Here is a 71,496-nt window from a genome sequence, read left to right as displayed (position 1 = left end):
CCTTCCCCTCAGGTGATCCTGGTCCTTCGGTTAGCCGGAATGCTGCAAACAAAGTCGGTTGGCTGCCAAGTCCCTGGACAAATGCGCAGCTGTGCAAGTTCTTCGCTGCCCAAGGAGCAGCCCGGCAACAGCAGCAAACAACGGCGTCCCTCAGGGCCTTGGAGGGGGCAGGACGAGGAGGTTTACCCACAGGTAGACTTTATGGCGTGCCCCTCTCACCGGCACGACCCCCCGCGCCTTCCCCTCAGGTGATCCTGGTCCTTCGGTTAGCCGGAATGCTGCGAACAAAGTCCGTTGGCTGCCAAGTCCCTGGACAAAGGCGCAGCTGTGCAAGTTCTTTGCTGCCCAAGGAGCAGCCCGGCAACAGCAGCAAACAACGGCATCCCTCAGGGCCTTGGAGGGGGCAGGACGAGCAGGTTTACCCACAGGTAGACTTTATGGCATGCCCCTCTCACCGGCACAACCCTCCGCGCCTTCCCCTTAGGTGTTCCTGGTCCTTCGGTTAGCCGGAATGCTGTGAACAAAGTCCGTTGGCTGCCAAGTCCCTGGACAAATGCGCAGCTGTGCAAGTTCTTCGCTGCCCAAGGAGCAGCCCGGCAACAGCAGCAAACAACGGCGTCCCTCAGGGCCTTGGAGGGGCCAGGACGAGGAGGTTTACCCACAGGTAGACTTTATGGCGTGCCCCTCTCATCGGCACGACCCTCCGCGCCTTCCCCTTAGGTGTTCCTGGTCCTTCGGTTAGCCGGAATGCTGCGAACAAAGTCCGTTGGCTGCCAAGTCCCTGGACAAATGTGCAGCTGTGCAAGTTCTTCGCTGCCCAAGGAGCAGCCCGGCAACATCAGCAAACAACGGCGTCCCTCAGGGCCTTGGAGGGGGCAGGACGAGGAGGTTTACCCACAGGTAGACTTTATGGCGTGCCCCTCTCACCGGCACAACCCTCCGCGACTTCCCATTAGGTGTTCCTGGTCCTTCGTTTAGCCGGAATGCTGCGAACAAAGTCCGTTGGCTGCCAAGTCCCTGGACAAATGCGCAGCTGTGCAAGTTCTTCGCTGCCCAAGGAGCAGCCCGGCAACAGCAGCAAACAACGGCGTCCCTCAGGGCCTTGGAGGGGGCAGGACGAGGAGGTTTACCCACAGGTAGACTTTATGGCGTGCCCCTCTCACCGTCACGACCCTCCGCGCCTTCCCCTTAGGTGTTCCTGGTCCTTCGGTTAGCCGGAATGCTGCGAACAAAGTCCGTTGGCTGCCAAGTCCCTGGACAAATGCGCAGCTGTGCACGTTCTTCGCTGCCCAGGGAGCAGCCCGGCAACAGCAGCAAACAACGGCGTCCCTCAGGGCCTTGGAGGGAGCAGGACGAGGAGGTTTACCCACAGGTAGACTTTATGGCGTGCCCCTCTCACCGGCACGACCCTCCGCGCCTTCCCCTCACGTGTTCCTGGTCCTTCGGTTAGCCGGAATGCTGCGAACAAAGTCAGTTGGCTGCCAAGTCCCTGGACAAATGCGCAGCTGTGCAAGTTCTTCGCTGCCCAAGGAGCAGCCCGGCAACAGCAGCAAACAACGGCGTCCCTCAGGGCCTTGGAGGGGGCAGGACGAGGAGGTTTACCCACAGGTAGACTTTATGGCGTGCCCCTCTCACTTGCACAACCCTCCGCGCCTTCCACTCAGGTGATCCTGGTCCTTCGGTTAGCCGGAATGCTGCGAACAAAGTCCGTTGGCTGCCAAGTCCCTGGACAAATGCGCAGCTGTGCAAGTTGTTCGCTGCCCAAGGAGCAGCCCGGCAACAGCAGCAAACAACGCCGTCCCTCAGGGCCTTGGAGGGGGCAGGACGAGGAGGTTTACCCACAGGTAGACTTTATGGCGTGCCCCTCTCAGTGGCACGACCCTCCGCGCCTTCCACTCAGGTGATCCTGGTCCTTCGGTTAGCCGGAATGCTGCGAACAAAGTCCGTTGGCTGCCAAGTCCCTGGACAAATGCGCAGCTGTGCAAGTTCTTCGCTGCCCAAGGAGCAGCCCGGCAACAGCAGCAAACAACGGCGTCCCTCAGGGCCTTGGAGGGGGCAGGACGAGGAGGTTTACCCACAGGTAGACTTTATGGCGTGCCCCTCTCATCGGCACGACCCTCCGCGCCTTCCCCTTAGGTGTTCCTGGTCCTTCGGTTAGCCGGAATGCTGCGAACAAAGTCCGTTGGCTGCCAAGTCCCTGGACAAATGCGCAGCTTTGCAAGTTCTTCGCTGCCCAAGGAGCAGCCCGGCAACATCAGCAAACAACGGCGTCCCTCAGGGCCTTGGAGGGGGCAGGACGAGGAGGTTTACCCACAGGTAGACTTTATGGCGTGCCCCTCTCATCGGCACGACCCTCCGCGACTTCCCTTTAGGTGTTCCTGGTCCTTCGGTTAGCCGGAATGCTGCGAACATAGTCCGTTGGCTGCCAAGTCCCTGGACAAATGCGCAGCTGTGCAAGTTCTTCGCTGCCCAAGGAGCAGCCCGGCAACAGCAGCAAACAACGGCGTCCCTCAGGGCCTTGGAGGGGGCAGGACGAGGAGGTTTACCCACAGGTAGACTTTATGGCGTGCCCCTCTCACCGGCACGACCCTCCGCGCCTTCCCCTCAGGTGATCCTGGTCCTTCAGTTAGCCGGAATGCTGCGAACAAAGTCCGTTGGCTGCCAAGTCCCTGGACAAATGCGCAGCTGTGCACGTTCTTCGCTGCCCAAGGAGCAGCCCGGCAACAGCAGCAAACAACAGCGTCACTCAGGGCTTTGGAGGGGGCAGGACGAGGAGGTTTACCCACAGGTAGACTTTATGGCGTGCCCCTCTCACCGGCACGACCCTCCGCGCCTTCCCCTTAGGTGTTCCTGGTCCTTCGGTTAGCCGGAATGCTGCGAACAAAGTCCGTTGGCTGCCAAGTCCCTGGACAAATGCGCAGCTGTGCAAGTTCTTCGCTGCCCAGGGAGCAGCCCGGCAACAGCAGCAAACAACGGAGTCCCTCAGGGCCTTGGAGGGAGCAGGACGAGGAGGTTTACCCACAGGTAGACTTTATGGCGTGCCCCTCTCACCGGCACGACCCTCCGCGCCTTCCCCTCACGTGTTCCTGGTCCTTCGGTTAGCCGGAATGCTGCGAACAAAGTCAGTTGGCTGCCAAGTCCCTGGACAAATGCGCAGCTGTGCAAGTTCTTCGCTGCCCAAGGAGCAGCCCGGCAACAGCAGCAAACAACGGCGTCCCTCAGGGCCTTGGAGGGGGCAGGACGAGGAGGTTTACCCACAGGTAGACTTTATGGCGTGCCCCTCTCACTTGCACAACCCTCCGCGCCTTCCACTCAGGTGATCCTGGTCCTTCGGTTAGCCGGAATGCTGCGAACAAAGTCTGTTGGCTGCCAAGTCCCTGGACAAATGCGCAGCTGTGCAAGTTCTTCGCTGCCCAAGGAGCAGCCCGGCAACAGCAGCAAACAACGGCATCCCTCAGGGCCTTGGAGGGGGCAGGAGGAGGAGTTTTACCCACAGGTAGACTTTATGGCGTGCCCCTCTCACCGGCACGACCCTCCCCGCGTTCCCCTTAGGTGTTCCTGGTCCTTCGGTTAGCCGGAATGCTGCGAACAAAGTTCGTTGGCTGCCAAGTCCCTCGACAAATGCGCAGCTGTGCAAGTTCTTCGTTGCCCAAGGAGCAGCCCGGCAACAGCAGCAAATAACGGCGTCCCTCAGGGCCTTGGAGGGGGCAGGACGAGGAGGTTTACCCACAGGTAGACTTTATGGCGTGTCCCTCTCACCGGCACGACCCTCCGCGCCTTCCCCTCACGTGTTCCTGGTCCTTCAGTTAGCCGGAATGCTGCGAACAAAGTCAGTTGGCTGCCATGTCCCTGGACAAATGCGCAGCTGTGCAAGTTCTTCGCTGCCTAGGGAGCAGCCCGGCAACATCAGCAAACAACGGCGTCCCTCAGGGCCTTGGAGGGGGCAGGACGAGGAGGTTTACCCACAGGTAGACTTTATGGCGTGCCCCTCTCACCAGCATGACCCTCCGCGCCTTCCCCTTAGGTGTTCCTGGTCCTTCGGTTAGCCGGAATGCAGCAAAAGGAAGAAGAAGGAAACGGTAGGACCACTGCGTGGAGAAGATGGCAAAATGCTAACAGGAGATAGAGAAAAGGCAGAATTACTCAACACCTTCTTTGCCTCAGTCTTCTCAGAAAAGGCAAAGGGTGCTCAACCTGAGGATAATGGAGCAGAGGACAGAATAGGGGAATTTCAGCACAGAATAAGTAAAGAGATAGTAGATGAACACCTTGTTAATTTAAATGAATTTAAGTCTCCAGGACCAGATGAACTCCATCCAAGGGTATTAAAAGAACTTGCAAAAGTAATATCGTTGCCATTGGCAATCATATTTGAAAACTCCTGGAGAACAGGAGAGATCCCAGCAGACTGGCGAAGGGCAAACGTTGTCCCCATCTTCAAAAAGGGGAAAAAAGAGGATCCCAACAATTATCGTCCAGTTAGTCTGACATCAGTTCTAGGAAAGATTCTGGAGCAGATCATTAAACAGAGAGTCTGTGAACATCTAGAAGGCAATGCCATAATCACAAAAAGTCAACATGGGTTTCAGAGAAACAAGTCATGCCAGACAAATCTAATCTCTTTCTTTGACAAAATTACCAGCTTGGTAGATGAAGGGAATGCTGTGGATATAGTATATCTTGATTTCAGTAAGGCCTTTGACAAGGTTTCCCATGACATTCTTGCAAACAAGCTTGTAAAATGTGGGCTAGATAAAGGAACTGTTAAATGGATCTGTAATTGGTTGACCGGCCGAACCCAAAGGATGGTCAGCCATGGCTCCTTTTCATCCTGGAGAGAAGTGACCAGTGGTGTCCCACAGGGCTCTGTCCTGGGCCCAGTGCTATTCAACATCTTTATCAATGACCTGGATGACAGAATTGGGAGCATACTTATCAAATTTGCAGATGACACCAAATTAGGAGGAATAGCTAATACTCCAGAGGACAGGATCAAGATTAAAAATGACCTGAATAGACTAGAAAGCTGGGCCAAAGCTAACAAAATGAAATTCAACACAGAGAAATGTAAGGTATTGCACTTAGGGCGGAAAAATAAAATGCACAGATATAGGATGGGTGACACCTGGCTGAATGAAACTACGTGTGAAAGGGATCTAGGAGTCCAAGTTGACCACAAGTTGAACATGAGTGAACAGTGTGATGCGGCAGCTAAAAAGGCCAATGCTATTTTAGGCTGCATCAATAGAAGTATAGTGTCTAGATCAAGAGAAGTAATAGTGCCACTGTATTCTGCTTTGGTCAGGCCCCACCTAGAATATTGTGTCCAGTTCTGGGCGCCACAATTCAGAAAGGACATTGAGAAACTGGAGCGTGTCCAAAGGAGGGCGACAAAAATGGTGAAGGGTCTGGAAACCATGCCCTATGAGGAACGACTTAGGGAGCTGGGGATGTTTAGCCTGGAGAAAGGAAGGTTAAGAGGTGATATGATGGCCCTGTTTAAATATTTGAAAGGATGTCATATTGAAGAGGGAGCAAGCTTGTTCTCTGCTGCTCCAGAGAACAGGACCCGGAACAATGGATGCAAGCTACAGGAAAAGAGATTCCACCTGAACATTAGGAGGAACTTCCTGACAGTAAGGGCTGTTCGACAGTGGAATGCACTTCCTCGGAAGGTGATAGAGTCTCCTTCCTTGGAGGTCTTTAAACAGAGGCTGGATGGCCATCTGTCAGGCATGCTTTGATTTGGATTTCCTGCATGGCAGGGGGTTGGACTGGATGGCCCTAGTGGTCTCTTCCAACTCTATGATTCTATGATTCTATGATTTCAAATCTCATGGTACCAACTTCTGTCTCAGTTTGTCTCAAAGATGCTGCAAAATCATCTTCCTCATTCTCTGAAGATGCCAGCCACAGATGCTGGTGAAACATCAAGAAGAAACTCTTCTAGAACATGGCCACATTTGGCCCGAAAATCCCACAAAAAACTATGCTACAAAATCCTTTGCAACATCATCATCATCATCATCATCATCATCATCATCATCATCATCATCATCATCATCATCATCATCGTTATTATTATTATTATTGCTCATGCTACCACCTTCTTTCTTTCATTTTATCTCAAAGGTGATATAAGATTCCTTTGCATACTGATTTTTCCAGACATGCATGTCTATATTTGTGAATTGTATCACCATCTCCTACTTTCTTCCTCCTCCTTCCTCCTTTTAGTCCCACTTCCTCTACTATTTATCTCCAACCTCATTCATGTTACTCATTTTCTTTTTAATCCCCTCCACTTTCCCAGATTTCAGCCAAAGTTATGTTCAAAACAGGGAATCAGACATTCACACAGAGACAGACAAGCTTCTCTTTCAGAAATACGCCCGTGGTTTCGACAAAATTCCTTAACATGGTCGGCAGGAAACAACCGCTGTCTTTTGTATTTATTTTTTTATTTAGCCAGGGTACAAAAGGAAACGGGTCATCAGAAAAACCCAGAACAGGAAACAAAGGCAGGAAAGTGTTGAAATGATATGGAAAGCTGATGTGCAAACAATATGAAATGTTCTCAGCGAAGTCAAGAGTGGTTTCACAGCCATCCCTGGTTTGTTTGGGGATCTGCACTGTATCTTGGTTGCTTGCAGACATTTCGTGTCTCGGAGATACCAGAAAATACGCGTCGTCCCCCTTGGTCCTCTCTTGGTTAAGGGGGAAAGCACATTAATTTTGCCCCAAGTGCACAAAATCCGCCTGGCAATGAAATTCAATCGCTCTTCACAGAAATTCAACCTAGCCATGTAATACAATAGTGTGAGTGTCTGTGCGCGTGCCCAATGCTCTTGGTCCCAAACTCAATGTATTAACAGCTGGCAAACTGGTTATAGGACAAGGGAACGAAAATGGAGAAAAGTGAATCACATACACACCCCACACACTTTCCATGCTCATCCCCCCCCCCTTTCCCAAAGTGAGTCAGAGAGCAAAAATCCTCATTGGCTTCCTCTTCCTTTTTAGTGTTTTTGTGGGTTATTCAGCAGAGAAAGAAAGATATGGCCTTAGGTTGTGAAGATAATAGGTAGAAAAAGAAAAAGAGCAGGAGGGAAAGTCATTTTGGCAGGAGACAGTTTATCGGCTCTGATCTATACAAAGGTAGCCAAGGCAGAGAGCTGTGGAAATCCTATGAACTGGAACAAGGCTAAGGGCAACCTCACTAGGTCCAGGGACCCATTCCTCCTTTGAGATGCTTGGGAAGTCACAGACACTGTCAAAATGTCAATGAAACAGAAAATAAGAGCATTGAAAAATGTGGGTTTTTCAACGGTCCTGGTTCGCACGGCCCCAGTTAATCTTCTGTCGGCCTACTTTTCTAGCTTCTTTTTAAAATGCCCTGGTTTCTTCTTCTCCTCTTCCTTTCTCCTTTTGTGCTCAGCTTATTTCAGAGTCTGCAAAGTGAGCTCACACTATGAAAAGAAGGAGGATGCATGGATTTCTCCCCAAGATCACCTGAACTGAGAACAGCTACATCTTCACAAAACGCAGGCTTGCGACTACCATCGTCATATTTGTCCTTCCTCCTTGACACTTTTAAACACCTTTTCTGATGAAGAAGCCGGTGGAGCTTCGAAAGCTTGCAACATGTATTTTGTGCATTTCAGTGGACCCCATAAAAGTATTGCTGTTTTGTGGATTTGGGTGGTTTTCTACATGGTCAAAGGTTCTTAATCAAAACTGGAAACGCTGCAGCAGTTTGCTTTCGCCTCAGCCTCTTGGGAAGGGCAAGATTCTGCCCTTCTTTCCGCTCTTTCTCCCTAAGTTAATGGAGGGCAAACTCTTTTCGCACCAAATGTATCCAGGTGTAGCAGAGCTCTGGTGCCACAACAATATGCCATTCCCAGAATTCCATAGCATTGAGCCACCGCAGTTAAAGTGTTGCCAAACCGGATTATTTCTGCAGTGCGATTGCAGCCAGGGTGAGGCCAAGACAACTGTGTGGGAAAACTTACAGCCAAAGAAAAGGTCCCCAAAACTGAAACATCCAGGAGAGGCTAGGTTTCCAAATTTCCTGCTGAAACAATGGCAGAGACTGGTTTGGGAGAAGCCACCTTCCCATTAAATGGAATAAGAACTTGCTTTTCCTCAAGGCTTTTGTTTTAAGTGGGCCTGAGGGTGACACATGCCCAGGAATGCAAAGTGGCATTAAAATCTTTTTTACTGTTAGCCTTGTGCAAACAATGGCCTTGGAAAGCATAAGTCACATTCCTGTACCAAAGGCCATCAAGGTCCCTCTTCTTTCTCTGTTTGACCTCTAATCTCCTGGCTTTCCAAAGGGATAAAATGGATGATGATTCACTCTTTCTCTTCATTTCTCTCCCTTCTAACAACTTAAACCCTAAGGCAATGATGCTAAAAAACACACACACACACACACACACACACACACTTTTGTCAAGGAGTAAGTGCCCTGGCAGTGTGAAAACTGGAAGGAACAGCAATAATTTAAGACATGCAGATGAGGAGACCCAGAGGAGGTTTGCCGCTGCCTTCCCCTGAGGCTGAGAGAGTGTGACTTGCCCGATGCTACACAGTGGGTTTCATGGCTGAGCTGGGAATCGAACCATACGACAGAACTAGTAGGAAACAGCAAAGACTTGGACAGATTATTGAAGAAAGTCAAGGATGAAAGTTCAAAGGCATGTTTACAGACGAACATCAAGAAAGCAAAATGGGTGACTACAGATGATTTGCAAAACCTCAAAGCAGAAAATGAAGGCATCGAAGTAACCAAGGATTTGTGAAGTCGAAGGCTTTCATGGGAGGCATCCATAGTTTTTTGTGGGTTTTTTGGGCTCTGTGGCCATGTTCTAGAAAAGTTTATTCCCGACGTTTCGCCAGCATCTGTGGCTGGCATCTTCAGAGATGTCACAGATGCTGGTGAAACGTCAGGAAGAAACTCTTCTAGAACATGGCCACAGAGCCCCCCAAACCCACAAAAAGCTATAGTTAAGGCTTCCCTGCTCTTTGGCTCAGCCATTGATTAGAATGGAAGCTACAAAAGAATACTTGGACTTGGAAGGGCAGCTATGAAAGAACGAGAGAAGACTGAGAAGTGTGAAGATATATAATTGACTATTAAAGTGAGGATGGTCCGTGCCACTGTATTTCCGGTTTCTATGTACAGTTATAAGGACTGCACTGGACAGGAAAGGAAGTTGATAGGAAGAGAAGCACCTTCTTTGAGATGTGGGGCTGGGGGAGAGTTCTGCGCATACCATGGACAGCTAAAAAGTCAAATAAATGGGTCTGTAAGCAAATCAAGCCTGAACTTTCCCAAGGCACCAAGACAACTCAACTGAGAATGTTGTACTTTAGATTCACCATGAGTTGATGGAAAGCCAGCGTTAAGATTCTCGCAGCTAAATGAGAAATCATGCAATTTGACACCACTTTAAGGGCTGTAGCTCCATTCTATTAAATCCTGGGATGTGTGGTTTTGCAAGGTCTTGAGCCTTCTCTGCCAAGGAGTGCTGGTGCCTCACAAAAACACCAACCCAGCTGTGGGAGTTATAGTGATGTAAAACTGCATTATGTCTGCAGTGTAGATGCACCCCTGGTCCAGCACTTAAAGCATTATACCACACTGGCTCTCAGGTACACTTTCCAGTTGATTTAGGCAAACGCCAACTGCTGCAGCATCTCATAGAGTGTGTTCTTCCTTGTTCATAAAGTTTGCCCTCTTGAACACACGATGGCATTGCCCAGCCACGCTTTTTTGTGGTTTTCATCTGTGAAATGCTGGAGGATCAGATGGAAGAAACCTCACCTATGAACACATTTGCAGGAGAGTAAAAGTCAAGGAGGAAAGTGCAAAGGCATGTTTACAGTTGAAAACTGAAAGAAGAAAGATTTTAAGATATGCTGGTGAACCATATCGTAGCATGACCCCAACAATGTCTTAATGCTTTATAACTTCTTGTACATGACTGATTTGTTAGAATAAGGAAGCTATAATCTCTCAATTATTCCTAATCCTAATCTTCTTGGATTGTTGTTGTTGCGTACCTCCACATTGTTTCCGACTTATGATGACTCTATCATGGGGTTTTCTTGGCATGGTTTAATTTGTTCCGAGTGGTTTGGCCCTATTGCCTTCCCTTGAGGCTGAGAGAGTGTGACTTGCCCAAGGTCACCCACGGGATTTCCACGACCGAACAGGGATTCAAATCCAGGTCTCACAGTCTTAGTTTAGGGCCTCCTTCCCACATACAAATAAACAGCTTTGCGATCCAAATCGATGGATCGGTTCAGCAGCAGCGGAGCATGGCCCACACTACATTTGCCCCGATCGCATTTTCTTGCTCCAAAATAAGATAAATTAACTCACTTTTGGTTCACATTGACGAATGAATAGATTCAAAATGGACCCGCTCCAGCCGGCTGAAGAGCAAATTTAAATCAATTCCAATCCGTATCTGGTTTACACTTGTGCGGAATCAATTTATCCAAAAAGACGCTGGAAAAATCAGTGTCAAAAAGACAGGGGTTAAATGGGTCTAGCGCATGGCCCCCTCTCTGAATCTGTTCAAGTGGGAACCAGGGTCATTTGAACCAGTTCAAACTGATTTGCAATTTGGTTTAAAGGAAATAAAATAAAATGCACAAATATAGGATTGGGGACATCTGGCTGAATGAAACTACATATGAAAGGGATCTAGGAGTCCAAGTAGAGCACAAGTTGAACATGAGTCAACAGTGTGATGCGGCAGCTAAAAAAGCCAATGCGATTTTAGGCTGCATCAATAGAAGTATAGTGTCTAGATCAAGGGAAGTAATAGTGCTACTCTATTCTGCTCTGGTCAGGCCTCACCTGGAATATTGTGTCTGGTTCTGGGCAAAACAATTCAAAAAGGATGTGGAGAAACTGGAGCCATGTGTCCAAAGGAGGGAGACTAAAATGGTCTCTGGAAACCATGAAGGCCTATGAGGAAGGACTTAGAGAGCTGGGGATGTTTAGCCTGGAGAAGAGAAGGTTAAGAGGTGATATGATGGCCCTGTTTAAATATTTGAAGGGATGCCATATTGAGGAGGGAGAAAGCTTCCAGCTCAACATTAGGAGAACTTCCTGAGAGTAAGGGCTGTTCAACAGAGGAAGACACTCTTCTTTGCAGATTTTGGTGGAGTCTCCTTCTTTAAACAGAGGCTGGATGGCCATCTGTCAATGGGGATGCTTTCAGTGAAAGTTCCTGCATGGCAGAATGGGGTTGGTCTGGATGGCCCTTGGGGTCTCTTCCAACTCTATGATTCTATGATTCTATTATTCTAATGGGAATGAGGCCTAACGCTCAAATCACTATGCCACCCCGGCACCCCATAATATTAAATGTTGTTTTAGTTGTTGTTGTTGTTGCTATTGTTGTGTGGCTTTAAGTAGTTTCCGACTCATGGCGACCCTAAAATGAACCTATGATGGTGTTTTCTTGGCATGTTTTTTCAGAGGAGGTTTGCCATTGCCTTCCTCTGAGGCTGAGAGAGTGTGACTCGCCCAGTGTCACTCAATGGGTTTCTATGGCTGAGCCAGAATTCAAACCCAGATCTGCAGAATTCTGGTCCAACGCTCCAACCACTATGCCACATTGGCTCTCAAAATGCATCTTTAGTTGGAAGTAACTCCAGTATGCTGCTATAATAATAATAATAATAATTTTATTTTTATTAATTTATTTTTATTTGGAGTATTTATACCCTGCTCTTCAGCCACAAAGGCTCTGAGAAGGCTAGAAAATGGTTAATTAGATGGTTCCCATCGACAATATATATATATATATATATATATATACATACACAATTTAGATTTTCTATATTCTCTCTCTCTCTCTCTTTATATATATATATGTAATTATATGTAATCACATCATATATATAATCATATATATAAATATATTATATATTATAATATTGTATATAATTATATATATTATATGTATATTGTATATGTATATATATAATTAGAAATATGTATAAATATAAAATTTATATATACTGTACATATGCAATATATATATATATGTAATTATATATATCATAAATATATATAATTATATTATATATATAGTATGATATTGTATATAATTATATAATATATAATTATATATATAATACTATAATATTGTATAATTTGTATGTATTAATAATATAATTAGAAATATATATAAATATTATATATATATATACACACAGAATTTATATATATGTATGTATAATTATATGTAATATATATATATATAATATTGTATATAATTATATATTAGTGTATGTATGTATGTATGTGTATATATATATATATATATATATATATATAATTACATGTAATATATATATATGTATATATATTTTAATTTATATCCTGCTTTTTGTGAAACCAACCAAAGTGTCTTACAACATTTAAAAACATTATATATACCATATTCTTCGTCCCTTAAAAAAAGGAATTAAACAGCTTAGAGTTACAATTACATAAAATAAGCCATTAATATCTAATAAATAGTAGAAATTAATTAGAAATTCATCTAATAAATAGTAGAAGAATACAAAACATGTGGGAGAAGAAGTCACTATCTATATGGCTGAGTACTTTATTCTGGGAAAGCATTGCGGAATATTATTGCTATTATTATTATTGTTGTTGTTGTTGTTGTTATATCCATATTTCAAGCTTGCTTTCCTTCCAAAACGGGACACAATGTGTCTGAGAAATTATGAAAGCAAGGACAACTGCGCAATTAAGACGGAATGAGACCAGAGGGATCTGACACATGCAAGTCCTTTGAGGTCAGCAGTGCCTGGTTTTGCTAATCACTGTCTTTAGGATTTCAGGGTGTGGCCAAAATTAATTAAAATGCATATATGCGCAATAAACGGTCCTCCTGATTATCGGGAGCCTGCAAGACAAAACTCGGGACTGTCTTTGCCAGCTCTGCTGGACGTTTCGCACTAGCTGCCGCCAGCGCTGAGCCATCTGCCCTTCCTCAAAATGTCCGCTCAGGCTTCGGCGCCAGCACCCAACATGGCCGCCCCTCACAGCGAAGGAGGGGATTTGCCCGTACCCAAAAGGGCCGCGTCGGCCATGTTGCCCGAGACAAAAGGGCAACGAGGGACCGACTGGAGAAGAATTACCTCGTCCAAAATGGCTTCACCTCTCGCTCTCGACCAATCGCCTCGAGCGCCGTGTCTTGATCCCGCCTTTGCCGCCTAGCAACGTCCAATCAGAGTCCGGAGCCGGGAAGAAGGGGCGGGGACTCCGCGTCGACTCCCCGTTGCCCCGCCTCGTCAAGTTGACAGCCGAGGCCGCCAATGGGGTGCCGGCTCTCGCCCGCGGTTGAGGGCGGGACCCAGCCGGGCCGCCATTTTGTGAGTCTATATAACACGTAGCCGTTGGGTCCGCTCCTGCTACTCCGGCGCCTGCACTCCCCTTTTCCCTTCGGGTCGCCTTCGTGTGCCATGGACGGGTGAGCGGAGCGCGGCGAGGAGAGGGAAAGGGGCGGGTCTGGAGGGGAAAAGTGGGCCGAGGAGGAGGAGGAGGACGGGGCCTCCCTCGTGGAGGCAGTCGAGGAGGAGGAGGGAGAGGCCCCTTTACCTCAACGGAGGAGAAACACGGGGACAAATGAGGCTCATGTTTACTTCAGGCCGGAAAAGTTGAGGGGAGAGAGGGACAAAAACGAGGGGGGCTTGTTTGAGGGGTGCCTCGTCAATTAAGATGAGCCGCCCCTCCCCTTCTTTCAAGTAAAAAAAAGTTAGGAGGAAGTGTGCTTCGTTCGCCTCAGTTGCTTTGCGCGTGCGCGCTCGCGCGTGGCTTCACTCCCCCGCTGCTAAAAAGTTAGGGGCGCGCGCGCGGCCTTGGAACGTTCGGAAGACGGAGGGGAGTGTGCGCATGTGCGGGTAGAACGAGGAGGAAGGTAGAAGGGAAAGGGGCGCTCGGGCGCGCGACTTAGAACGTTCGGAAGATGTAGGCGGTAGTGCGCATGCGCGGGTAGAAAGTTGATCAAGGTAGAAGGGGAAGGAGAGTGCGCGCGCGGCCTTAGAATGTTCGGAAGACTGAGGGGGTTTGCGCATGCGCGGGTAGAACGTTGAGGAGGAGGGTAGGAGGGGAAGGAACGCGGCCTTAGAATGTTCGGAAGACTGAGGGGGTTTGCGCATGCGCGGGTAGAACGTTAAGGAGGAGGGTAGGAGGGGAAGGAACACGGCCTTAGAACGTTCGGAAGACGCGCCCTTCCGTCCTTACTATCAAAGTCCTACCCGCGCATGCGCACCCCCTTTCGTTTTCACGTTCTAAGGCCGCGCGGGCGCGCTCCTTCCCCTTCTACCCTCTTCATCGTCAACGTATGCATGCGCACTCCCCTCTTCATTTGTTGCCCACGCTTCTTCCTCCTTTTCAGCCTCTTGTCTTCCCCCGTTTGAAAGCTCTTCCTCGCTTGGGGGCTCCTTCTCTCTCTCCCCCTCCCTTCCCTCTCTCCCCCTCCCTCCCTTTCTCTCTCTCCCCCTCTTTCTCTCTCTCTTCCTCCCATGGCCTAGGAAAGATCAAGGAAGAAAGTGCAAAGGCAGGCCTATGGTTGAACATAAAGAAAACAAAAATCATGACAGTGGGAAACCTGGACAAACATGGATTAGGCATCAAAGAAATAGAAATACGCTTGCCCCCTCCATATCGGCTAGGGTTGGGGCACAAGACTCCCGTGAATCTGGAAAACCCACAAATAACAAAAACACCATGTTTTTACCTGAGAAGACAACTCTCTAGGGATCTCTAGGTCCTCCAGCGCAACTCTGGCCAGCGTCTGACAGACACTGGCCATCGGACTGCACTTATACACAAACGCCTGGGAGAGTATTCTCCAGAAATCTCTAGGTCTCTCTGCAACTTTTATTTAAAACTTGACCATAGAGGACCTAGATATTCCTAGAGAGAATGTATTAATCAAATCTGTGAATAATCAAAGCCGTGAATATGGAATATGAACAGAATGTCTATACCTGGGATCAAACACTGATAGAAATGGAGACTGCAGCCAGGAAATCAGAAGAAGATGAAGAATAGGGAGAAGGACAGTTAGAAAAGATCGAGAGAGGATTCTAAAATACAAGGCTATACAACTGAGTGCAAAAGTGAGAACTGTACAAGCCATCGTATTCCCTATTGCCATGTATGGATCCGAGAGGTCAGTTAAGGAGGATAGAAGGAAAATCAACTCATTTGAAATGCGGTGCTGGAGAAGAGTGCTTAGGATTCCACAGACTGCCAAAAAGACCAACAAATGGCTCCTGGGACAGATCAAGCTAGAAATCTACCTAGAAGCCAAGATGACAAAACTCAGGTTGTCGTACTTTGGACACATCATGGGAAGGCATGAATCATTGGAAAAAAACAGTAATGCTAGGAAAGGTAGAGGGAAGTAGACAAAGAGGTAGGCCACATGCAAGATGGGTGGACTCTATTAAAGAGATCAGAAGTATGAGTTTGCAGGAGTTGAGCAGAGCCATGGAGGCCAGAGGGTCTTGGAGATGTCTCATTCATAGGGTTGCCATGGGTCCAGATAGACTTGAGGGCAGTTAACAAGTGGTTTGAGCATTGGACTCTGGGAGACCAGGGTTCCAATTTCAGCTTGGCCATGGAGACTCATTGGGTGAGTCACACCCTCTCAGCCCCAGACAACCCCATGATAGGGTTAGCTTATTCCCTAGAATCATAGTTGAAAGGGATCCTGAAAGACCATCCAGTCCAACCCCTTTCTGCCACACAGGAAGACACCATCCAAGCCCTCCTTGTGACCGATGGCCATCCAGCCTCTCTCTCAAAACCTCCAAAGGAGGAGATTCCATCACAGTCTACACGGCAGCACCTTTCACTGTTGAACTGCTCTTACAGTCAGGAAGTCCTTCCACATGTTGAGGAGACCTCTGACTGAACTGGTTCCCCACGAAGCCCACAGGGGGGTATCTCACTCTCTCAGCCTCAGAGGAAGGCAATGGCAAGCCGCCTCTTAACAAATCTTGCCAAGGAAACCCTTGTGATATGTTTGCTTTAGGGTCGCCGTAAATCTGAAATGCCTCAAGGCACAAAGGAGCAAGGAGGAAGGGGAAACCGCAGGCGGCATCTGCATTGTAGAAGCTTTCTGCGGCCGAGAGAGTGTGTCTTGCCTGAAGTCATGCAGTGGGTTTGTATAGCTGAGCTGGTCTCCAGAGTCGTAGTCCAACACCCAAACCACTTCTCCAAGCTGGCTTCCCACTTTTTAAAAAATATACCTTTTAAACCAAGAGTAGGGAGAAACAAAAGACCTCGAAAACATGCCCCGACTGTTTGGTTGTGGCAGCCTGTAGTGACTGGCAATTTGTGATGTTGGCTTTGGGCGGATAAAGTTTTTCAAGTATGTTCCCAGTGGCCCGTGAGGAGGGACTGCCTGCCCCTCCACTTGCCACATGTTAGAAGTCTCCCAAAGAGACTTTTTAGACTGTGTAACTGGTGCCCACCTCTTCCTCACTTTCCTTTTCTGTCATTTTAAAAAATCTTTGGCTTTTGGGGGGAGGAAGAAGGGCCTTGTGTGCTCTTTTGCGCCATGTCCCCTTCCTCCTCCTCCTCCTTCTTTTGCCCACTTCTTCCCCCTCACTGTTCCCATCACCCGGATGTTGGTCACGCCAGGACCTTCCTTCCTCTTTTGCCCCCGCTTTTGCCTTGGTGTCCTTCTGCGTGTGTAAAAGAGAAGGAAGAAAGGAACTGCTGGTTGGGAGCAGAGCTTAGGGAAGTTATTTCTTCCAAAGGCTACTCTTACTCCACCCCAATGGCTGCAGATTCTGGTCATGTTCCAGAGCCAGGGAAGCGGGAAGCGGGCCTTTAACACACAGTCCTAGAGTGAAGTAGTTTGGTGCTTACTGGAGTAAAAGAATGCAGTTAACACACACAGCATAAATAAATAAAACAGTGCAGCAGGTTTTGTTTCTGATGTCTTGCTTTCCTGTCGGTATGGAACCCAAGACAGTTTGGAGTTTGAAAATTATAATGTCAGTGTCATTTTCTAAAATGCAACTAGAGCACACTCCCACTAAAAGACCTTGATCAGGCAGTTAACAGGCCAAGGTGGAAGATCTTCATCTGGGGCTGGAAAGAGAGCAGAGAAGAGGTCAGCATGCCTTCCCATGGGAAGGAATGCCAGGCTCTGGGAGCAGGAACTGAGAAGGAAATCCATAGGGAAGGGAGAGGTGGGGATGGAAGCTTGAATCTTAAATCTATAGGGAAGGAAGAGGTGTGGAGGGAAGCAGACAAAGGGACACAATTGCAGTGGAGGATGTTAAAATCATGTAAAATCTTGGGAGGAAGGGTACAGGCAAATGTCATGAGAGGCACAAGGGTTGTCTTACCCCTTTCGCCCATTCAGTGTGAAATTTTCCATTGCAGTATGTCTCTTTTCAATTGCATTGCTTAAGGACTCCCTTTCTTGGTTGTGCCTTTTGCTCTACAAGCAACTTCCATACTGCCTACGACATGTAGTTTCCCTTGATCTGTTCTTGTTTAGAAATGGAGGAGTCTTTTGTGTGTTATATGTGTGCTAATTCTCAAAGAAGGATTTTCCATGTGTCATTTGGGGTTCTTTAGTCAGTCCCTGGTTACCAGAAATATGTGTGCTTGTAGTCCCCCCGGCGGGTGTGCATCCTTGATATATCTTGACCTCACCTTTTGGAGGTGAATACCTTTGATTCACATCCTCATATTTTAGACTTGCATTTCCATGGCGGTTGGCACTGCTACACATCTACAGCGCTATATAAATAAAGTATAATACACTTCCAAAGACTTGGATGGTGGCCAGTATGTACTATTTCCAGGCAACCTAGCAGCAGTGCTTGTGACAGCCTGGTCTTTATGGCCTTAGGTTGATTTAGGCTTGTGGGCCTGCTTCCAAACTTAGGTTGGAATAGAAGAATTTCCCTGTTCACCCTTTGGCACAATTTGCAGTCTTCACACCAGGAGCAGGGATTTTCCCTCACTTGCTTGCGTTCCTTTTCATAGAAGGCCTTTCTTGCCACCAGAGCACTTTATCCCCTCGCTGCAGGTATCCCTGTGAGCAGTTTTCTTCCCATAACATGCCTGCCTTGAGCGAGGGGAAGAAAGCACTGCCAGCCTTTCAGCTGCATCTTGAGCCTCCCTTATTAGCCGAAATGCTTGGGACTGGAAGCAGTTTGGGTTTTGAATGTTTGAATATTGACATATACATAAAGAGGTATCTTGGAGATAGGACCCACACCTAAACATAACATTTGTTTCTCAAACACTTGGCCTGTTTCTTATACACTTATTTATGCATAATATGTTAAATAATTTTGTGTGTGAAACAAACTGAGTACACTGAACTATCAGAAAGCAAAGGTGTCACTCCCATATGGATGATTCGGGAATATTTTGGAATCCCAGTTAAGGGACACTCAACTTGGATTACATTTCTTTCCTCCTAGCAAAAGGCTGTCTTTCTAATCCTCGCCTTATTTGTTGCTTTCTACATGTCTGCCGTGTTTTTAGATACCCACTTTCTTTTTGACACACTGCATTTGAGCCCATCTCTGTTGTCATAGGCCTCTTTTTGTACCAGAAAAATGCCCTGCCTGCCTTTCTGAAGCATGGCAGACCTGCTTGTGTGGGAGGATCCCAGTTCTGCCGCCTGGGCTTGGGAAGCTCTTAACACTCTGCATGAGAAACTAGACTTTTCCCTGCAGGCGGAGAGAGATGCGTGGAGGCTTGTTAGCTGGGCATGGAGAGCTGTGTATATCTGAGATGGTGGTTTTCCTTTTTTAAATACCAGGGTACTGAGAGGTGATCTTGAAGATGAAAATTGCAGACTGCAGCAGGGGAGTGGGAAATGATAGGAGATTGTGGTTACATCCAACGCCAGCTGCTTTGGCATCATGCAGCTAGTGTACCTTATATAATTTTATATAAGGGCTTGCATTCCTATAATGCTTATAGACTATAATCAGTCTTAAAGGCTCTATGGGTCTCTTTGCTTCTTCTCCATGATGTTAACAATCCTTCCGACAACTTTGTGCAATCATTCTTCCTGCATCTGGTGAAAGGTCAGTGTCTTCTCATCTAGAAGAACTTCTAGACAATCAATCAGATAGTTTCTACTGTGCTTACAGTGTATTCCTGCAGCAAGATTAGGCCTTTAAAGCTAAGTGCTGTTTTGTCATCCTGTGCAAGTTTAGCCAGATTTAGTAGAAACAGCATCAGATTTCTTAAATTTCCTTCCATAGAGAGGAAAAGGTCCTTTTGTGATGCTGCCTCCCCTTTTAACAACAGGGTGTCTAGCTCTGTGAGGTTATTTCAGTTGTGATGCCCCATTATGACTTTGCAGTCAATGATATCTTTTGTAGCTAATTCTAATCTCTTTTGTTGTTGTGTGCCTTCGAGTTGTATCCGGCCTTTGGCAATCCTAAGGCAACCGTTGGCAAGATTTGTTCAGAGCGAGTTTGCCTTTGCCTTCCTCTGAAGTTGAAAGACTGGGATTTGCTGAAGGGGAGTCACAGCCCAGTGCTCAAACCACTATCTTGCTCTTGCTCTAACCTCTAGGATTCCCTATTGATAAGGTGGCATTTTTGTCATTCTAACATCTACGAATGTTTGGATTTTGAAATCCTTTTTGACTTGGCAGTTTCTTATGTTTGGGATCATGTGGTGTAAGGTTGCCGTGGTAGGGAGTGATGTCTGTTAAAGGAATCAAACATTTCCAGATGAACATCTGTAGGAACAAGATTGTAAGGTCAGCAGCAGTAAAAGGTGGGGAGCAGTTGTGCTTCTGGCTGAAGAAGTGCTACCTTTTTTCAGCCTCTGATGAAAATACCTGAAGCCAGCAGCGTGGGAGGCCAGAGAGAGGGCCATCTCTTTTGTCACTGTTTTAATGCCTTCTCCTCTTTCTTTGCCATCCTTTTCTCTGTTTCCCTCTTCCCTCCTGACTTGTGAGTTGCTAGGAAAGGGATATATTAGCCGTGATGCCGGAACCGTGTGCCGAGAATTTCCTAAACTTTAGGAAGAACTTCTTGACTGTAGGAGCAATCTGAGACTGCAGTAAAGCGCTTTGGAGGATGGACTCTCCATCCAATTTTGGATGCCCAGACTTTTCTTTTTTCGTCTAGGGATGGGGAACCTTTCACTGTCCATATGATTAGGACCATTGTTCCCAGGCTCCTCGCCAATAGGACTGGGAGAGTTGTGCTCCAGAACATCAGGAGGACCAGATATTCCACTCCATTTACCTCTTACATATTAAAACCCCGTGTTTCGTCGCCTACCGACATTGCATTCATAAGAGCTTAGTGGTAACCCACTTTTGCCTGAGAGATTTTTAGTGACAAAAACCTGACATGGAGATGTTAATTTGGAAATTAACCTACTGGAAGAAAAGAAAACCCTAGTAAGTGAAATGTGAAAGATTTGGGAGAGGACAAATATTCTCAGTTAGTCCTGTGTGCCCATATTGAAACAAACTGAGTCATATTGAAAGAGTTGGGACTTGGGAACCGTTGCTCTTCTTGATAAGAATTGATCATCCTGTACTTTAAAGTAGTTACTTGTGCGGCTTGAGGGCCCTAGCCATTTGTAGATGGAGGATTTCTTTCCAACAGTTGTCTAGGTAACATTTTCATGTAATAAGTAGTTATATGCTTTGAGTCAGATTTTTCTTGTATGACTCCCCCTGTTCTCCCCCCAGCCCATCCCCAATAAGAGAAAGAGCTTACAGTTAACTTTGGAGAATGCTGACTTGGCTATCCTTGGGAATTTCCTCCCGATTGACAGGGCCAAAATGGCTTTCAGCTTCCCAAATTGAAGGCACATTTTAGCCATTATATAATTTGGACAAAGAAGGGTGTGTGTGTGTCAAACATCCTGTTGGTTAGGCTTCGCTGCTGATGCACAGATGGGTTTGTTTAGTCCATTCACATTAGCGTTCAAGATGTCCACAAAGCACATCTGTCTTAGCTGGCAATTCCAAACCCTTGAATCGTTTTTTTTAAAGACGTGGTTGCTCTGCTGGGCTTTTTTGGTGATGACTTGCAGGAGCGAATGCTGCTGACGCGTAGCTCTGCCGGCAGCCTTTCTTGAATCAGATGTAACATCAGCTGTGAATTTTGGAGGTTATGAAAGGGCAGAAGTTGGCTTAGGAAGGAAACATGGCAGGCAGTGGGTTGCAAGAGAAAGCAAACTACTTTCTGGCACAAAAGTAAAAGCTGGGTGCTGGCTCCTTGGGCATTACCACTTGACAAGCTGTCCCATGATCTGAAAACTGCCCTGTGTTTTACCTATGGCTGGCTGTCCCAGGCCCTTGGTAAGATATAGGTAAGTGGAGGGGAATCTGCGGTGTTCCAGATGCAGGATTCCAACTCCTATCAGCCTTAGCCAAAGATGGGTACTGAGGTCTTACCAACGTTTGGAGAGTAACCAGTTCCCCCTTCTTGATGTAGGTGTTCAGCCATTGACTGTAGAATATGTATTATCCCATGCCTTATATAGTCAGGCAGTCAGGCAGTTGGTCCAAGTGGACCGATGCAAAGAAATAAGGAAGGTTAGTGGGTTTTGGCTACTTGATGCTGAACCGAGCCTCTTTCAGCAGGTGTGGTGGCAACTCTGTGCTTTCCCAAATGGAATTGAAGTATACTTTTAATGATGGTGGTGACTTTGGCAGCCACACTTCTCTTGTGTTCATGGATCTCTGTAGGCTCTCAGAGGTTGCCATGCAGCTCTATTCCTTTCCTGTCTCTTTGCTCTTGAGACTAATGCCCCCGCCCCGAGAAATAAAAATATGTGAGGGGTTTCTTTATGTTTTGGAAGCATAAAAAGAAAATGTGGGTCCATGTGCCATAAAACAGCCACATTCTGGTAGAGCATTTGTATGCATGTGCAGCTTGTGGGCTCTCAAAAGTCTTAAGGGATTATGAGGTGCACTATGAAATACAAGAGCCTTCTCTGAACTAGGTGGAGATAGGTGGAAGTTGGTGCTTGCCTTGAGTTTATTTTGGGTATGTGGGACTAAAATGTTGCAGAATAAGACATCTGCTCTTTAACATGGGAGAAGTGTGATGAAATCTGCTTGTTTCACATTCTTAGGAAGCGCCCCATTATTACGACTGGGATGTGTTTTACTGGTGTAAGAAATGCAGTCACTTCCGTGTCCAGTGCCATTTCAAGCCCATGGGTTCTTTTCCTTGCTAAGAATTGCATTGTTTGCATTTATTTTCCTTTTCATTAACTGTTCTACATGTACCTTCAAATGATCTAACTTTTACTTCTCTCCTTCTCTTACAGCATTGTCCCAGATATAACAGTTGGTACAAAGGTAGGTGTTTCTCTTTCTTTCTATTGTTTCTTCAGCAAATATATATTATATCCCTTTTCATTCTTCCTGGACCAAGCTGTTCTATAGTCTTACTCAGTCACATGGGGCGAGGCAGTTGCCATGTTAGTGTTGTGTTGAAGCTCTGGTCTACTGCTTTTCAAACTGTGTCCTAAGGAAACTTTAAACAATAGGCTGGAAGGAGGAGAGAAAAAGGAAATTGGCAGCACAAACTAATAAAACTAGTTAGTCTTAAAGGTGCTGCCACATTCATCCCCCCCTTTTTTCCCCTCCCCTTCCTTCCTCTTTATGCTGCAAGAGACTAACACTGCTACGTCTTTGAAAACTAGGGAAAGTGAGATACCTCGGAAGAATAGTTAAATGTCAGACAATTTAAAAGCTAGTGCATCTCCTACCCATTTCCCCACACAAACCTGGGCACTCCGGGATTAGCTGTCATACAGCAGCTATCCACTGTGCAAACTAAAGCTGAAGGCCCACAGGAAAGTTCTGTGCCCCAAGTACTTCTGGGGGATGTTCTGTAGTGGGCAGAGAGCTTTGTGGAAAGAAGGCACTTTGAAGCTTGACGTTTGGAAAGCATAGATGAAGCCAATGCTATACCTAAGATGTTTGTGGAGGGGAGATGGATTCTACTTTTCTGATCAAATATTAATGTGCCTCCCTTGGGCAGTTGATTTGCAATTCAAAACCTTCAGGCATCTTGGGAATGTACTAAAGTGCAGTTGTTAATCCTGCTGGTTTGATCATAGCCCTGAAATGGAGACCTCCTGCAGACACTTTTGTCTCTAGAGAGCATCAGTGATGGGCTCTGCTTGAACAGTGAAAGAACAGTGTTGGTGAATATCAGCAAAATAATGAATTAATTATGGGTGTATAAGCCAGACTCTGAAAGTGTGCTTTGTTATCCAGCATTAGATAAACAGGGACTTTCTTACCCTCTCCCACCATACATGACCAGGAAAACATCTCCAAAGACTTTCTAGTCTTCCAAAGGAGATACTTAGTTTGTAAAGATTTAGCAGAAGTACTCTTTTGGATCCTGGCCGTCGTTAAAAGGCAAAACATAACTTGACAGAAGTGTAAAGATGAGTAGGATGCATCAAAATTAACATCTAGTTAAGAGGGTACAGCTTACTTCCTATGTTATTGCTGTATTTTTTAAGTCTCTCCTTTTTAATTCTGAGTCATAAGAGTTTCTTAAATGAAAGAACTGAAAGTTCTTTTAGTTTTAAGTTGCACCTGAAGGCAAAAGGAACTGTTTTTAAACCAGAAGAGAAAGAAGGGAGGCAAGCAAGATCTGTATGGAAAGAAAATATGATTGGGAGTGATGTTGGGGTGCAGAGGATGCAGCCGATTTTGAGGACAGGCTTACTGAAGCCTCGAAGAAACCAAAACTTTCCAACTGCTTAGATCAGGGGTAGGCAACCTTTTTGAGCCGGGGGCCGGGTTGCTGTCCCTCAGACAACTGGGGGGCCGAAGCAAAAAATAATTAATTAAATAATTTTTAAAAAATTTAAATAAATAAACTGGGACAAATGTAGGACAAAATTTTCAAATGGTGGACACTTTTTTTAAAAAAGTGGAGGACATGTGAAAAAAATTGCTGATTTTTTAAAAAATGTTAATATAAATGCATGTTTCTGAGGCTTCTATAGACAATTGCCCCTGTGCGCGAGAGGCCAAAGGCCCCGGCGGCAATTGGCGGCAGGACTGGGCTGGGGCCGGTCCCAAGGCCTCGCCGGGCCGCATTCAGCCCGCGGGCTGCAGGTTGCCTACCCCTGGTCTAGACCAGGGGTAGGCAACCTTTTTGAGCCGGGGGCCAGGTTGCTGTCCCTCAGACAACTGGGGGGCCGAAGACGGGGGGTGGAGCTTCACCCTCCGGGGGTGGAGCCGCATGCCAGGGGTGGGGCTTCCACCCTCCAGGGGCGGAGCTGCATGCTGGGGGTGGAGCTTCTACCCTCCAGGGGCGGAGCCACATGCCAGGGGTGGAGCTTCCACCCTATGGGGCAGAGCTTCCACCGAAGCATCATCATCATCACCACCTCCACTACTATCATTGTTACAGCAGACCTTTCAGCAATAAATGCACCAAAAATACACAGAAATGCACTTTGGAAAGTCACACTCCTCCTCCTCTTTCTCCTCCTGCTCTTTCTCATTGAGAGGGGATTTTGCACAAAGAACACCCAGGGCAAGTGGTAATAATAATAAATAATACTAAGAATAAAGTTACAAGCAAGGAAATTACTACAATGCAACTGAAAATAAACTGCAGCAAGCATGCACACAGTTTCAACCCAGAAAATCCACAGGGTGCTGAGAGGGAAGTTTGCAGAAAGAACACCCAGCTAACCCCCTCCCCCAATGAACCGACCTCTGGCCTTGCTGTGGCTGCAGCTGCCGCTCTGGCTCCCTTTCTCTGCACTCCTTCTGCTTCCTCCTCCTCCTTTCCCTGCTCTTAGGGAGGAGGAGGAGGAGGGCAGAGAGCAAGGTGGAGCCTGCTGCAGGCCTACTGCAGCTCCTGGAGCCCTGTTGGAGTGCTCCAGGGGCTGCACCAGGCCTCCTACATGGGCGCCGCCATTTTGTTTTTCAAAATGGCGACCGGAATCTTGTGTGACCTTTGACATCCTGAGGTCATGTGAGATTTCGGCCGCCATTTTGAAAAACAAAATGGCGCCTGGAGCGGCGAAAAACGGGGAATCGGCGGCAATCGGCGGCAGGACTGCTCGGGGGCCGCTTGGAAGGCCTTGGCGGGCCGGATCCGGCCCACGGGCCGCAGGTTGCCTACCCCTGGCTTAGATATTTGAGACTCATGTCTCAATTTTCTCCATTATTCTGTCACTGAGAAATAAAGTTAAGGCAGTAGAAATATTTTTCTCTTTAAATACAATGCCTGGGCTGAAAATTGTGTCCAGTGTTCTGTAGTAGTCAGTCAACCTTTATTAGGCATACAACAACAACATACAGTGCTACCTCGGGTTACGAAATTAATTCGTTCCGCGGCGCCGTTCGTAACCCGATAAATTTCGCAACCCGAAAAGGCGCTGGAAAGCCGCTAGCCGCCCGCTAGCCGCGCTTTCAGATTTGAATTTCGCGCCGAAAAAAATTTCGTAACCCGAAAAAATCTTCGTAACCCGGAACAGTTTTTTCCTATCTAACTTTTTCGTACCCCGGAAATTTCGTAACGCGAGCAATTCGTATCCCGGGGTACCACTGTACATGTAGAATAAAAGTTCAGGATCGTTCTGTAATAGATAAAGAGATTGGAATTTCTGTGTATTACTACAGGGCTTTGTAATGTGTTTCATTGTAGTCTGCCTGGGAGCCTTGTTAGCGAAGAGCCATTCGCTCTTCCTGGCTGGATAGACCTGGTTTTGTCTGCTGGCCAAGATCTTTGCCATGGGAACTGCAATTATGGCTTCAGGCCCCGGGCCAAGAATGCAAGTGAAGAAATTCCAGCCCTTGACTTGCATCTTCAGTTGAAAGGCTGTAACAAGCTGCTCTGAGTGGGCTTGCCTGAGCAGGCTGGGTCTGCATATGTGTGCCACATGTGCAGACACAAAGGAAGATTGACTAACTTTCTCTCCCTGTCTGGCAAGAAGGGAGGCATGCAGAGAATGCAGCTAGCATTGCCCTAGATACCAGGGAACCCTAGGTCTGTTCTCTGTAAAACATCCCTTTCTTGATTTTTCAATGGCAGCTTAACACTGAAATCCTTGATAAGAGCAGATTGCTCTGTTTGGCCAAGACAGCTGAACAAAAACATCTATGCTAATATTTGAGCCTGAATCTACACTTGAAGCGTGGGATGGTGGCCAAAAGTGATTCTCTAATTTGAAAGGGGGGTGTTTTTCAATACAGTGGACCCTTGTTATACGCTGGGGTTTGGCTCCAAAATCCCCCATGGATCACAAAATCCGTGGATACTCAAGTCCTATTAAATATAATGACATAGCAAAATGGTGTCCCTTATAAAAAATAGGAAATCAAGGTTTGATATTTGAAATTTATACTTTTTTGAATGTTTTCAAACCGCAGATGCTTGAATCCGTGTATAACAAATCCATGTATAAGAAGGGCTGACTGTATTAACTAAAGTCCCTTTATGTAAAATAAAGCCTTTTTCCCCTCTGTAGAGAGAGGAAGAGGCTTGAACTCTTCCTGATTTGCTGGCTCTCTGCTTTGTATGTTTCTCATGTAAGGACACATTCAGATGTATATAAGGGAGATTTTGAAGGAAATCGTAGCCTACAGCCTGAAGATAGTTCAGCCTGATACTCCATCATCTGAATTTCTAGATCTACCCCCAATTTACTGTTCTTTTCAAACAATCTTAAATCTTTCTAATGCTTACTTCAGTCTGCCTTGTGCACTGTAGTCTTATTTATCCTGTGGGAGAGATTTTTTGGCCTTGCATAGTAAATAAAAACAGCTTCAGGCCCATTTTGTGTACAAAAGGCTGGAAAACATACATCAGAATCAGACAGCTTGATTACTTGAGATGAGAAATGTTGCTTTTTCTGTGGAATGTTGTTTGCCTCTCCATCCTTCCTGTTTGGTTCTGTATCAACATAGAGGAAACTGTTCCAACTGGATATGCTGGTAATGTGTCAAAGTACATAAGGGCCTTCTACTGGCAGAGCAGTAAATAAAATCCTGCATTTGTTTGGAAGCACAATGCGCCCGCCTGTTAGTGGGCGCACCATACACAGCTTCCGGTTTACATGGAAGCCATGCTGTAATCGTTTGAATGGTGTGCATGCCTGCACCACACCGCCATGTGCACAAGCTCCATTCAGTATAACGGGGCTTGAGCATAGGCAGAATTCGCCTTTCGTGTGGGGGAAGTCTGGAACAGCCCCCCCCTCGCGCATAAGGCGAGGGTCCACTGTATAACAATCAAGAGGAAGTTATCTCTAAAACAGATATAATGTATCAAATGGCCCAGTCTAATAACACGCTGATGAGTTAGATAGATCGGTCATAAGTGCAAAGCAGTCTTACTTTACCTAAGTAATGTTGAGATAGGAGAGGTCCAAACACAGATACACTTTCTAGGTTCCCAGATTTGTGGAATCAAGTCCTCCTTCAGTACACTCGCCCAGCTGACAGCCAGCTGAGCATGCGCAGCTACTGTCAGGTTGTTGTATCACCAACATTATGTCAGAGTGAAATGCCAGTGGCAAGCATGCGCTGTGAGAAGGCGCACAGATCTGCCTGCCTCAATTTTATACCTTCCAGATGTATGGGACACTGAGATCATGCTAAGTGCAACCTAGCACATCTGGAGGCCATTAAGCTGGGGAAGAATGACCTAGATTTGTCATCAAAATGACTGCCATCTAAACAGATTTAAAGGAAGAAATTTGATCAGGAATGTCTTTCAGTATCTGTGTGAGGTGGAAAGGCCCCCAACCATGGCCTCCTTTTTAAGCACTCCCTTCACTCACAAGTACATCTCGCAGGAGGCTCTACAGTTATCAAGTACAGAACACACTTTTTTCTGTACACTTGAGTGTCCTGTCTAAACTTGCCCTCGAGGTTTGAACTTTTCTGGATGGCTGTTTTCTTTGGAAAGAAGGGGCACTTGACAAAATCTTGTATTTACAGCATGGACTAGCATGTTGTACAGTGCATCTTAGCTGCTGTGTGTTGAACTCTTTGTATACGCATCCCTCTTTTCCCCCATCCCTCAAAGCATGGCTTCAGATATTCCTGCTTCATAAAAAAGAAACCTTGATCTCTAAATTTAACGAAGGCCCAAGAAACAGAAAGAGAATTTCCACCACCCAGTTTGGACCACGCAGGGAAGCTGCAGTAGCCAAAAAAGCCAGTAAAGTTCTAGTCTGCATTAAGTGGAGTGTGGTATTCAGATCAAGGGAAGTCATAGTGCCACTCCATTCAATTTTGGTCAGACGTTGCCTGGAATATTGTGTCTAGTTTTAGACACCACAATTCAAGAAGGATATTGACAAGCTGGAATGTGTCCACAGAAGGGCAACCAAGATGATCAAAGGTCTGGAAACAAAGTCTCTTGAAGAACAAGTTTAGGGAGATGGGCATGTTACACTTTCAGAAGAGACGATTGAGATATGACATGGGGCGAGGGTGTGTGTGCCTTCAGTTCTCATGGTGAACCATGCATTTCCTAAGGTTTTCTCAGGCAAGGAATCCTCCGGGTTGGTTTTGCCAGTTCCTTTCTCTACAATATCGCCTAGAAAACCTAGGATTTGTTGTTGGTCTCGCATCCAAGTACTAACCAGAGCTGACCCTGCTTAGCTTCCAAGATTAAACAGGATCTGATGCCAGCTCTAGTCCATCCATCTAACCACTGCTTCATGCTGGCTCTCAGTGTAAAGTATAACATGTACAAGTTGGATAAAATTTGGTCCCCAAAGAATTTAAAAAAGCATTTTGACACCACTTTATTCCAATGTGCAAATTCCTTTGTGCTCAATAACTCTTGAGCTATTCTGAATCATACTACTATGTTGCTTGTGATTTCCCATCATGAGTGCCCCCAATGCTTGCTCTTCACTTACCATTTTTGTAACTGGTGGTGGAATTTGATATTCCAGGCAATGCCAAAAGGTCATTGAATTGGGGAGAGACCTTGTTTTGTTACTTAACTAGCATAAGTTAATAGGGAAATGTTGAACTAGAACTGAGCTTGAAACCTTCCCTACAGTACATGAATTTTCCTGTTTCTAAGAAATGTTTTAAAGCTTGCCAGCTAGGGATTGTGTGGTGCTTTATTAGTGCTGGCAGCAGTTAGTTTGGGCGTGGAATTGCCCCATCAGACTAGAATGACTGCATACCTTTGCTTTATGCTGAACTCTGAGCTGTTTGCAATAGCCACAGCCCTGCGAGCCATTCAAAGGGCAGGCACATTTTATGGGTTGTCCGGGGTGGCTATATAAGCAAGGGAGGGGAGGTCGCAACAGGGATATTTATGTTACTGCCCTTTTCTCAAGTCAAGGACAACATTTTCAGAATCAATCAGAAGTAGCTCATTTGCTCTATAACCCAACATAAAGAACATTTAGGTCTGGAGTTAATATTGCACTCCTGTGTTGATGTCCCCAGTTTTCTTCACTATCAGTTGTTCAGCTTCATTGGGCATTCTGCCTCTTGAAATATTGTGATACGATTTAGCATCTAAATTAAGCCTAGTGCCAGACCATGGTTTGGGGTAAAGTCTGATCCACTGTCTTTCAGTTTTCTGTGAGACATGCCAGAAGTACAGTTGTCCCTCCATATTGGCTAGGGTTAGGGGAACAAGACCCCTGTGAATATGGAAAAACCACAAATAACAAAAACACTGTTTTTACCTGACAGGACACCTGTCTAGGAATCTCTAGGTCCTCCAGGGCAACTCTGTGGTCAATGTCCAATATACACTGGCCATAGAATGGCACTGGAGTAGCTACAAATGGTCTTTCAGTGCAACTTTTAGTTAAAGTTGACCGCAGAGTTGCACTGGAGGACCTAGACAGTCCTAGAGAGAACATATTAATGAAATCCGTCAATAATCAAAGCCACAAATATCAAAGCTGCAAATATGGAGGGATGACTGTACTTAGATCAGACCTGTGATGCAGAGCTAACTTGATCAGCTGTGTGGCTCCCATTAGGTGGAATAATTTTAGAAAATTGAAATGTTCCAGCATTTTTCTAATTTTAGGTGTACGCTGAAAAACTGTCTGCTTTTGCAACCCTTTCCTGCCTGGGCTAGCCTGCCAACCGGCCAACATAAATACTGTATTCCTGTTTCAGTGGATTGCACGTACTGTGTTGCACTTTGCAATGTTAAGCTCAAAGCAGTTTGTAAGTATTTGTGAATAAATGATCTCCATTGGGTCCCTACAGCATTAGGGACACTTGGCCAGCATGACAGTCTGGGCTTCCCCCACCCCAAAGAATTTTTTCCCCTTCCTCTCAGAATTGAAGCAGGATTGTTGGTAGGCTCTTTGGTGTTAACTTTGGGGGGGAAAACAACCCAAACCAACATACTTAGGGATCCACTTAACCTGGAACTTGCTTGGCTTGCTAAATCTGCATGTTGCAGATAATAAATTACTCCCAAAAGTAATTACCTTTTGGGAGATGAGGGTACTTAATGAATTCTTTCATAACAGGAAATCTTTGGAATTGCAGGTGCATCATAGTCCTCAGAGGTAGCACTCTGGTCTAAGTTGTTAACCATTGGCCTGTTACAGACTGCCAAGATAAAGCTGCTTCGGGTCTCTTTGGAGGTATGCTGTTTAAATGATGCATGCACCCTAAGAATCCGGAAGCTGCACCAAAGCTGCCCTCCAGTGCTTAGGAATGGAGTGTGGCTTTGGCGCGACCTCCAGACTCTTAGGACCCACGCATCATTTAAATAGCATACCTCCAAAGAGACCCGAAGCAGCTTTATTTTGGCAGTCTGTAACAGGCCATTGTTTTTACTGCATTCCATAGGAAAGAGTCTTGAGAGGAGGAGCAGTTTTAACAGAGCCCTGTTGTGTGGCCTCTTGGGAAATCTGGGACAAAATAATTGTATTGCTGAACACTAGCAGTATCAGGGCAATGCTTTCTGATTTAAAACCCCTGTCATATCAAGGGCTGGGAAAACATCAGGTTCCATTTACTCATAAGCAGGGATTCCTGGAGAAAGTGAGATTTCAGGTTTGTGCTTGTCATGACATTAAGTGCCCATGAAACCTATTGGTCTTGGATTTCTTAGATCCATCTGTACTATTACAAACACTGTGCAGGCATCTTTTGGGAGCATTGAAAATACAGTCGGCCCTCTGTATCCATGGCTTGGAAATATTCACAAAAAATATCCCAAAAGCAGAACTTGAGTTTGCCACTTTATACAAGGGACAGCATTTTACAACTGCATTATATAATGGGATTTGAGCATTCACAGATTCTAGTATCCACAGGGGCCCCTGAAACCAAACCCCAGTGGGTACTGAGGGCCCACTGTAGTAAATAAAACTAGCTTCTAGGATTCCTGTGAAAATGGATTGAGCAGGACCTTCACCAATATCAGCCTTGCACAATGGTGGTTTTGGTGTCCTTGTTGATACTGCAGCCTCCTCTGAAGTTAAAGACTTCAGCAGTTGCTTGGTTTTACTTTAAGCTTGAATGCATCACTTTGCTTAATGTGCATACTTGTCCTGGGCGTATTTATTAAGTGGAGCAAATTATTTTTAATTACCTTAATGCCAGGGACCAAATCTAGAAGCACATTATTACCAACAAACATTTTAGCGTTACAAGCCAACAACAAAAGGAGTTGTGGGCATGGCTGAATTATCCTTGGTCTGGGCTGGAATGCTGCCTTTTGGGTGGCCTTTGATGTCGCAGAGTTCATCTCCAGTCAAGAGGGGGCATGGAACTGGTTCAGTTAACAGCCTCTAACTAAATGTCATGTCTATTAAGTCATAAGCTTTGTAGCTACAGAGCATCTTTACCATACGCGGAAGTAAAATTATGCCAATGTAGTTCTGGGCTGCATCGCCAGAAGTGTAGTGTCCAGACCAAGGGAAGCCATACTCCCAGTCTGTTATGCTTTGGTCAGACCTCATGTATAATACTGTGTCCAGTTTTGGGCACCACTGTTGAAGAAGGATATTAAGAAGCTGAAACGTATCCAGAGAGAGAAGACTGAAGGGCTGGAAACCAAGCCTCATGAGGAATGACCGAGAGAGTTGTGAAGACTGAAAGGTGATAACAATAAAGCCATCTTTAAACATATGAAGAGATATCATACAGAAGAAGGAGCAAGCTTTTTTGCTGCTCCAGAGACTAGAACATGAAGTTGTGGATTCAAATTACAAGAAAAGAGATTTCACCTAAATATTATAAATGTTTTTCTAATTCTTCGTCTTTTACTGTAATAGTAGCTGTTTGACAGTAGAAGGGACTACCTTGGAGGATGTTGGAGGTCTTTAAACAGGATGGATGGGCATATCCTTCAAGAGTGCTGGCAGAAAGCAGTTGGACTTCACTGCATTCTATGAATGTACTGTAGTTACATTCACTGAATGCAGGTGTTATAAATGCCAAGATGCTTGCTTTTTCCCATTGGCAGTTAAACCTTAATAGTTCTTATCACTCCACTTGGTGCATGAAATAAACTCAGATGCCTAGTGGTCATGTTAAATTTTCAGACATTTTGAAGCCATGGTAAAGAACCATATTTACAGGGTTTTTCGCCTAGGAAAGGCCCAGAAATTTTTAGAATAAATAAATAAATACCCTTTATAAACTGGACATCACTTTTAAGAACATGTTACGTTACGTGAATGGTTTGTATTTAAAATATGTTTGTTAAATAAAGTACCATTAATCCAGAAAAAATATTGGAATTGAATAGTACAGTGCTACCTCGGGTTACGAAATTAATTCGTTCCGCGGCGCCGTTCGTAACCCGATAAATTTCGCAACCCGAAAAGGCTCTGGAAAGCCGCTAGCCGCCCGCTAGCCGCGCTTTCAGATTTGAATTTCGCGCCGAAAAAAATTTCGTAACCCGAAAAAATCTTCGTAACCCGGAACAGTTTTTTCCTATCTAACTTTTTCGTACCCCGGAAATTTCGTAACGCGAGCAATTCGTATCCCGGGGTACCACTGTATTAAGCAGACATAAAGTGCTCATTCCTGAAAGAAGTACTGAGGAGAAGAAACCAGGAATGGTCTGGTGCTGTGTATAAGGGGAAACTGTCATTTTATTTTCTAATATGCCAGACATCAGTAGTATATTTCAGTAGTATATTTGTGCGCATTGGCTACAACTGTTACTTAGTTCCTGGAAACTCATTGTAGACTAGCACCTGTACACTTGTGCATCAGCACTGGGCTATGGACCACCACTTTGAGTACACTGCTGTACATAGTCTTACATAATAATAATAATAATAATGATGATGATGATGATTTATTTATATACTGCTTTTCCAAATTAGATCAAAGCAGTGTACAACAGGAAGTACAATACAAAGTCAAAATAAAGCATAACAGGCCTCTCTCCCCCTCAAGATGGTGTTCGGAAGGAGGGCTCTTAGTCTTTCAGGCCAGGCTTCTCTCCCCCTCAAGATGGTGGTCGGAAGAATCGACTTGTCACATAGCTTTTAGAAATAATTTGTGGAGCATTCAAGGTGGAAATCTTGTTTCTCTCCTGTTGATCTAGGGGTAAAGTATTCACATACAGTATGTTTGGGATGATCCCATAGGATCAAATGTCTGCAACTAGTCCAAGGTCCTTGGAATGGTGCCATTTGTGTTTTGTGATGTCCTGTGGATCTAGGTGCTGAAGCTTTCCTGTCCTTGCTGTGTAGTGAGACATGGCTTGGTCAGCTGGTGACAAAACTGAAGAGCTGAGGAGGGAAAATACACTTAGCAAAATATGCAGCATATTGAGCGATTGTTTCCTTGAGTAACCAATACAATGCTTGAAAATAGCAGAATGGAGATACTGTACTAAATCCATTTCTTAGTCTACGCTTATTCATTAGGTCTACTGTAGATGGAAGTTATGAGTGGATTGGGACCTCAGTTTTGTTCAGTATACTGCATTTTGCTGCTGGGGGGCAAGCATATCTTGGAAAATGACTGCTTCTGGTCTTGCTTCTGTTTTGTGTGGCCACTGTTCTCGGTTTCTGGATGAGCACAGCAAGTGGCCATAAACTGGTAACTGGACTGCAGCTTGAAGTGCTGGTTTTTTCAAGCTGCTTCCAACAAGAACCTTGATTTTTCCCAATGACAATCACTAGTAGCTTTGCAACAGGTCCTCTGTGTGAAAACTCTGCACCGAAGAAAGAGATACACAGAAAAGAAACCCAGTTTCATCGCTGCGATGTCTATTTGTTGTCTTTTCCTAATGACACCAGTGTCCTGAAATGTTTTGCCATTCTGAAGTTCACTACCTTCAGGGTGGATTGAACTGCTGCTACTGCTGATTTTAATTTGATCCACATACCACAAAGTCAGGCCTTATTTACCTTGCACAGAGGAAGGAGTTAGAGCACCACCAGTGAACTAGTGCTTTTATTCTGTGCCTGAACCACTGCTTTCTGAAAACTAAAACCTTCTTGAATGATAAACACGTCTATGGCAAACCTGTAGTTGCAGTGCCCTCTGTATTCATTTCACATTCAGGAGTGAGTTCAGAACAGCTTCCTTGTGTGAGTTTGCAGGGCTTTGCAGTCAGTCCAGTCTCCCTGTTGTTCTTACAATGCATGTCTGCGACATTCTTGCTTCCTGGTCTCAGGTGGGCACTCAGCCATGATACACTGAAAAATTGGATCTCTGTAAAGATCAACAGCTGTAGGTTCCAGCAGGGCAGTGCCAGCTACCTGGAGGGCAAACTCTCTTGCTTGGTAGCTCAGAGTTTAATGGAAAACATATCACAATGGCATTCAAAACTTGCTGATAGGCTTTCATTGCTAACTAAGAAGATGCCTAGTATAGCAAGCTTCCTCTTGGGAAAATAAGCTTCACTGTTAGTTATATGGGCATTGCTGAAGTAGTACTGCTCTCTTGTTTGTGTAGTTCTTAATGTGTCATTTCTGCTGATTCTATTTCATGTGGCAAATCAAGTGGTGGGTTTGAGAAATCATACCTTCCTCCTTCCTTTGTCCCACCCTTCTGCTCAGTTTTCTGCTACTTCAGTTCTGGAGATTTCTTCTGTTTCCACCGTACATGAGTAGAATTTAGCAAATTGCTGTCAACTTACCTTTTTTCCCTCTTTCTGTTTCTCTTCCAGCGGGGATCTGACGAACTTTTCTCTACTTGTGTCACTAACGGACCTTTTATCATGAGCAGCAACTCTGCTTCTGCAGGTAACATTGCCAGCCAAAATAATTTAGTTCTTCCTAAGCCCCCAGTTCCTTAGACTCCTGAGTGGTTGCTCCATTCAGCTTTGCCACTGCTACCTTTCTGAATGGTTCCAGAAGAATGCAACTCTTCTCCAATCTGTCTGCCCAGAGCGTCCTACACCTGTCACCATATATCCTCTCCAATTTAGGAAAGGACATAAATTCCCTGTACCTTAATTCTTCGAATCTTACATATAAAGGGTGGGTTTTCCTGGATTTCTTGTCACACTGCTGCTAGCCTCAGAGTGTTTCTTGATTCCTGGAAACTGAAGAATGCCTCTTGGGGATGGGCTTGCTTTTTTAGCCTGCTCACCACCTCCCATGGTTGTCTCAGTGTCTCCCCAGAACGTCTGTGCAGTGACTCTGATATCCAGTGTGCACAGAGAACATTTAGTGGCCCAGTGCTATCAAGAGTGTGTTTACTTTACATTTTCCTGAGACTTTTGCAAAACCAGTTAAGACTTGTTGGGTTGGCATTGGCCAGCTAGAGGGCAAGTTACAAATAAATTGAGGGGGGTTTTGAAAAATGTTTGCTTTTCTTTATTATCTTGCATCTTACATCTTAATGGCTTTAGTCTTCAGAACTAGGTGGCCAGGAAATTTGAAAGCTTGGTGGTGTGAGTTTGTCACTAGGAGTGTTGCACAAAGTCCTGAGTAGTATGCTGGGGTGATTACTCATGGTTTTCTTGGGCTCATTTTTTATCTATCCCTGCCTGAGGAGTGAGATCTGCTGGGGAGACCTTGCTCCATCTCCTTAGAATAGGTACTGGTTGGCATCAGCATTGGTCTCATTTAAGTGGCCAGTTAAAACTTGGCTTTTCATTAAAATCTTTGGGGATTAATCTTATTACTATTTAAATTGTACACTTAGAGACTGTTTTAACCATTGTTGCTGCTTTAGCCCGGTGATTTATTTAAAATGTTTTTTATCCTATTTAAATTGTTCTGTTTTTATCTCGACTTGTTTTAAAAACCATCTATATTTAGTTGTATGTTGCCCTGATATCTCACAATAAAGGGTGGGGTGGAAATATTTAAATAAATAAATAAATCTCAAAGTCTTGTTTTGTGAAGGGGGATCACTTCAGAGTTTGTGCTGCAGCCCACATAGAACCAGCTTGGAATAGCACATGTTTTTGTGGTCCCATCTCCTATGTCACTGCTGCGACAAATTGCATTAAATTCCACCTTGGGCTGTGGTGGAAAACACTGACATTTAGAAACATCGTGTAATGGTACCATGCTATGCAGCCCAGCAGTGGCTTGTGAAGGGATGTCATGCCCAGGGAAGCTGTTTCAGCAAAGCTCCTTGTGGTTGTAACATGCAGGCCAGCCCCAGGAATACTGCTCATCCACAACCTCTCATCTGGCATCTGTCAGGTCTGGGAAAAACAATAAAATGCATTGGAGACAACTGCAATTTTAACTACAGACCTTCAGGTCATTATTTCTCTGGTATGTGCACACACTACTGAACAGTATCCCCTTTCTCAGCCTCCTTTGGAGGAGGGAAAAATCATAGTGTTGATTAGATGTAAGTTTATAACAATTACATTTTTTACTTTTTAAAAAGTTTTTACACTAAGGTTTGTGTGACCTGCTGGTGTGTGTGTTCTCAGGTGGTCGGTATCCATCTCAGCATACAATCAGCCGCCCCAGTTATGTTGCTTCCACCAACCAACTACACATTACACTAGAACAAAGCAAAGAGTGTGAGAGGCAAAAAGCCAAGAGTCGGGGCTGGTGTTGAAATTGCGGAGAGAGTAGTTCCACATACCTTTTGTATTTGTGGAATTGGTACAGATATTGGAAGGTGGCTCCTCTGTCCTTGACAATTCCTAGCTGCAGGTTTGTGTAATGTGGAACCTTCTTGGATTGTTAGGCATCACTAAATTCTCTGGTATCCTGTTAGGCAAATCTGACGTAGTTGGACAGTCTAATACAAATGGTTCTAATCAGTTACTGGCAGAAGTATAAGATTGGAATGTAAAAGAGAAGGGAGTCTAATGCCATTCCCTTTGTCCACACTCACAGCAAAAACTGAAGTCCTGGTGCAGCTGAACTGATGCAGCATGCCCTGTACAAGAAGCCCCCTCCCTTGTCTTGTAGGACTTCCATCAGGAGTGTAACCTGTACTCTTTTTCTAGCCAATGGAAATGACAGCAAAAAATTCAAAGGTGACACCAGAAGTCCAGGAGTTCCATCACGAGTGATCCACATCCGTAAACTGCCCAGTGACGTCACGGAGGCGGAAGTTATTTCCTTGGGGCTTCCATTTGGCAAGGTCACAAACCTCCTGATGCTCAAAGGGAAGAATCAGGTATGTGTACCCCCACGTGAACCTGCAAGTTGCTCCTGGATCCATGGTCATTTATGGTTTCATCTGCTAAAACCTCCCACCTTTAGTTTCAAGATATATTTGTTTATACGCTTTGGATCTTTGAAAGCAGTTTTCTGGAAGTCATTTGTTAAGTGTCCCCTAGTGTTTGAATGGTAATTCATAAGAGTAAAGGGTTTTGGTGTTTCCTGCTCTGAAAAAAAACCCACTTAGAATTGATAAGATAATTGCATAAACCGTTAGTAGTTTATTAGTTACTTTATAGAGGCACTTTGAGAGGAAAGTTTTAAGTTTTATACCATTCTCTTACCAATCCTAAAGTTTATTTAGAATACCAAACATGAAAATCGTTTACTGTACCTATTATTAACTTCCACAGAACCTTATCTTTTGTAATTAACAACATTATTCTAAGTGTTCTTGATTCAAAAAAGGAAGGTGGCATTCCTGATTTGGGATGCTAGAACATGAATGCTATATATTGGTTTCTTGGGTCTGTAGTTGGGTTTGAGTGAGAGCATAAGGCTTGAATCAGCAGGTCATTTGGTGTTTATTATCCCTAGGTTGAAGCTCCTGTCTTGCCCTTGCTTAAAAAGATGAACCTGGCCACCTTTGTGAAGTTTCTAAGCACATATAAGATGCAAATTGAAACATGAGACATGGCAGTGTGTAGATGCAGGGATGAAATTACTGTGGAGGTGGCAACTGTATAAGAAAACTGTATAAAGTATAACTATTTAAAAAGCTGTATAAAAGGCATTCAAAACTGTCCTTATAAAGCAGTGTTCTTGAATGCGTAAGCCCATGCTTTCACACAGGCTTAACTGAGAAGAGCTGACCCTCTTGACCAGGGGTAGGCAACCTTTTTGAGCCGGGGGCCGGGTTGTTGTCCCTCAGACAACTGGGGGGCCGAACTCAAAATGGCGCCCGGAGCGGCGCGGAAGCGGTGGCAGGACTGGGCTGGGGCCGGTCCCAAGGCCGTAGGTTGCCGACCCCTGCTCTTGACTGTCAAAGAAGCAGAGTAAGCACATACCTTCCCCCTCTTGGCATATCTCTGATTCTGGCCCATAGATAGTGGTAACCATCTGTAACATTTTAAGTTAATGACCATCATCACACATTGTTTGTGGATTCTTGTAAAATTTTGAGGGAATTTAGGCCTGATAAGTTGGCTGATATGAGTTGTTCATGAATATCAAAATACAGGAAAAAACTAACAGTAATCGTCAAGTTTGAAGATTGATCTGAAGAGTAAGTAAGTGGTCACCAGCTGTTTAATTTCCAAAACTTACACCATAGTGAACTTGAAAGCACAATTCATTGACTTAGTTTTACCATGACATTATAAAATGCTGTCTGTCTCTCTTTCCTGTGTGTTCTCTCCTATTTATACTTTACGTAGCATATTCCTGATTATCATCTTATGATTAAAGATGTGTGTAGAAGCAGCTCATTCATAAATTCAGCTGCAGCATTTGAGTTAGGAACACTTGGAGCAGCGCAGTGTATATTTCATGTGTCTTTGTAATCTGTTACCAGGCTTTCATAGAAATGAATACAGAGGAAGCTGCTAACACCATGGTGAACTACTACACCACAATCGCCCCTGTGCTCCGCAGCCAGTCCATCTACATCCAGTTCTCCAACCACAAAGAGCTTAAGACAGATAACTCTCCAAACCAGGCAGTGAGTTGGAATTTAGGTTATTCCAAAGCTCTATCGTCTCATCCATGTACCAGTTCTTAGTCTTGGCTGAGGAGGGAAACATAAAATATCAGCCAGTGTGAACCTCTGGACCTCTGTATTGGAAACAGGAGTGCAGGTTTGAAGGGACTGCTGATAAAGCCACTTAGATAATAACTTCTGGTCTCTCCTGTACCTATTGCTAATAAAGGGGTTGTGCACTGAATAACATTTCTCTCTCTGTCCTAATTTATAGACACCTGGATAAACCTCCCTTATTTTCTTGAGTAGCTTTAAAGAAAAAAATGCTAGAGTTGTGTCTGCCCCAGATGAACTGACAGCTCTTTAAAAAGTTGCTGCTTTGTTGAATAGAGTTTAAATGGGATGGTGTTAAAGGCAGTATATCTGTGCTCCTCTGCTTATGTGCTGTAATGTCTGTGTCCACAGCGTGCTCAAGCAGCCCTTCAAGCAGTAAATTCAGTTCAGTCTGGAAACTTGGCACTCTCTGCCTCAGCCGCAGCTGTGGATGCTGGCATGGCCATGGCTGGCCAGAGCCCAGTCCTGAGAATCATTGTGGAAAACCTCTTCTACCCTGTCACCTTGGATGTCCTTCATCAGGTGAGAGAAGACCCCTGGGTTTCTTTCATTGGCCCCATTACAGCATCATGTGGCATCACTGTCCTCTGTGATTGACTTAGCTTGCTCATACCAAAAGCACCTGTGCATGCAACTGAAACTTTTCCCCTATCCTTTCCCACGTAACTGTCTCAACTGGTTTTGTTTGTACTTATACAGATTTTCTCCAAGTTCGGCACCGTACTGAAAATCATCACCTTCACAAAGAACAACCAGTTCCAAGCCCTCCTGCAGTATGCAGACCCCATGAGTGCCCAGCATGCCAAGTTGGTAAGTCCAGAGCACAGCAAATGGGTCCTAGGAAGAAGCAAATCTTTAGGGACATAGCAGTGACAACCACAGTAAAACTCACAGCAACATTAGACATAGAAAGCATCGTCTGGGATACTTTTTGGATTCTTTAGATAGCCAAATACTCTTCTGAAACCATTATGCAATCCTTAGCAGTTTGATTGATAACTTGGATACCACCCTAAGGTGACTGTGTTTATGACATGGAATATTAAAGTGTTGATGGAACACAGGTCCAAAAATGATGGGGTAGATAGAAGGTAAAATGGCTCACTGAGGCAAAAGCTTGTACTTTCCAGTTGTTTGACTCTAGCTTCCATAATCCCTGACCATTGCTAATGTTAGCTGGGGATTGCAAGAGTTGGAAGTCTGAAATACCTGGAGGGCACAATCTTGCCTAGCCTGGCATATAGCAGTCACCTTTGGGGAAGGCATTAGGGTTGCATTCTGGAGCCTTTCTCATCCTTGTTTTCCTGGAAGAGCTCTTGAACCCTGTAAAAACCTTATCTACAGCACATTAGTGTGATCAGTAAGCTGCAGCTATAGTGCCCCACTGCCCATAAAGGATGTCAGCAGTATAGACAGACAAAACTTCCATAATTTCCTTTTCAAGATTTCCTACTTAATTTTTTAATAGTTATCTTTTGCCCTTATGCAAGTTGGCCTGGAAATCTTATCACACATTTCTACTCTACAAAATGCTGAGTAATTGTATGAGGAAGAGTAGGTTTTGTTTTTCCCCTCTTGCAGATCCCTAGTGACCTCCTGTGGAATGCTAGGGTTCCAGGTAGCCCTGGTTCAGAAGCCTTGGCATATTGTAAAGTTGAAAAAACCTTTTTCATTATGGAGGTATGTTTCAGGAAAAAGGAGACACCCCCCCCAGACTAGTTGGAGTTGGCAAAGGGTCCTTTTATTGCTTTCTTCTAACTTCCTCTGTCCATTTCCTCATGAGAAGTTTAAAACAAGGAACATTATGTAGAGTCCTGCTGTGTTGTGCTCAACAGACACTGCAATCCCAAACATGTCTTGAGGGCACTGGGTAGCTGTAAAGCCCTGCTGTACAGTAGCACAGTTTGGGATGACCAGCAAGGTGTTTCTCCCTGTTGTGTCAGGGGCCAACACCATGTTTATGACCAGTGAGTACAACTGCTTGCTTTTTTCCTGGAAATCTTTATAGTAGACTAGCACTGGTCTACAGACCACCACTTTCAAGTAATAGTCAGAGTAATACACTTTCACTGTAGTGAATGGAAATAGATTGAGACACTGTAGTTTTTTACAGGCATTTGAAAGATGGAAGCCTGGAGCAGAGGTGTTCCTTTAAGCTCTCTTCCTCCTCATTCCGCATCCTATGTTGTTAGGGAAGGTCTGTAGAAGAAATAGCAGAACAGTCATTCCTGTGGTGGTGAGAGGTGGCAAGCGAGCCCCAGGCTTACAACCACTGAACACTCATAACTCAAAACATAGGATGCTCATCTGGCCTTACAGACCAGACACCCACACTCAGTTCTTGAAAGGACCAGTCCTTTAAAATGTTTCCACAAAGATGCACCTTGAACATTCTAGACACATTTCCCAAAAGTACCTTCATGAACTTGGATTCATAATTGAGAGGTCTGCTCTCTCTCCTTGCAGTCTCTCGATGGACAGAACATATACAATGCCTGCTGCACCCTCCGCATTGACTTCTCCAAGCTCACGAGCCTTAATGTGAAGTACAACAATGACAAAAGCAGAGACTATACTCGGCCAGACCTGCCCTCCGGAGATAGCCAGCCTTCCCTTGACCAGACTATGGCAGCTGCTTTTGGTAAGGGACTGAAAGAATGCCCAGTGAATCAACAGGAGTCATGTTTCAGCCTTTTCCCTTAGCTGTGAATTCACTGGTGGGCCCTGGGCGAGGCACTTGTGACTTCTTCCTTTTGTTGCGTGATAATGGCCTTTCTTGTAGGTTGACTGCAAGAAAACATACATGAAGTGCTAATGTAGGCTTCTTTCCTAATTTACTTGTAATGGTAGGTCTGTACAACAATGGTGTTGCCTTGCCCCAAAGGCATGGGTTTGAGGGCAAATAGGACATTGAATGTGACAGGCAGATCACCCTCATGTCCAGAGCAATGCAAGTTAGTTCAGTAGAAATTATTTGCTAGCAGCAAAGTCTAGTGGCACCTTTTGGGTTACTTTAGCAGGGTTTTTTTTTTTTTTTTTTTTTTTTTTTTTTTTTTTTTTTTGGTGGAACCAGAGCTGAAATCTGCTTTGTGGAACCTCAACTCAACAGCTGGAAAGCGCCATGATTTTCTCTGCATTGTTTTAGTCAGGCTAGAACATGTAGTGGCCTGAAATCCACATCACCCTTTCCTGTGCTTTTGTCTTCCCTTAACCAGGAAGTAGCAACTCTTCTTCTGCAGAGTCCCTTTAGTGCCATCTGCTGTTTGTATCTATTTCGCAAAATTAGTTTTCATCAGTCTCAATAGGAAAGGCTTTCATCTGGCTGTGTGGGGACTGAGGCATTTAATTGGTTCAAACAGCTTGCCCTACGGGGATTAACAATACTAACTGTGGCAAGTGGGAGTCTTTGTATGGCAGAGTGGCTTTTATGCTCACATCTTGCTTAGTTGCACAGAAAAGCTGTGAAGCTAATTCACAACATGGGTTTGTGGGCTTTACTGCCATAGATCATAGGAGTGGGAAATGTGTGGCCCACATATTGGCTCTTACACCCTGTTTGATGACACCTCATACCTGTTGAATTTCCCCCAAATAATTACAGCTGTGGTTTGCTGCATAAATGTGATGGCAAGCCTCTTGAACTATCAAGTCCTGTTTTGTACCCCTTGTTCTCCCCACAATCAAATCTCCACTTCATTTGATTGTTTTCTCATCTCAAATCACTGGTGATATTCCCCCTCACATGGGCAAAAGGAGAGGAGGGAGGTGGGTGAGTGAGTGAAGAAGTGAGCATGCTTTCGTCTGCTTACATCTTTTCCTCTCTTGTCTTTGGTGCTGGGGAGAGAAGGTGGTATGGCTTTTTTTGGGTGGGAAAACAGCCTACTGAAGATTTGCTTTGGGGAGACAGGTATATACAAAACAGGACTTGATTTTATTGGATATTTGAGCCCTGCATGGGAAGTGTTATAGCATATAAGGGAGCTTGTCTTCTATCCATGGGCTAGATAATAAATCTGCTTGCTCTCTTTGCAGGTGCTCCAGGGATAATTTCAGCCTCTCCTTATACAGGAGCTGGCTTCCCTCCTGCTTTTGCAATTCCTCAAGCTGCAGGTACTGTTTCTTTAATTGCTGGCTATCTTTCCAATGCTGCTTACCATTTTGCTGCTAAGAAAAATGTCACCCAGCTTTCCCCCTCCTCCACTGTTTGGACATATTGGCCTGTAAAATGTAACCAGGAGATCAGCAATCCTAGATAGCAATCTACGAAAGCAGTAGATTAATAAGTCTTTGGCTTATGTTTTTTTTTAAAAAGTTCAGGTTGAGTCTCCTTTATCCAAAATGCTTGAAACTAGAAATCTTTTGGATTTCTGATTTTTCAAAATTTTAATTTGGATTTTGGAATATTTGCATATACATAATGAGATGTCACTATCTCTGCTACCCATGTGGACAGTTCTAGATTTTGGAATTCTAGATATGGCATGTTCAATCTGTATATACAGATTTCCCCCTTTCCTTGGTATCTTAAATGAAGGCCAAAATACTGAGATGCCAGGTGATGAAATTTTCATTTGTTATAGTTAGGTTCTACCATTCTCGAAATGATGGAAATATAGTCCAGACTGTCTGGTGAGGGAACCACTCTGGAAAGGCCTACACCTGGAGGATACCACACTGTAGTGGTCTTTTAGTTATTTTGGATGGAATTTATTCAACCTAAATCCATTCAGTCTCAACTAAAATAGACCCATTGATTCAGCATTCTTTATTGCAGTTGAGACAAAACAAATGGATTTGGGTCCTTAACACCTGTTGCAAAAAATGCAAATGGACTGTGCAAAGAATACAGTGGTACCCCGGGATACGAATTCACCGCGTTACGAAATTTCTGGGTTACGAAAAAGTTACATTGGAAAAAACTGTTCCGGGTTACGAAAGATTTTTCGGGTTACGAAATTAATTTCGGCGCGAAATTCAAATCGGAAGCCGCGGCTAGCGGCTTTCCAGCGCCTTTTCGGGTTGCGAAATGTATCGGGTTACGAACGGCGCCGCGGAACGAATTAAATTCGTAACCCGAGGTAGCACTGTAATATTAGAGACATACACACATCTCTTTCCTGCATCTAGCTTATGATTGTGCTTCCCGCACACTGTACTGGATATTTGTGCTGTGGGTGTATATGCACATGTGTATTATTTTGGTGTTTGTGTCCTTGGTAGATATGCAAGCAGTCATAGCACTGAAAGGACATTAAGATGAGTTGGTGCCTAAATGTCTGCTGTTAGTTAGACACTAAATGGCTGGAATATTCGCAGTCATGGTTTTGGAGTCTTGTGCATGACTTTTTTTTAATAAAAAAGGTACTTCTGGCATGCAAGAGTGGAACGACCTTACCCATGCACTGCTTTGTGTGTCGTCTTTGTTCCTGCTCCTCACTATGGATTTGTTTAAATAAATGTCTCAAATGTTGCTGAAGTTGCTGGAAACCTGGTGTTGAATTTGCTCAGCACTCAAGGAGAGCAAAATGCCCTTCCCCAGCCTGTTCTGTCAGAAGCTGAGAGCAACGGCCAGAACTGGACTTCAGCCTATTAATGATCATGTTTCTGGGTGAGGGAGGAAGAGGTGTGAAGAGCTCCCCCAAAGAAATAAAGAGGTTTAAATTGTTTAAATAAAGAGAAATAAAGACGGGCTCATTCGCCCCTGGTGCCGCCAGTCACAGCAGTGAGCGAGTGGTGCTGCAGACATCTTCACTGGTTCATATTCTTTGATTTTTCCAGGCCTCTCAGTTCCAAATGTACACGGAGCGCTTGCTCCTTTGGCTATCCCAGCAGCTGCAGCTGCCGCGGGACGGATTGCTATTCCTGGCCTTTCTGGGGCAGGGAACTCCGTTCTGCTGGTTAGCAATTTGAACCCTGAGGTTAGTGGAAGCCTTGTTGTAATCTCTTCTCTCCAGTATAACTTGCATTTTTTTTTGCTTCCTTCCAATTTACTTTTCCAATCTCACTGTTCTCTGAATCACTTCTCAGAAATACCTTGTGCTGAAGCGTCACAATGCTGAGTCATTTTTTCTTTCTTTCCTCATCTCTCTCTTTCTCTCTGAAAGGGGATGTCTAAAATGAGAGAGTCCAGCCCCAGCCCAACCTAACTCAAAAGTGGGTAACTTAAAGGCTGTGTGGGTGGAAGTTGTCAATCTCATAACTCCCTCCTTAGTTGCTAACCAAAAGTGTTTAACTGGTCTGTTTTCACTCCACAACTGAAATCCTGAAAATGTCTTCACTGTACTCCCCCTCCCCACACACACACCTTTTACCCCCTTACAGTTTTGTCTCTAGTTGGGTCTCCCACCATAGCAAAATTCCTATAACATCTTTCTTTTGGCATGTTGTAACCTTGAAATGCATCAGTTGGAGGGACAAGGTTTATCCTGTGCTCTTTGTGGATGTCTTGATTTCCCCCCAATCTCCCTGCCAGCTTAGCTTCATTTCCCCCATTTTGCAAGTATGTATTTTCTTTTGCTGTGTATTGATACATTCCCCTTTATCAAAACTCTTTGAAGTTGTGCATTATTTCTGTTCTTTTTTTTTAACTTCTTAAATAATTCTACATTTTCTGTTCTAATGCTTTCCCTCTTCCCTTTTTTAAGTTGAAACGTTTGGATGGCTTACAGCAGACTCAAGGCATGTGAAAAATTGAAGTCTGTTGCTGTTTATGTACAGGATGTTAATTCAGCATGGTTCGCTTTTGGCTTTGAAGTGGGTTTTTTGGACCCACAGCCTGACTGCAAAGCAGAAATTGCAATTGGGTTTCTCCTGGCACTGGATTGGGTACATTGCTAGAGACCTGGTGCTCAAAAGTGCCCAGAAGCTACAATTCTGCTTGTTTTAGTTGTGATTGAATCTCAAAGGCAGAGGCATGGATGAGAAAACCAAATAGGAAATTAACACATTTTAATCTGTTTCTGTATTCTGCTTTCTGTCCACTTCAACTGTTTTCTCCAGGACATGAAGTTTTGCCAGCAATACTTGCTCACTCCAACATGGTCTTGAACCCAGGGACCAAGGAACCCCTTTCCCCCTCCACCAGGAAGAACATAGGCATAGGGTGACAATCTTGGAGTTGCTTCAGTGGCTGAAAGGGAACGCCATGCAGTGTGCTCCTGCTAGGTGGTGCTTCATGAATGGCAAAAGAGGATTCCCAAAAGCAAAACATTTGATCAAGGATACTCAACAGAATGTTGACTTAGTAAATCCTCCCTTTTCCATATTATTCCTTCCTACTTCACTTCTAGTATGAGAACTCATTTTGGGCCCTTGGTGCTGTGTAACAGGGTGGAGGCAAGCTCTGCCCAGTGCAAAGTCTGGGGGTTGGGAAGACAGATACTGTTCAGTCCAGACAGTGGAGGGCACAGAGTGACCTGTAAGAATCATAGAGTTGGAAGAGACCTCAAAAGCCATCCAATTCAAGCACTCCAAACAAACAGAATCAAAGCACTCCAAACAGCCATCCAGCCTGTTTAAAGACCTCCGAATAAGGAGGCCACCACACTCTGAGGGAGCATCTTCCACTGTCATACAGCTCTTATTGTCAGGAAGTTCCTCTTAATGTTAAGGTGGAATCTCGTTTCCTGTAGTATGAGTCCATTGCTCCAGGTCCGAGTCTCTGGAGCAGCAGAAAACAAGCTTGCTCCATCCTCAATATGATACCCCTTCAAATACTTAAACAGGGCTATCATATCACCTCTTAACCTTCTCTTCTCCAGGCTAAATATCCCCAAGTCTCCTCAAGAGCCTTATGACTCCTCTAAGTTTAACCCCTGTAGATTCCCACAGCCCCCAGGTTTTAAAAAAAAATCAAGTAATAGGAAAACTACCCCAGATGCGGCCAAATCAATGGATTGCTTCCTCTGATCCTCAGTCATGAATGAAATGTAGAAAATTAGCCAAAATTGCAACCAGGAGTGACATTGTTTCACTATGGACTCCTGTTAATTTGGAAAAAGAAGAGAGCAAGGAAAGTTGGGCCCTCCTAAATTTGGCACCCCTAATCTCAGATTGATGGGTGGGTGGGAGAGCAGAGCAAATTCTGTGGTGCTTTTACATATGTGGCAGACAAGTGCATGCCATCATTCTGTGGCTTTTACCAAGTGAGTTGGTCCCTAGTGAGTATTGCTGTGCAGCTGATTTCAAGTCTTGTTTGTGTGCATGTTTGAGTGTGAGTTATTTTATTTTTCCTTTTGCTCATCCATCCAGCTTCTCTTTTGGGCTAGAAACTGTGATATCTGTAGTGAAGCTGAACTAACAACTCCGACTCTTTATTTTTTTCCATTGCTTGTATAATCAGTGTTGTAGAAACTTAATCTGTGCATAGAGCTGAAGAGGCAGTATTCTCCAGAGGAACTTCCTCTCCTCCCAGGAGTTATAAGTATTGAAAGCTTGTATTAAAAATGCAGAGAATCTGGAATCCTTTTGTCTCACACTTTAATTGGTTATTGGAGCTGGAGTGCCTCTGCTTAGCAGGCTTGGCCAGAGTTAAACCCTCTACTGACAGAGGAAAGGGAAAATGTTACTGTCTTAGCTGGCCTTGACATTTTGGCCATGTGGAAGTGAATTTGGCCATGTGGAATCTTATAGTTTACTGAACAGCTCTTTCCATGGTGACTTGGTTTTCAAAAGACAAGAAGTCCCTGACTAGAGAGCATGCTAGGCCTGCTTAGCTATGTTGCAACCTGGCATGTTTGTACCACACCAGTTCCTTCCTAGTCACTGCCAATACAAAAGAGCCAGTAACCCTATTCATTTATTTGGGGGATTTATATCCCACCTTTCTCTCATATTGGGATTCAAGACAGCCTACAGGGTAGAAGCACCTTTTTGATAGGCATCCTTGAGTCATAGAATCATATGAGATGGAATCCACTATTAAAGCACACCTGAAGGACACTCACCCAGCCTTTGTTTAGACCTCCAAAGAAGGAGCATCCATCACTTTTAAGGGAGGCCATTCCACTGTTAAAAGCTCTTCCAGTAAAAAGGTTTCTGAGGTTTAGGTGGAGCATATGTGTAAAAATTGACCGCCTGTATCTTGGAATGTACAGGCAGTGAATCTACAGTCTCCTTATCAATATTTTTACACATTTGCTTCTTCGATGGCGGCAGATGTTGGCTCCACATTGCCCCATCCTGCAATTGACGTTGCCTTGAAGTGACACTTTGGCCTGGGTGTGTCACTGAGAAGATTCCTCAAAATCTCTGCTGAATTGCAAGGAGTACTTCACTTGGGCTTCAGGGGGAACCATTCCTGGCACAGCAGCCTCCTCATGCAAACAGATGCTAGCCAGCAAAGTGCTTAATGGAGCTCAGTTCCTGATTGGTCATTTTGAGACCCAACCTTCGTGACATGAAATTTGGCCATTCCTAATGCTGCCATTCACACACTCCAGAGTGTGTGTCTTTAGAATTGGTGAAAACATGGACCTATGTTGGCCACATAGCAAATCCAATAATATCAAAAATCCACCACACAGTGATATCCAGCAGCCACATGGCCAGGAGGAGGAGGTGCTGGCCTGCAAATAATACCCTTCCATACGATCTAAATTGAGAACAGAAACAGCATAATGCAAGTCTATGACTAGCATCTTCAATTTTTTTCTTCTGTAGTTTTTAACACCTGATGAAGAAGCCAGTTGAGCTTTGAAAGCTTGCAACCAAAGCCGTCTGACTCAGATTTCTCAGATAGCTCAGTTTAGAAAGGCTCAGATAGCATCCTTCCATTTGGGAGAGGGAATCTGAAGTTCAGTTGGAGAGCCTTGGCCTTGAAGGGATTGACTAGTTAGTTACCCTTTTATTGGCAAGTTATTTTCAGTTGCTTGGGGTTGGCCAGGGAAACTTCTCTGCCAGAGACTCACTTGAGATCTTTGTAAGGTTTCCCTTATAGCCTTGGACGGTCATGATGAGGTTTTAAAAAGTTTACCCTGAAGAAGTCACTCTGTTGTAATACTGCCTCCTTTCTTAGATAGACCTTACTGAAGTAAAGTGCTCTTCTTTTACTGTTGTGTTCCACTAGGTTAAAAACAAACCAACCTATTAACTAGTTTTTTTTTCTGTAAAAGAAAAGTGTTGTGCGTTTTAGAAATCTATACATCTTTACTGATGGAACACTACATATTTCTTTTATGTATTTACTGACCTGTGTTTTTTGCTACTTTTTTTCTTTTCTCTCCACCCCATCCCTCCATATTTTTTTCCTCCCTTCTCCTTGATCCGGAATTTCTTTGCCAACTGACTGCACGGTACTTCTGCTTCCTGTTGTTGCTTGAAACAATTTTTTTGTTTTTGTTTTTTAAAAAATACCCCTCTCAAAACAAACAAACCAAAAAACCAAACCTTCCTGCTCTTCGGAAACCAACTTGCCCTCCAATATTAACCATCTTGAAAACTTCATCATCCATCAACCAATTTCGCCATTTCCTGCGGGGACTCTACCTTTCCTTCGTTGTCGACGATTTGCAACCTTCGCTCTCCCCTCCGATTCCTTACCTCTTCCCTGTCCCTCCGCTGCCTTGCTCTGCTGTTCTCTAAAGAGAGTTACGCCCCAATGCCTCTTTATTCTTTTCGGTATGTTATCATTCACTCTTTTTTTATTACCTTTTTTTCATTTTGAGATTTTACTTTGGGGAAAAGAGGTGTGGTCGTGGGGAGGGGGAGATTTGTGGTTTGGCTGAATGCTTTAGTTACACAATGTGCTACTTGAGTTTTGTTTCCATTTTATTCTCTCTTTTTTTCTTTTTGTATACACCATCATGCATGGTTTTGGTTGCTTTGCATGTCTGTTGGGTAGGTGATGTTTAGGTAGCATGTGGAATTTGTCCATCTTGTCTCCACTGGCCGCATTTGGCATTTTCAGTGGGTAAGCCCTTAGTATTTTTTTTAATAAAGTGCTTCTGAGAATTATTCCTCTTAACTCTGCTGCTGATCAGATTTCTGTGCAGCAGAATGAAACTAAATTAAGTGATGTGAGAGCAATCTGAAGTTTGAATGTGTCTTGAATGAATTTGGGGGTAGAGACTAATAGGATTTCCGCCTGAAGACATGCCTTTTTCTCCCTTTTTATTTTCCTCACTTTCCTCAAGGGGTCTATGGTGATGTGCAAAGAGTGAAGATCTTGTTCAATAAGAAGGAAAATGCCTTGGTTCAGATGGCAGATGGCAATCAAGCCCAGCTGGGTGAGCATGTGCTTTTCTTCCCTCAGTAACATGTACAGCGGATGGCACAAAAGTGCCCTGACCACCAACCTACCTTTCTCCTTTGGACAGTCTTCACTTGGGTTGTGTTCCTTCCATTCCGCTCTGCTCACATACCTTGGAGGCAAAAACTGGACAGGTTTTCTCTGGCATTCCTAGATCAGTATCTGCTCCATATACCTTATTTTTTCCTTGCTGAGAGAACTGCTTTTTACCATTTTCTCTTATGACAGTCCTTGCCTTTATGCATACAATCTAAAAGACATGGAAAGAAAGTTGGGTGGAATGTCCATTTGAGTTACTAGAAGGCATTAAAACCTGCCACTCCTGGTTCAGAACACTTCTTGGCAGGCTTTCAAGAGGTTTGCCTCCACAACTTCACAGGACAGGTGGTCTCATAACCTCAATGCAAGGACAAGGGCACCACCAAAAACCTGAAGTTTTCATCCGTTGTATTCCTGGGATTTCCATAGGAATCCCATGACCAGAGAGTTTGAAAAAAGTGGCTTTGTTGCAAGTAGTGGTAGGGATTTGTATCCCGGAGGCTGAGTATGCTTCTTATGATGTAAACCTCCTTCCTTTCTTCTTCTATAATGTACGACAGCCATGAGCCACCTCAACGGTCAGAAGTTGCACGGGAAACCCATCCGGATCACTCTGTCAAAACACCAGACAGTGCAGCTGCCTCGTGAGGGGCAGGAAGACCAAGGGCTGACCAAGGATTATGGCAATTCCCCCCTCCATCGTTTCAAGAAGCCTGGTTCCAAGAACTTCCAAAATATTTTTCCCCCTTCTGCCACCCTTCACCTCTCCAACATTCCGTAAGTGGCCTGAAAATAGGGTGGTTGGTGGGGCGTGGGGTCTCTAGGGAAGAAGGAAGAGCAATGCCAAGGGAGATAAGTTGATGAGTCTCAGCTGCAAGCTACTGGCTGTACGCAGCATATTGTCTTGTCAAGGTCTGGGATACTGAATGCAATTATGTGCAGACCACTTGTTTTTTGGCTCCAAAAAAGGAAACTCCACCACACTCAAGGGAGTGTGTTCCGCTGTCGAACTGAATCTTATTAATCTGATCTCTATGCCATCATTCCCCTATCTGCCTTCTTTCAGAGGCAACCCTCCATTTTGGATCCTCACCCCCCCCCCCCCCGCACGCTCCCATACGCCTTTTTCACAACATTCCCTGAGTGTTTGCATGGCTGGCTCCAGTCAGGCTTGCCCAGCCCTGCCCTTTACAGGCAGATTGGGCAGTTAGCAGCCTTCAGCCCATCATCAAAAGTGATCTGTCCCTTCCTTAGCAGCACAGAGTGGGAAAGGAACTTGTGGGAGAAGGAAGTTTGGCTTTGTGTGTGCTTCAGTGGGTCACTGGAGCAGCCCTCCCTCTCTTTGATACCTGGTTTGGAGACAGTGGTAGCTTCTTCCTTCCAAGAGTGATAGCCAGCTAGTGGGAAGTGTGACTGAAGCCTGTTGTGCAGGACAGTGTTTTTCCATGTCACCATGGTTGGCTATGGCTGTGTGTTGTAGAAGGTAGGTTTGCAAGCAGCACCCTAGAGGAGAGGACATTGCAACAGCTGTGGGACTGGTTTTACTGGCAGTAGGAGCTTGTCAGGTGTAGGATCTGTGGGTATCCTGTACTTCCTCAACTAGAATCCAATGCCCCCGTGCCCTTTTCATCCATCCAGGCCTTCAATCATTGAAGAAGATCTCAAGCTGCTGTTCTCGAGCAATGGTGGCATTGTGAAAGGCTTCAAATTCTTCCAGTAAGTCTGCTTCTTTCTTTGCATTGGTGGGGGGACCTAGGGATGAAGAGCCTTCCTACCCTCTACTGACCAGTAAGTTAGAATGAGGACAGTTTCTTTAGAACAAGTGCTTCAGCTCCGCTGCCCCTTCTGTGCTGGGAGGAACGGGTTTGTACCAGCCCCAGCATTTAGATTGGCATTGCTCTGGCTTTCAGCACAGACATGATATGAATTGTACCACCCTTTGCAGTTGCAGTTGCAGTTGCTTCTGGTGACCACAAGTTTTAAAAACACTTCACATAAATCCAGTTACAAGTCCCAGCTCGACTAGACACATGAAATCAGTAGTAAGCTACTACACATGGGATATAGGCTACTTTTAGTCCTCGGTAACCTGCCCAGAGCTTCCCTGAGGAGCTAAAAGTATGTTGTCCCACTTTTGTTTTCATTTTCCACTGAAAATTAGCCGGTTGGGGCATTTGGGAGAATTCTTGGGGTGTGGACAATAGAGTGAGCCCTTCTTCTTAAGGCAGTTTTTGGTATTTTAGGCAGTTGGGGGAGATAAATTGTGCAGAAAAATTGTTGTTTTGCAATGCAACAAAGAGAGTTAAAGAACTAGGGTTTCTCCCCTTTGCATTAAGCCAGTTGCTGAATGGCAAATCAGTAGAATATCAGTTCTACTACTTCAATGGTCCTGCTCTTCCTAGGACTGGCAGTTGGATTCAGGCTATGATTCTGAGAATGATAGTCAAGAAAAAGTAATTTTCCCGCATTTTGTCCAGAGAACATACTTAAAAGGTCCCCAGATCTGTTCATCCCTTAGGGGATTGTTGTATTTGCTTCATCTATGAGAGTTGTTTGAACAAAATCTAAGTACAGAGTGGAATGTGACTCTTACTCTATAGCATTTCCGATATTGCAGATCTGCATCTTCTGGCAGTCCTTGCAGTGAGAGCTGATGGGAAGAATTATACACGATTGTGCATTAAAACAAAACGTAGAATACCAAAACCAGTCTTTTATCTGTGCTCCTTCGCAGCAGCAGGCGCCTCCAAGTCTCTGGCCTGAGCTCCTTAATGCCTTGCACTTAGTCTGTGTGCTGCGCTCTTCACTCTGACTCCTCCACTTGTTTTCTCTAACAGGAGAGATCGTAAAATGGCTCTCATTCAGATGGGGTCTGTGGAAGAAGCCATCCAGTCTCTCATTGACCTCCACAACCATGACCTCGGTGAGAACCACCACTTGCGTGTGTCCTTTTCGAAGTCTACCATTTAAGCGCTTTGGAAAAGCAGGCGGCAGAATGGACCTGACTGAAAAACAAAAACAGACATCAACCACCATCTCCACCCTTCTCCATGGGCTCAGCCTCGCTTCTTGGTTTTTAAAAAGGGCTGGTCCACCTTATCCGGGTGGGACAAACTTCCATCATTCCAGGGGGAAAAAACCACTTTAAAAAAAGAGCACGAGAGAAAGAATGAGCTGAAGTGACCTTAAAAGACAACAGATTTTATTGTATTTTTAAGGAGGAAAGCAGTTTTTAAAAAGCAGTTTTTAAAAATCAGATTTTAATTTATCTGCTATGGTAATAAGAATCTTTGACCAGCAAAAAAAAAGCAAACAAAATCATAAGCTGAAAAAGAGTTTACATTGTTGTTGGGAAGCATCTCTGAGAGTCCCTTGCCTACCCTGGCCACACTGAGACAAAAGACACTGCCTGCCCTCTCCTACTATAGAAAGCTTATCAGCTTTGCAGTGATGCCTTGTGTGTCTCTCAGCTTTGGGAGAGATTGCCCCAAACTGTTTGGTTTGTTTTCAGCATCAGGTATGAATTCTCCCAAACACCAAGCAGCCTTCTTGAATGGGAAGGCAGGGGAAAATTGCCTTTTCCTAAGCCTTGCATCCAATAACCTCTGGTGCCTTAGAAACAAAATAATTCCTCATGAAGAAGTCATTGAGAAAGTTAAAAAGGGCTCGGAGATGTCAGAGGTCATATTGCGTGGCAGAGGAGGAGAGTGGATACCATTCATTAGCTGTTGTCTCAAGAGCAGGGAAAAGAACTCCATTTGTGGCCTCTTCATTTGCACCAAATAAAATGTGCTTTTAGCCCAGAATTAACTTCCTCAGTGCCCACTCCCAGCAGGACGTTGATTAAGAATACTTGATTAAAAACACATGCATTTGAGCTCAGGTTAATGGGCGGGTGCATGGGGCGGGTGGCAAGGAGAAGACTCCTTATCCCGTCCATCAACATTTCGCTGTCAGTCTTGTAGGGTTCTTCATTTTACAGAAGTAATCCCAGACTGGAAACTGAAACTTAAATGTAAACTTAAAACAAGAGTGTCTGAATTGGGTGGATCTGAGATTACCTATTTTGAGCCCACGCTTGAAAGGTTGGTTTAAGGTGCCTTGTGTTACCTTTCCTCCTGATTTCATCATCAAAACCAGCATCTCTCGTAACTAGCAGCCTTCAGCTTTTTATTTTAATCCCTTTTTATTAGGTTTTTCTTTTGTTACATGCAGTCTTGTCTTTGCCTAGCTGTATTTCCAGTTGACCAAATATTCTAATGGATTCATAAATATATTTATATATGCAAAAGGCAATAGCATAACTTTTGTTATAGATAAGATGGTATATATTAGATAAATATATCGAAACTTACTCTTCTATTACTTTTGTATTCTGTACTTTTATAATTTTGTTTGTAAGCTGGAAAACCAGCCATTTAGTTTTATCAAGATGAGGTAATGGCTGAAAAGTTAATGTTATACTTTGGGGGGGAAAATGAAGTAGCAGACATCAGTTGCTTCAAATGAAAGGGACCTGAATTAAAAGGGCCATATTACTTTAATAATCCAAGCTTAGATGAATAATTTAATTAATTCCTTGTTACTTTTTTTCATTATTAGTACTTATATCACCATTCTTTTGTGGCCTCCAACTTTTCCATTCTGATCTGCTTTCTTTATATTCCAATGTTGCCTTACTATTTTCCTGTCGCTCACATGAGATTTCTAAGATAACCAGAATCTTGTACTTAATATCAGGGTTTCAAATTGTGGACCAAAGTTGTTATTTTGTTTTTCTTCAATGTATGTGGTGGTGTCTCAAGTCACTTGTGTTCCCTGTTGTTTCACAGGAGCTGTCGACTTGCATTTGTCACTTGAGTTATTTTTTTTTTTTTAAGTCTTAATCCTTTTTTTTCTTTTTTTAAAATATAAACCCTCCCTAGTTATCAATGGGGGGGATGCAATCTATGCTGGAGGAATGTGTGACAGCTTGAATGAAAGGGTTTCTGCTTGGGTTGCCAGTGCAAGACAAGGAGTCATCCTGCCTTGGGTCACAAATATCGCCCTCTTGGAAAGCAAAGCAGAAGGTATCTGCAGAGGAACCTCGCCTGAACGGTGAGAACGCCCTTTCACACAATCAGTTGGTGTTAGCGTTTGTGCCCAAGGCGAGCCGCTCGCTTGCCCAGGGCTGGTGGGCACTGCCCTCTCTTCTGAGTCTTTGGGGTCAGGGTAGAGCAGCTGGTCCCCTGTAAGTGATCTACCGTTTGCATTTTGAGAAAAGGGGATTGTGCCAGTCACCCATCCTCTGATAGCATGCCTTAACTATTCTAAAAGCCTCTGTGTAATATTGAGAGGAAGAGAGTGGTTTCCCAGAGCTGCCTTGCATTCTGCAGGACAAAATTTCCCATATCTCCACCCACTTCATAAAAAAGCAAGATGGAGTCTCTCCTGGAGTGTAGGACGTCCCATCTTGGTCTCTGAAGTTAGATGGCACCCATGGCACCCAACAGTTGCACATTAAATCCTAATGGAACCTGGGTTAGAATGGTCTTAAGTTTAACTTTTTAAAAATATTTGACATGCCCCTCTTGGGGGTCGGGATATTCCTTGGAACACAGCCTCTCTTAGCTGGCCTTTTCAATGCCTTGCAATCTGTCAGCAAGACTTTCTGTTAACAGTGTGCTTCAGTGTGTTGTTTTTTTGTTTTGTTTTTTCCCAACCATGGTACACGGGACACACTGCATTGAATTGGGAGAGAGGAGTTTCACCTTTCTTTTTAATCCTGTGTTTTGTTTTTTGCATGTAAATGTGAGTAATGAGGAAAAAAGGTGTAAATATTTATACTTTTTTATACCTGTTTTAAGACATGAGAGGGTAGCAGAACCCAAGTTTTTATGGCAAAACAGATGTATTGTATATTTTGATAACCAGCTATTATAGGTTCAGTATTGTGGGGGTAAGGCATGGGAGGGTGACCGTACACATCAGAAATTCCAATGCCTGGCTTAAAAATGTAATGCAAAAAAAGAAAAATGAAATTAAAACTATTTTATAATAGACTGTAGTACCTTTTTCTTGTAGCCTTTAGTGATTTGCTTGTTTAGATTGTAGAAAGCAGTCAATGGCTGGTCTGTATTTGTTTTTATTTTTTGACTTTCAATAAATGTCTTCTGTATTCTTTGCTTCTGTTTTTTCCTACCTTTTATTATTGTGCCTTTGTTTTGTTTTTGCTTAACTCCCCACTCCTCCTAACATAATTCCAGCTGCCTTCCATTTTACGTTACCTTTTCCTTCCCATATTCCTAAGGGTGATGCGTACTCCTAGGACAGTGGTGGCAAACCTATGGCAGCACAGAGTTTATTACTGGAAAGTAGAGGGACTTGGCACTTTGTGATAAATAAGTGGGTTTTGGGTTGCAGTTTGGGCACTCGATCTCTAAAAGGCTTGCCATCACTGCCCTAGGATATTTTGGTTCCATTGTGTTTGTGTGTGAGAGAGAGAGAAAGAGAGGTTCTGCCTATCTCTCCCCTGAGACTGAATGTGAAGACTTCCACTTACTTGAGTGAGGTTTTCCCTTGCTGTCACTTCACCTACCAACATATAGACCTCCTCAGTGCCTTGTGGTTCTCATGAGATACACTATTATTATTATTATTATATACAGTTGACCCTCCACATTTGTAGCTTTGACTTTTGCAGATCTGATTATTTGCAGACTTGATTATGCTCTCTAGGAATCCCTGAGAAATTTCGGGCCCACTACAGACGGGTGGGAAGCACCGTAACCGGGCCAAAACTAGGGTTCAGGAGTGTGCAGCAACCACATGCTCCTGAACCCTAGCGCGTGGCAGCAGTGCTATCATGGCAGCCTCCAATCCACACGGTCCATGATGGTGCAGCGTCCGCATGTCACAGACATGCCCTTTCCTGTTTGCGGTGCTGCAAAAAAGAAGCCACTGGGTAGCTTTTTTTGGCAGTACATCTGTGCCCTGTGGTGCGGCTACTGTGGCACTAATGAGGGGAGAAGGATGGGTGGCACGGAGTGGCCCGTCTGTCAAGCCCCCCTGTTGAAAATTGACCATAGAGTTGTGCTGGAGGCCCTAGAGATTACTAGAGAGAACACTTCTCTATGCATTTGTAGATCCCCAGCATGATTCCGTGGTCAACTAGCAGAACCTCTAGCCAAATGTTGACTGTAAAGTTGCACTGGAGGACCTAGAGATTCCTAGAGAGGTGTTCTCTTGGGTTTAAATCCTGTGTCCCTAAACCCAGCGAATGTGGAGGGCCTTCTATATTAACCTACCGCACACCACCACTCTTTATTATCTGCTGCCATCACAAGCACTATGTGTGAACCCATGCTTTCTAATCCATTGTATTCCCAGAGGTCAAAAGAATATCATACACGAGTAACAGTTTATTAACAGAATTTGAACATAATCTACAGGCTGTGCCTCACTTGCCCAAAATGCTTGGAACCAGAAGTGTTTTGGATTTTGCTTTTTGTCCCGCTTTTGGAATGTTTGCATATATATGAGATACTTTGGAAATGGGACCCATCCCTAAATTAATTTCTTCTATATGCACCTTATGCCTGAAGGTCATTTTATATGTTATACTTTAAATAATTTTGTACATGAATCAAAGTGTGTACATTGAACTGTCAGAAAGCAAAGGTTGTTTTTCCCTGCTCCAGAGAATAGAACCTGGAGCAGTAGATTCAAACTACAGGAAAAGATACTCCACCTCAACCGCAGGAAGAGCCTCCTGAGAGTAAGAGCTGTTTGGCAGTGAAAGGGGCTGTCTCTGAGGGCAATGGAGTCATTGTCTTTGGAGGCTGTTTTTATGCAGAGGCTGGGTGTCCCCATCTGTCACAAGGGAAGGCTGGGGTTGTGTCTTCCTGCATGGCAGAAGGAGGTTAGATTGGATGACCCCTGGAGGTCTCTTCCAGCTCTAAACTTCTATGATCTGGAATTGTACTGGGTTTTTGGGCTGCTGCATCACGCATATAGGCTGGGCCCTCTGTCCCCAATGCCCTGCCTTTGTCCATTTTCTTTATAGTTAGGGAAAGGGAGGAGAGCAGGGGAGGGGGTATTGATCTGATCTGATCAATTTGCTTCCCATTGTAAGGAAAACCCATCAGAGGGGGAAATACTAGAGGAGGCACCTCTTCCCCAGCCCTGGAAGGCATACAGTTGCAGTCCAGTTGTGTACAGTAGCCAAAAGAGAAAATGCCACAGTGGTGTATTACAAAATACTGAGATCCTGTTCCAATGATTACTAAGCACCTTGCAGCTTTGGAAGTCTGATCAATGCCGTTCCTTTTTGTTAAATTGCAGTTGGATTACATTTCCTGGAAACTCCCAGCTCAAGATCCCTGGGAATGATAGCCATGACCACTCTGGGAAATTTTGGAGCTCTGGCTTCTCCTTATTCAAATGTGGACACCCTCTGCCTTTCTCTGCTATGCCTCTGGCTGCTAAAAGTGCCTCCCCACCATGCATTCCCTAGCTATCTCCCTTGCAAAAATGCAAATCATGCCTGGGGGATTATTTCTAGCAAGGCCAGAGAGAGATGCTCAGGACAGCCATGGCTGTTGCTATGGGGATGGCAAGGGCAGCTGTGGAGCAAAGGGAACCATAAATCATTTTAATGAGCATGGAGCATGGTGCTGAAATGTGGGAGAGGACGGGAAGAATGTTGCCAAGGGCCTGGAGCAGGATTCCTTCTCGAGAGGCATTTTGCTCCCTTCCAGATGGGTGCAGATACAAACAATTCACACTGAGCTTGCAGAAGAAGTGCTGTGTGTTGCTTAGTTGCTGGCTCTCCAACTGGGGACTTAGACCACAAGCTCGACATGAGCCAAGGGTGTGATGCAGCACTTTAAAAAGCCAATGTGATACTGGGCTGCAGCAACAGAAGTCCAGTGTCCAGATGGATGGAAAAGCAGTAATGGAAAGCCCCACATCTAGGCAGGAAAAGTAAAAAGGACAGATCTAGGATGAGGGACACCTGGCTTGACAGAATTACATGCAAAAGGTATCTAGGAGTCTTTGTGGACCACAAGTTGAAAATGAGTTAACAGTGTGATGCAGCAGCTAAAAAAGCCAATGCAATTCTAGGCTGCACCAATAGAAGTATAGTGTACAGATCAAGGGAAGTAATAGTGCCACTCTATTCTGCTTTGGTCAGGCCTCACCTGGAATACTGTGCCCAAATCTGGACATCACAGTTTGACACCACTTTTAGGCACTGTCACTCCATCCAGTGGAACCCTGGGATTTGTAGTTTTGCAAAACTACACGCTTGAGGTTCTGTAGGATGGAGCCATGGCAGTTAAAGTAGTGTCAAACTGCATTATTTCTACAGTGTAGACTCACTCTGACAGGTTGGGGCAGGGAAAGAAAAGGAAAAGAGCCAACAAACTTTGGATTGAAACTCCATAGACAGCCCAGGCGATCTTAAGTTGGTACAGACAACCCCTATCAGTCGTCTGCTGTTGCACTTTGGTTACCAGACCATTTGGGGGCAAAAATACATACAGTTGGCCCTCCACATTTTCACCTTTGACTTCTGCAGCTTGTATCCGTTGCGCTTTTTGATTAATATGTTCTCTCTAGGAATCTCTAGGTCAGTGATGGCGAACCTATGGCACGCGTGCCAGAGGTGGCACTCAGAGCCCTCTCTGTGGGCACATGTGCCATCGTCCCAACACAGAGTTTGTTACTAGAAAGCCAGAGGGACATGGCACTTTGCAATAAATAAGTGGGTTTTGGGTTGCAGTTTGGGCACTCGGCCTCGAAAAGCTTCACCATCACTGCTCTAGGTCCTCCAGTGCCATTCTGCTGGAAGTTGGCCATAGAACTGTGCTGGGAGAAGCTAGCGGTTCCTAGAAAAACCTTTCTTTGGGCATTTGTAGGTCTTCCAGCATGATTCTATGACCAACTTCTGGCAGATGTTGACCATAGAATTGCACTGGAGGGCCTGGAGATTCCTAAAGAGGTGTTCCCTTGGATAAAAAGAATAGTGAAGTCGAAGTCTTTCATGGCCAGCATCCATTGTTTTTGGTAGGGTTTTCCGACTATGTGGCCATGTTCTAGAAGAGTTTATTCCTGATGTTTCACCAACATGTGTGGCTGGCATCTTCAGAGAATGCTGGCATGGAAGAGAGTTGGGTATATATATACTGTGTGACCCTGGGTGAGGAGGAGTGGTTTCCATGTTCATCTGTGTATTGTTCTGTTGTTGATGCCAGAAAAACCCACAAAGAGTAGTTTTTTATTTGTGGTTTGTCTACATTCATGGGGTCCTTCACCCCGAACCCCAACAAATAAGGAGGGACAACTGTAGGTACTTCCAGTTGGTGGGAGAAGGCTGACCTGCTTTGCTGGGCTCCTGAGAGTCCATCTTGGTGTGTGTGTGCGTGTGTGTATTTAGGGTGTGTTTGTGTGTAACTGATCCAAGCTTATAACTGAAGCCCTGGATAAGCACAACTGGAGAGAGAAGCAAAAGGATTGCAAAGGCACATGGACACAAACACACACACATGTCCTCCTCGCACCTGCTGGGTGTTACGGCTGAGAAGGATCAACCCATATATTTAGCAAACAAACATCTGGGGTTTTCAGATTAACTATGAATGTTGTTAGGGCTTCAGAGGTTAAGCGGGTCATATCCCCGCGGCTGGGCATTGTCCACCTGCCTCCATCCCTCTCTTCTGCCCTGCAAAGATCTCCCTACAATTCACAGCTGGGGATTCTGGGTATGGTAATCCGAAAGGTCTTTGCCCCCTCCCCAAGCTCTGACCACCCTTTCCTTTTTGGGATCGTCCATGCCACTGCCACTCACACTCGCTCCACTTTCAGAAAGTGAATTATTCCTTTTAATGAACAGAAATGGCACAGGGTTCCAAAAACCTCTCAGACAAAGCAGTCCATTGACAATGGTCGTCGTTGTGATATTCCAATTCTTTTCTGATGTGTGAAACCCACCCCCACCCCAAAATTGGAAAAGTTTCTTTTCTCAGACAGTGGTGGATCTGCTGTGAGTTGGCACCTTTATTTTCAAAGTCTTAAACCTTGGTTGCTGTTGTTGTGTCTTTACTTTCCAGGTGCTGGACTTGGTTTGGGAAGCAGGGGTTGCACCTTGTTGTTAATGGCTGCCAAGTCAACAGAGGCTGGGCGGCCATTTGTTGGAGAGCTTTGATGGTGGCTTCCTGCAGGGCAGAAGTAGGTTGGTTTGGATCATCCTTGGGGGTTCCTTCCAACTTTAGGATTTAAGATTGCATCAAGCTCATGAATGAGAGACCTCCAAGCCACCCTCTCCTCAATGGCTCTACTCAGGTCTTGCAAACTCAGGGAGCTTTGATGGTGTCTTTATGCATGGCAGAGGGTTGGATTGGATGACCCCTGGGAGTCCCAACACTAGGATTCTAGGATTATGGCGACCCCCACGAATGAGAGACCACCAAGACATCCAATCTTCGTCTCTTGCAAACTCAGGGCTGTGGCTTCCTTCATTGAATCTCTCCATCTGCAACGCAGTCTTCCTCTTTTCCTTTTGCCTTCCGCTTTTACAAGCATTATTGTCTTTTCTGGTGAGTTGTTTTCTTCTCATGATACGTCCAAAGGATGACAATCTCATCTAAGTCATCTTGGCTTCTAGGAAGAGTTTGGACTTGATTTGCTCCAGGATCCATTTATTTGTCATTTTGGCCATCCACAGTATCTGCAAAACTTGCCTTTGGCACCACATTTCCAATGAGTTGACTTTCTTCCTATCTGCTTTCTTCACTGTCCAGCTTTTACAACCAGATATAGAAATTAGAAATGCAACCGCATGGACAATCCTGACTTTAGTATTCAATTACATGTCTTTATATAGAGAGATACATCTATATACATGAGCACCTTGGATAGATGCTTTAGATATAGATATAGATCTATATACACAAGTATCTCAGATAGATGATAATATATAGATATCTATATATAATCTAAGCACATCAGATAGATGCTTTGTATAGATAGATATCCATAGATCTATCTATAAACCTGAGCATCTAGGATAGATGCTTCAAAATAAAGGATGCATCTGCACTGCAGAAATAAAGCAGCTGGAAACTGCTTCATCTGCTATGGCATCCTTGGATTTGTAGTTTGTTGGGACGGCAAAGCTCAGAGAAGGCTGGATACCTCACAAAACTACAAATCCCAGGATACCATAGCATGGAGCCGTGACAAGTTAAAGTGGTGTCAAACTGCATTAGTTCTGCAGTGTGGATGCAGCCAAGGATGAAGACTCAAAACTGACTCACTGCACTCACTGACTGGATTATAATTCCTGTCTTTGGCTGCATCTGCACTGCACAAACAAAGCAGTTTGACAACACTTTGACTGCTATGGAATCCTGGGATTTGGAGTTTTTGTGGCCTCAAAGCTTTTTGGCAGGGAAGGCTTAAATGTCTCACAAAACTACAATCCCCAGGTTTCCATGGCAGTTAAAGTGATATCAGACTGCATGATTTCTTCGTTGTCGATGCAGCCTTCCTCAATTTGGATCCCCCCTGGTCTTATCCCACCTGTTGGGTGGAGGATGCTGGGATTTGTAGTTCTTCAAAAAGCAACTTTTCACACTTCTGGACTGAGCCACATTTTAAAAAACCATTTATTTCCCCCAAACTCCTCTTGTCACATGCTTTCCCCTCTTCAGTAACTGAAGTCCCCTCTATCTAACCCCGGTTCTCATGCTGTCGGTGGGATTTCTTACACTTTCCCATAAGGTTATATATTCCTTTTCGGCAAATCCTTTTCTCCATGCCAACATGCCTGCAAAAATATCTATCCCTTGCCATTACTCTGGAGAGAGAGGCCTCAAATTCCACCAAGACGTTTCGCACCCGTGCCCCATAAAGAGAGTTTAGCCACTTGGGAAGACCCCTTATTTTCCTTTCTCCAATTTTAGGGTATCGCTCATTTTAAATCAACCAGATATCAAGGACAAAACTGGACTATTGGACCCTAAGAAAAGAAAATACTATTTTCTTAGGGTACATCTACACTACAGAAATAATGCACTTTGATGTCACTTCAACTGCCATGGCTCCATCCTACAGAGTCTTGGGATTTGTAGTTTTGCAAAACTTTTAGCTTTCTCTGAGTGCATCTGCGCTGTAGGAATGATGCGCTTTGACACTACTCTAACTGCCTTGGCTCCGTCCAGCAGAATCCAGGGATGTGTAGTTTGGTGAGGCATCCAGACCTCTTTGGCAGAGAAGGCTCCAAACCTTGCAAAACTACAAAGAACTACATCGGATGGAGGTACAGTGCTTAAAGCGGTGTCAAACTGCATTATTTGTACAGTGTAGATGGCTCCTGAATCACAGCTTCACCATAGTTTGCATCTGCACTGTAGAAATAATGCCATTTGACACGGCTTGAACTGCCATGGCTCCATCATTCAGAATCCTGGGATTCATAGTTTGATGAGGCACCAGCACTCTCTAGCAGGGAAGGCCCAAGGCCTTGCAAAACTACAGATCCCAGAATTCCATAGGATGGAAGCTACAGCACTTTAAAGTGGTATCAAAGTGTATTATTTGTGCAGTCTAGATGCATCCTAAATCACAGCTTCACCAAAGGGTGCATCTACTCTGTAGAAGCAATGCAGTTTTAATAATAAAAACTTTTTGTTACTATTCTCCCCTTGTTGATTGTTACTGGTTGGTTACGTAAGGATGATTAAAGTTACTTCCTGGAATGTTAAAGGAGTGAACTCAAAATTTAAAAGAAGCAGGGTCTTTCATTTGTTGGAAAAATTAAAAAAATGACATAATCTGTCTACAGGAAATTAAAATTAAAAAAAAGGAGGAACGTCTTCTAAGAAACCCCAAGCTAGGGAACTGTTTTTGTTCTCTATTAGATGGTAAAAGGAAAGGAGTTGTTGTTTTTGTTAATAAGAAACTGGAATCTAAGGAGATCTTTAAAGACAATGATGGATTATATGTGGCAGTAGAAGTTAGATTAAAGGGTATAATGGTTTTGGTAGTAGGGGTTTACACCCCTAGTGATAATAGGGATCTCTTTTATGCGAGATTACATAATGAGCTGAATCAAACAAAATATGAAAACATTATAATGATGGGTGATTTTAATGCAGTGATTTGTCCAACAATTGATAGAAAATCAAATAGAAACAATCGGATGAAAAAGAATCAAGGTAGATTACCTAAATCTTTTTTTGGTCTTAAGGATGATTATGCTTTGGAGGATGTCTGGAGGTATAAATATCAATTAAGCAAAAATTACACTTATTATTCAGAAACTCATGATTCGTGGTCCAGAATAGATCTTTTCTTAGCCTCAAAAAAAATTATCCCCTTTATTCAATCAATGGATATGGAGCCGAATACTCTTTCCGACCATAATCTAATAACTATGAAACTTTTTGAAATAAGAACTGAGTTTAGCTGGAGATTACCGAGAGACTTATTGAACGATGAGGATATTAACGATAAAGTAAAGCAATCGTTAAAATTATATTTTAAAGAAAATAAGACGGAGAATATCAGCAACAAAACGTTATGGGATGCCAGCAAGGCAGTTATACGAGGGGTATTAATTAATTTAAATTCATATAAAAGGAAAAAAAATTAAAAATAATTAATGACTTGAAAGAAGCTTTAATAGAAACGGAAAAGTTATGGAAGTGTAGCGGGGACAAGAAGTTAAAAATTAAAGTTGTTATGATTAAATCAGATTTGAAAGCAATGGAGATTGAGGAGGTTAAGAAAAAGTTATTGTATGTGAAACAGAAATATTTTGAGAATGGGGATAAAGCGGGCAAACTGCTAGCTTCTAAATTAAGGAAAATGAGGGACAATAGATATATTACGGAAATTAAGCATATAGGCAAGACATACACGCATCAGAATGATATTAAGAAATTATTTAAGAATTATTTTGAAGAAATATATAGTAGCTTTGATGCAGATCAGAGTAAAAGGGAGGCTATCAGGAATTATATTAAGGATCAAAAACTGTTGAAATTGAGTGAATCTGAAAAAGATTGTTTAAATACTGAGATTACATCTGAAGAGATTACTTCGGTAATTAGGAATATGAAATCAGACAAGGCTCCGGGACCGGATGGGTTATCAATGATTTATTACAAAAAAATGGAAGAGGTCTTAGTACCATATCTTAAAGATACAATTAATGATGTGCATGCTTATGGTATTCCGGAGTCATGGAAAGAAGCGTTAATTATATTAATTTCAAAGAGTGAGAATAACAAAACTGAATTAAGTAATTATAGACCGATTTCATTGACCAACTCAGATTACAAAATATATGCTAAAGTACTTGCGGAAAGATTAAAAAAAAATCTAGTTAATCATATTTCTGAGGATCAATGTGGGTTTCTACCAAATCGTCAGATCAAAGACAATGTGAGGGTGGTGGTGAATATTATTGATTATTTTGAGCGACATAATGAGAAAAAATTAGCTTTATTATTGATTGACGAGGAAAAAGCTTTTGATAGGCTTAGCTGGACCTTTCTATTGGAATTATTGAATGACATAGATATCGGTTCTAATATGTGCAAATGGTTTCTTCAATTTACCAGAAACAGCGTGCTCAACTTTTGGTGAATAATGAGAAAACAGAACCATTCTGTATTGAACAGGGCACTAGACAGGGTTGCCCCCTGTCTCCAATTCTGTTTGTTTTAGCCTTTGAAGTTTTGTTAAATGCAATTAGGAAGGATTCGCTTGTGAAGGGTGTAAAAATCAAAAAATATATTTACAAAGTAAGGGCATTTGCGGACGATCTGATTTGTTTATTGGAGGATCCGTTACAAAGTGTTGACTATCTTAAAAAGATATTAGTTGGATTTGCTGACCATTCAGGATTAATAGTTAATCAAAATAAGACTACATTTATTACTAAAAATCTTTCGGTAGAAGAGGATAACAAGTTAGTGGAGATATCTGGTTATAAAGTGAGCAAAAAAGCAAAATATTTAGGTATTTACCTCACTAATAGGAATATTGATCTTTTTTCAAACAATTATGGTAATCTGTGGAAGAAAATAAAAGGTGAATTAATTTCTTGGTCAAAGCTGCACTTATCTTTTTCTGGTAGAATTGCAGCTATTAAAATGAATATTCTTCCAAGATTTATCTATTTCTTTTTAAATCTTCCGATTATTTCAGATGAAAAACCATTCGAGTTATGGCAGAAGGAACTGTCTAAATTTCTATGGAAAGGTAAACGCGCAAGGGTAAAATGGAAAATCTTATCAGACGATTGGGAAAGAGGGGGTTGTGCACTTCCAAATCTCAAATTGTATTATTTTGCCGCAAGTCTCTGCTGGTTAGAAAATTGGTGCTTGTTAACTGATGATAAATTGTTAAATTTGGAGTGTAGTGATCTGAGCCATGGTATGGACAGGTTGCTTACCTGTAACGGTATTTCTTCGAGTGGTCATCTGCGAATACATACAAATGGGTTGTACTGCGCCTGCGCAGTGCCTTCGGAAACTTCTAGAATCACTGGGCAAAGTACTCTTTGCAACATATAGAAACTTTTTGGCGGTAGCTCCGCCCATCCCTTATAAAGCCCCTGGTTTCCCGCTCTTTCCCCAGTTCCGCCATTTTTCCGCCGTGTAGGCGACAAGGAGTGAGCCAATTCGTAGCAGGACACTGAGGGGAGGATGGGCGGGATTTGTATGTATTCGCAGATGACCACTCGAAGAAATACTGTTACAGGTAAGCAACCTGTCCTTCTTCTTCGTGGTCTCTGCGAATCATACAAATGGGTTGAGACTAGCAAGCTAAGGTTAACGGCGGAGGGAGTGTCCTGACACCATAATTAACCAACAATTGTTTATTTGACAACAATAATAAAAAGCTCAAACATTGTCTCAAGACTCGTCTATTGAAAACTGAGTTATAGGTCTGTAAACCCTTGACCCATAAAGGGAAAGTGAGTGTTAAACCATTAACTTGGTAAGCCTAAAGGAGGCTGAAATTAGTGCAATCCAGACACCAGGATAGCCCTGCCAAAGGCTGCATCTCTCTTGGCCCTGATGTCCAGCCTGTAATGTTTAATAAATGTCAGGGGCTGTGCCCACACAGCAGCCTTACAAATGTCTTCCAATGAAATCCCTGACAAGAAGGCAGAAGATGCTGCTACCGCCCTTGTGGTATGGGAGCGGACCCTGACTGGTAAAGGCTTACCCAAGAGTTCATAAGACAAGTAGATGGTGTTCGACACCCATTTAGAGAGTCTCTGGGCCGATACCGGTAGTCCCTTCTTCGGTCCCGAGTAGCACTGAAACAGCCTCTCGGAACGGCTGGAGTCCTTAGTCCTGTCCAAATAAAAGGCTAGTGCCCTTCGGACATCTAGCGTGTGGAGGGCCCTCTCCACATCTGTGGTCGGGTTCGGGGCCAGGGTAGGAAGCACAATGTCCTGACACATGTGGAACAGTGACACCACCTTGGGCAAAAAAGAAATGTTAGTTCTAAGGACTACCTTGTCCAAATGAAATCTGAGGAATGGCTGGTCCCGTCTCAGAGCACAAAGTTCACCAGCCCGACGAGCCGAGGTAATTGCCACCAAAAACGCCGTCTTCCAAGTCAGGAGCCTTATGTCTGTCGTGGCCAGGGGCTCGAAAGGCTTAGACTGTAAGGCTGCCAACACCCCCTCCAGGCTCCACGCCGGGGGTGGCAAAGACACTTGCAGGTTCAGATTATTATAGCCCTTGAGAAAACCCTTAATCAGGGGATCTTTAAAAAAGGAAGGTCTATCTCGAAACTGGAAAAAAGAACAAATGGCCGACAGGTAGCATTTAATCGAAGTGAGGCAGAGGCCCGAGTCGACCAGGGACATTAAAAAGTCCAGCACCACCGGTGTCGATACTTGTGTAGGGGAGAGGTGTCTGTCAGCAAGAAACTTGAGAAATTTGGTCCACTTTTGGGAGTAAGATTTGCGGGTGGCCAGCTTCTGGGCAGCTAGGATCACCCTGCGTACCGGTTCTGGCAGGCAAGCTAGGGATGGATTCTCCATGCTACCAGGGGAAGGGTGTCGATGTCGGGGTGGCGGACTCGACCTCCCTGAACCGTGAGAAGATCCGGCCTGCGTTCGAGCCAGAGAAAGGTGTCGCAGGAGAGATGAAGGAGGCTCGGGAACCAAGGCTGTCCTGGCCACCACGGAGTGATCAGAATGGCATCGGCGGCCTCTGATGTCATCTTGGACACTGTCCTGGTGATCAACGGGAATGGGGGGAAGGCGTACAGCGGCACCCCCGACCAGTCGAATCCGAACGCATCCCCGAGGAAGTCCTCGCCTCGCGTCCGGGAGCAGAACTGGGGACAATGGGTGTTGTGGACAGTCGCGAACAGGTCTATTTGAGGTGTCCCCCACCGATGGAAGAGGTCCCTCACGGTGTCCGGATGGAGCCTCCACTCGTGGCATGAAGACGGGGACCTGCTGAGGAGGTCCGCGAAGTCGTTCAGTGTCCCTGGCAGGTGTACCGCTTGAAGCAGGATGCCTCGGGCGATGCACCCCTCCCACAGTCGGAGCGTGATGTCGAGGAGGGTGCGTGATCTGGTGCCTCCCTGCTTGTTCAGGTAGTACATCACCGTGGTGTTGTCCGTCCGGAGCTGTACGACCTTGTGGGAGAGGGAGGATTCGAATGCTCTCAGGGCCTTTTCCACTGCCGTTAGTTCCAGGGCATTGATATGTAGGGTCCTTTCGTCGGGTGACCACACGCCTTTCGCCCAGAGATCTAGAGCGTGGGCTCCCCATCCGTCCTCCGACGCATCCGTGGTTAACACCACCTCTGGCTGCGGCTGTGAAAATGGCATGCCCGCGCAAACGTTCCGGGAGTCGAGCCACCAATGGAGGGAACGGGCAACTGGTCTCGGGATGGTGAGGCGACGGGATGGAGTGTCGGTCTCCGGGTCGAAGACTGACAAGAACCAAGATTGGAGGGTTCGGGATCGAAACCTTGCCCACGGTGTGACAAAAGTTGTCGAGGCCATGTGTCCGAGGGCCACCTGGACATCCCTGGCGATGACTCGTCTTCGGTCCGTGCACCGTCAGATGGTCACGCAAAGGACCCCAAAACGGTCGAGGGGTAGGGAGGCCATGCAGTTGTTGGAGTCTAGGATGGATCCGATGAATCTTATTTGTTTGGTGGGAAGGAGCTGTGACTTTTCGATGTTGACCACTAGCCCTAAGTCCTTTAGAAGCATTAGGGTCTCCGAGGTGTATCGGTGAAGCTCTTGACTTGAAGGGGCCACTATCAACCAGTCGTCTAGGTACGGGAAGATCCTAATGTCCCGGCGATGGAGATGGGATACGACCGGTGCCATGCACTTGGTGAAGACCCGTGGGGCCGTGGCAAGGCCGAAGGGCAGAACATTGTAGCTGTAGACCTCCGTCCCGACTGCAAAGGCTAGGAACCGGCGGTGGCTCTCGCGGATGCTGACATGAAAGTAGGCATCCTTCAGGTCGATGGTCGCAAACCACAGGCCCTGGTGTAACAAAGGCAAAATAGAGGCAAGTGTTACCATCCGGAACCGGTGGTAGGAGAGATAAGTATTCAGGGCTCTTAGGTCCAAAATGGGTCTGATGCCCCCATCAGTCTTAGGAACCGTAAAATAGCGGAAGAAAAAACATCTAGGGACGTCGGCGGCATCGATGGGCGAGATGGCGCCCTTGGACAACAAGGTGCGTACTTCGTTGAGAAGGGTGTCTGGGGGGGGGGGTGGATAGGAAAGCTCCGGTCGGAGGGAGCTCTTCGAATTCGAGGGCATAACCCCTACAGACGATGGTGAGGGCCCAAGAATCGGTAGAGATCGAGGCCAGATGTTGGAGAAGGGCCTCAGCCTGTCCAGAAAACAGAGGGGAGAGGAGACGACGGAGTACGCGGCACCACTTCAGTTCCTCTTTTTATTCTGGTCGGGATCCTGCCTCCGGTAATTTTTCTTATACTTGGGCGCGGAACGGCGACCTGAAGAGGAGGAGGACTGCGAAGGGTACCTCTGCCTGGGCTGATCCTGGTGCTGGTAGGGGCGATCCTGTTGGTAGGATCTCTGACCTTGCCCGTACCATGGACGGATGCCGGTGAAATGCTTACGGGAAGTCTGGGGAGAGGAAGACATACCGTGCATCTTCACGGCGGTCCGCATGCGGTATTTGAAATTGAGTTTTTCATCCGTCTCCTGGTGGAAGAGGCCGTCTTCATCAAATGGCATGTCTTCAATGGTGGTACGGGCATTTTGGTTGAGGTCCGAAGATCTCAGCCAAGCATGTCTGCACAGGGCAATCGCCGCGGCCATGGATCTTGCCGAGCAATCCGTGGAGTGCCTGGCTGACGTTATCAACCAACTCCCAAAGGAGTGTGCCTCATCCCGGACCTCGGAAAGAGTGGCCTGGGACTCATCAGGAAGGTCGGGAATAAGCGGGGAGATCTTCTCCATCAGCCACTGGATATAAGCCCCCATGCAGGCATTATAGTTGGCCACTCTGATCCCCAGGGCTGATGAGAAATAGGCCTTCTTGGCCAAAGCGTCCACCTTCTTTGCCTCCTTGTCCGCTGGCATCACGGACGATTTTGGGGTCGATGTCCGCTGGGCGCCCTCGACGATAGCTGAATTTTGCCTCGGGTGTCCAAAGAGCCATGAGGGAGTGGAAGGAGCAATCCTGCAGAGGGACTCTATCCTGCGGTTGCTGGAAGCTGTCGAAGCGGGAGCTTCCCATGAGCGTCTCGCCAGCTTTTCCAGCGATGGTAGCAAAGGAATTGCGGGTGAAGTGGGCAGCTTTCCGTGGATCCT

General features: G+C 44.8%; 1 protein-coding gene across 3 annotated transcripts; it reads left to right on the top strand.

The window, feature by feature from the left end:
- Positions 1 to 13,386: 13,386 nt before the first annotated feature.
- Positions 13,387 to 56,831, top strand: LOC149284543 (polypyrimidine tract-binding protein 1). 3 transcript variants are annotated; one of them, XM_089496565.1, is made up of 15 exons: positions 13,387 to 13,511; positions 22,346 to 22,376; positions 35,152 to 35,227; positions 37,411 to 37,583; positions 39,141 to 39,287; positions 39,732 to 39,902; positions 40,080 to 40,190; positions 41,847 to 42,021; positions 43,413 to 43,490; positions 45,159 to 45,298; positions 49,964 to 49,997; positions 50,513 to 50,605; positions 51,228 to 51,444; positions 52,306 to 52,383; positions 53,505 to 56,831. In XM_089496565.1, exons 1-15 carry the CDS (start codon positions 13,504 to 13,506, stop codon positions 53,635 to 53,637), a joined length of 1,665 nt encoding a protein of 554 aa, XP_089352691.1. In that variant the 5' UTR covers positions 13,387 to 13,503; the 3' UTR covers positions 53,638 to 56,831. The 3 variants fall into 3 exon arrangements, with proteins under 3 accessions (XP_089352691.1, XP_089352692.1, XP_089352693.1); XM_089496567.1 differs by lacking the exon at positions 35,152 to 35,227 and having other exon boundaries at positions 13,432 to 13,511; XM_089496566.1 differs by lacking the exons at positions 43,413 to 43,490; positions 45,159 to 45,298; positions 49,964 to 49,997.
- The last annotated feature ends 14,665 nt before the right edge of the window (positions 56,832 to 71,496 follow it).

The sequence above is a fragment of the Sceloporus occidentalis genome, unplaced genomic scaffold (assembly GCF_023333645.1).
Source record: "Sceloporus occidentalis isolate IW3139 unplaced genomic scaffold, rSceOcc1.0.p SCAF_91, whole genome shotgun sequence".
In the NCBI taxonomy this organism is placed as follows: domain Eukaryota; kingdom Metazoa; phylum Chordata; class Lepidosauria; order Squamata; family Phrynosomatidae; genus Sceloporus; species Sceloporus occidentalis.
Note: the sequence above shows the minus strand (reverse complement) of the source record. Positions and strands in the feature narration are given on the sequence as shown.

What these genes read in the sequence shown, in the direction of transcription:
- LOC149284543 (XM_089496565.1), top strand. An exon ending in CCTTGGATGTCCTTCATCAG is followed by an intron (nt 39,903 to 40,079) that starts GTGAGAGAAGAC and finishes GTACTTATACAG; the next exon opens with ATTTTCTCCAAGTTCGGCAC. An exon ending in TTAGCAATTTGAACCCTGAG is followed by an intron (nt 45,299 to 49,963) that starts GTTAGTGGAAGC and finishes TGTTCTCTAAAG; the next exon opens with AGAGTTACGCCCCAATGCCT.